Below are 72,089 nucleotides of genomic sequence, written 5' to 3'. Positions count from 1 at the left end.
AAGGATGGTACCTTCACCATATCAATGGAGCAAATTTGGACACCTCTTGTGCCTCTGGGGTACAACTTATAACCTCTTTTGGGGTGTGTTCTGACACAGCTTGCAAGCCACTTCAAATCTGGTAAATTTGAGATTTCTATAAAATTCTTGCTCCACACTAGAATCCACCAAAGTTGGGCTTAATGTTAAGTTTATGGGATTTTTTGGGCGGTATATTTACCCCCCCACCACTTAAAAGCATCATAGCACCCCATTCCCGAATAAGCCGCACAATTTGAAACCCCTTTTATGGGTCTACGACGAGTTATGTACCAAAATTTGTACAGAATAATAATAAGAATTTAAAAACAAAAAGCTTAATAAACGTGCAAGATGATACAAGTGATGCTTTGCTTTGCATGCACAAATAATAATAATAATAAAAATCATTATAATTCAAGGTCAAATTTAAGGTCAAACAAAGAGTTTTGAGAATTATGGAAACATACAACGAGCAAGAAGCTATTGAGCAACATTTCAGTACCACTAATGATAGGCTTTAAAACTGTGTTAGTCAGTGAGTTTTACTGCATTGTGAGTTTACAAGCAAACACGTTTCACTGCAGGATCTTACTTCTTTCACCAGCCCTCTCACTCTTTCTCACTCTCTTAGAAGAGCAAATAATGAAACATTTTCTTTTTTTTATTCCCCAACAGAATGCAAGTAATGGAAACTGGACTGACCTTCACATATGTTCCGTCAGCAAGTCTGGGCTCGGTCTTTTTTCGTTCATTTGTTTACTGGCCCATTTTTCTACATTTATTTAACAAAGTATTCGTCTCCAACAGCCTGCTGTTTACTATAAGTATATTTATTTGTTTTAGGAATGGAAGAGGTGGCTATAAAATATTTTAAAAAGCACTGAAGAACAGTAACCTGAGAACAGATGATACTGTTGGCAGTTCCATGCAAAAACAGGTCATTATTGGATCTCCATGCAGGAAAAAAATGAGCCAGAGCATTTTTACAGATGTACACACAAAAAAGCAGACTGACCACAAAATCTGTTTGGTGATGACCTTTCCAGCGTTCTAACCTAAACCTGCAACAACACCTATAAAACTTAATCATAATCATAATCACTATCCATAACTGGTAATAATGAGTCAGATTCACAGGTCAAAGTTGACGTGAAAACCAAGTTAGAACTGAGAAGTATGACAATGCATTATAGATAATAATTGGTATATACACTTAAACAAGAAGAAACCCCATGAAGCAAATTAGACATGTGAAGAAAATCATCAGGGCATCTGTTAGAGCAGAAGTGAGAATACAACAGCAAAACAGGTCAGGAACTAGTTGAATATCTCCTTAAAGGTGTTCCTTTGGTGTCATGGGTGACAGAAACAGTAGTAGAAAAAGAAGAAGGCATGAATCTAACTAAATTAATGTCAAATTGTTTTGGAGAAAGACATAGCTAAGTACTGAGATCAAAACAGCAACACAAGACTAGAGCAGTGGAAAAAAGGGGGAGTTCAGGCCTAGGGGTGGTAAAAAAAAAGGCCCTTAATTTGGTAAATTGCTATGTAAGCTAGTTCAGTGATGTCCATGGAACTAATTTGAAGATGGTTTATCATTTTGATGGATACAAATAAAGCACCCAATCAAAAAGGCCCATGTGCACCATAGGCATAGAACACCAATCCCTTTCTACTGTTGTATTAGCAAAAACACCTCCCACACATGCGTTTAGCACAAGAGGTAAAATTGTGCAATTATGAAACTAGAAGCATATGCAGTAACATTGTAAAACTTCAGGAAAGATAATGAAGAGAAACAGCAAATATAGTTTGCAATTATTAATCTGTGTCCAAAAAGGTCAAATAATCCATGCAAATATGCATGCAGATAGGGGCAGCACATAGGTCTGTACTTACATAATATATAATAAATAATACTACTTAAAGTGTATTATTATTTAAAAACTATGAGGCATAACTGTCTAAAATATGGGTGATATCCTTTTAATTAGAATTAACAGATCATTTGTATGGCAAAACCTTTCTAATAAACTAAAAAACCAGCAAGATGTGTGGGATCTACTCAGTATGAGTGGACTCTGCTCAGCATGAGCCGGATCTACTCAGCATAAATGAGATCTACTTATTATGTGTAGGGTCCACTCAGCATTTATGAGATTTACTCACTCACATGTGTGTAATCTTGTCATTATGAGTGGAATCTACTCAGCATTTGTGTAACTTGCTCGACATTTGTGTGAACTACTTAATGATGAGTGTGGAATCTAGTCAGCTTGTGTGGTATCTACTCAGTATGTGTCGGGTCTAATCAGTATGTGCGAGATCTACTTAGTATGAGTTGAGTCTACTCAGTATATGTACACGCATATACCGAGCGTAATGATTAGACCCCACACATACTGAGTAGATCCCACACATGCTGACTAGATTCCACACATGCTGACTAGATTCCACACATACTGTATCAACATATGTTTTGGATATATTTGGCATTTGTGGGATCTACTCACGACATGCATGGGTTCTACTCAGTGTGTGTAATCTTCTCGCAAATTGTGGGATCTATTCAGTACCTGTGGGAGCTACTCAGTATGTGTGGGGGTCTACTCAATATGCGTGTGAGATATGAGATGTGTGAAATTTACTTTGTATGTATGAAGACTTTTCAGTATCAGTGAGATCTACTCAGCATTTGTGGATTTTACTCAGTGTGTGTGGGAGTCTACTCAGTAGATGTGGGATCTAATCAGCACATGTGTGATCTACTCGATATCTACTCAGTGTATGTGGGATCTACTCCTGCTGAAGACAACAACTGTGCAGCTATTCCTCTTCCAGATAAGACAGCTAATATATACATTGATATGACAATTAAATTGCTCTAGTTAAATAGTGTGTTTATTAGCTGTAACTCTGACCTAACAAACTAGCTTGGTGTGTATGAGCAACCATTAAAAAATATATATATAGTAGGCTATAGTATATATTGAGAATTTTGTTTCTCATGGTCTGAGAGTCCTTCAGGTGACTTTTGGCAAACTCCAAGCGGGCTGCCATGTGCCTTTTAGTAAGGAGTGGCCTCCCTCAGGCCACTCTACCATATAGGCCTGATTGGTGGATTGCTGCAGAGATGGTTGTCCTTCTGGAAGGTTCTCCTCTGGAGCTCTGACAGAGTGACCATCAGGTTCTTGGTCACCTCCCTGACTAAGGCCCTTCTCCCCTAATCGCTCAGTTTAAATGACCAGCCAGCTCTAAGAAGAGTCCTGGTGGTTTCAAATTTCTTCCACTTAAGGATGCTGGAGGCCACTGTGCTCATTGGGACCTTTAAAGCAGCAGAAATTTTTCTCTCTGTCTCTACAGACAATTCCTTTGACTTCATGCTTGGTTTGTGCTCTGGCATGAACTGTGGACTGTGGGACCTTATATAGACAGGTGTCTGCCTTTCCAAATCATGTCCAATCAACTGAATTTACCACAGCTGGACTCCAATTAAGCTGCAGAAACATCTCAAGGACGATCAGGGGAAACAGGACGATCAGGGGAAACAGGATGCGCATGAGCTCAATTTTGAGCTTCATGGCAAAGGTTGTAAATACTTATGTACATGTGCTTTCTTAAATTTTTAATAAATTTGCAAAAATCTCAAGTAAACTTTTTTCATGTTGTCATTATGGGGTGTTGTGTGTAAAATTCTGAGGGAAAAAATGAATTTAATTTATTTTAAAATAAGGCTGTGACATTTTTATTTCTTTCTACAATTCCTGTAAAGGAATGCTAAAGGTGTCCAAAAAATGCATTAATCTCCTTTGAACAGTTAATGGTGAGATGTGTCTCTACTTCTGCTCTGTAAAGACTTCATAACGTCTCTAATCTGAGATGCTGTTAATTGGTCCTTTCTCTTCTCGTCTCTGCGGCAGAGGTAGGTTTTGGTCTCGCCCTCCTGGGATGGCCTTCATGAGAGCCAGTTTCATTATGGTGCTTGACGGATTTTGCAAATGCATAGAAAATAAATCACTAAACAAAAACAAAGAAATTTGCAAGTGACCCCAAACATTTGAACGGTAGTGTATATAATTATACACTGTTTTTGAACCTTAATGTGGTACAATATTATAGGATAGTAAATACTTTAGTAAATAATCCCCTGCACTGTTTAGTAACAGTGGAAGAGAAAATGATGAGTACTATAAAAAATGATACACTTTATTACAGCAATTAATATAGAAAACTATTGTTTATTTTAACATTTCATTTTAGGCAATGTAGCTATAATTTTAATGCCTATGCTAATCCAGAATATATCATTTATACTGTAGATGGTTTAGATTTGCTTCAACTTCTGCATTTAAGCACAATTTCAGACAATGTATTATTGGTATTCATTAAGGGCCTTCACAATATAGTTGTTTTAAGAACAGGTCTTAAATATTGAGTTGGCCAAAGAAAACATATAACTGAGAATTAAAAAAACTATGACAAATTTTGTTTTACTAACGTTATTAGTCAAAACAGGCAGAACTATGAGAATCAGAATACAAAGGACTAATCAGACAACAGAGAAGGAGCAAACCTAGACCTTTATGAGGAAGTCAAACTAGAATCTTTACTATCAAAGCTCTTGATTTCATCATGTTGCACCCTGGAGTCATAGGTCACAGGGACGGGGATAGGAGGAAATAGGAGAAATCTGATCAAGCCAGTTCCCAGAAACCATGGTATGAAGGATGTGGTGATTAAGTTTGGGGGGAGAAAACAATGACCTGAAACATGGTTAGGCAAATGTGACTTCTGGAGGAGAGCACTTATATAAGCTGAGAAAAAAGATGGAAAATGGCTCAAAACAAGCATCAGAGTCTAGATAGGTGGGAGACCAATCAGGATAACAAATACCATTGGGGTCAGAAAAAAAAGTGAAGATAGAACCTTAAGAGGGAATAAACGCAGATCCTTTGCAATTGAATATAGCTAAGTGATACTAATACATAATTTAAAGTCCTCTAACCCAGGACCATAGCACTTTTTTTTTAAATCACCATTAACAGTGGCTAGGCACAAGTTACACTGTCGGGGCAGATGCAGAAGAAGGAAAACCTGGGGAAATGGCTGATGAAGCAGTTGACACTAAATGGGGAACAGAAATTACAACAAGTGATTCAAGGACAATATACTGGAGCCCAACTAGAATGATCTATTCTAGAAATTATTATAGCATGAAGGACTTTGAATGGCATAAGAACACTCAAAGGGATCAATGTAGCAGATGAAGGACAAGGTCGATAGACAAGCACAGAGGAATATGTGAACGTAACTTTATTTTTTTGAATTATTCTAGAGTGGTGGCAGGCAGTTTAATTGAACAGCTATGACCATGACCTAACTCCACTAACAATAACTAAAGACAAACTTATATGTCTCTTTGACTTCAGGCTTCTAACCACTTGCACAGATAGCAAAACTGAGAATAAAACAGGCAGAATTCTCTAAATCATGGAACTATGCACATGATCTGTGAGTCTGTGACAGTAAACTTTTCCAGAGCAGGTGTTCTCACCACGTAATCAAGACTGAGGGAGGACTGGAAAGGAAATCTGCTCCTATTCCCATAAGCCTTTTCCACTGTTGGGAAGAACAGTAGCCATGACCACATCAGGCCATTTCACACCAATATGGACACTGTAAAGTGGTCTTTTCTTTTTTTTTTTTGTTGAGCTTTTAAGGAATGTACCTGACAGACTACAGCACTGACGGACAATTGTGCATGGAGTAAATTATAGCTACGTAAATAGTTTTTTTTTTATATAATAAGAGGACGTGACATTAGACATTAGTAAAAAGTTTAAGAGATGAATTTGATTAGATTCTGTAGCCAGACAATACAAGGACATCTGACCTTTGTGAAGACATTTGCATTGTAGACATATATGGGTCAGCTTCCAATAATATCCCGGTATTGATAAACAAATAAAAAAAACAACTTTGGGCTTAGAATTGGGGGAAGTTGGAAATTTTTCATTCACTATGTTTGGAGACTTTTGGGGTCCCCTTCAGTTTTAAATGGGGGGGGGGGGGCATTTGGGGGTAGGATATTGTTATGAAATTGTACAACACGTGTATTTGTAAATTATAGAATTGCACAAACAAATTGTCACCTTTTGCCAAAATAAGTAAATAGGTAATGTTTGTTTACTTCTTAGTATCAACAAAAACAATTAATTTACTTCCTTATTTCCCAATTGAATAAAAAATACTCAGCGAGAATGTTGCAAAATGTGTTTGTTGATGATGAAAAACAGTAGCTCAGTTGTTTACTGGATTTTTCCATGCAAAAGGAAGGGCATATGGTTCATATCAGCACGGTGTACAACTCACAGGTATTTAACTCCAAGCTCTGGATCATTTTTAAAATTATAGAGTGATCGAGTTATTTGGTAATTGTTAACTGGGATATGCAAAAATAAAAATAATGAACTTCACTGTGCAGTAATGCATATGTCACAAATGGAGGTTTAACTTAACTATTAATAGCCAAATGCCTGTCAAGTGATCTTAATTCAATAAGATCTTATGTTTGAAGCAGTTAAGTGACACATGTGGTTCCCATTCAGAATGTTTACATGTGTCAGAGTGGCAGTAATTTAACCATGCATCAAATTATACTGGTTATAGGACCGCAGCGGGAGACCACGAAAAAAACAACAAACACTGGCTGTATGGGAATGTGTTTTTAATGTCAGGGAGAGGGATACCTTGGACAAAATGATAAAAGAAAAGAGTAGGAGAATTCACATTCATGTGAACCCACGGTTTTTCACCATTTAATCATAATAAGCATCATGTAAACATCAGGAGCCAGTTGGTCCAGACTGACCTTCCTGAGTCTTTATTTACTAAATTCACTCAATTACCGATAAAACAGCATCAAAATATAATATAATAGAGTTTTATCAGAATGAAAAATAAAATGTTTAAAACAAAGTTGTCTATGGTTGTGGCACCACAAACTAACTATTAACAACGTAAGACAAAAACAACCTGTGACACTGGGTAGTTAGAAAGTCTAAATGAGTAAAAGGTAACCTGATTTAATTACCTGCAAATATTTTCAAGAAAAGAGCTTAGAATGAAGAATAAAAAGTGTAAAGGTGGGGAAAACTATGATGATTTATGATTGCTGTTTGGGATGTAGTGGTAATCAGTAAATAGTCAGATCAGTTCGATCAGTGATTGGTCACTGGGAAACAGATCAGTGACTGACTTTGGAAACTGGTGATCAGTGATCAGGGGTGATCAGTGTCTTTGGAAAACAGAGGTGATTAGTAATTTTTGGTCAGATTTTTGATTCGTCATCTGAAATCAGCAGTGATCACTAATCTGTCTTTGCAAACAGTGGTGATCAGCAATTAGTCAAATTGGTGATTGGTAATTAAGAAACAGCAGTGATCAGTGAATGAAAAAATAATGATCAGTAATTAGTAAAATCAATGATTAGTTGCTAGAAACAGTGGTGATCAAAGATTAGATCTGGTGATCAGAGATTAGACAGAATTGGCACTTAGTTTCTGGAAATAGTGCTGATCATTGATTACTAATCTTTGGCGATTTGTTATTAGAAACAGTGCCAATCAGTGATAAGTAAAAGTTAGTGATTAATTGTTGGAAACAGGGCTGATCGGTGATTTGTAAAGTTCTCACTAGTGATTTGTAGTGATCTCACTCATCCTCTATACCGCTTTATCCTGTATTTAGGGTCGCGGGGGCCTGGAGCCTATCCCAGGAGACTTAGGGCACGAGGCAGGGACAGGGTGCCAATCCATTGCAGGGCACACACACACAATCACACACACTCACACACTATGGGACACAATTTGGTCACCTACATGTCTTTGGACTGTAGGAGGAAACCGGAGTACCCGGAGGCAACCCACCAATGAAGGGGAGAACATGCAAACTCCACATGCAAACAGGGATGGGAATCGAGCCCCGACCCTGGAGGTGCAAGGCGACAGTGCTAACCACTACACAGTGGTGATCAGGGATTAGTAAAATGAGGTGATTATTTTTTAGGAACAGTGGTGATCAGGGATTAGTAAAGGTTGGTGATGAGTTGCTGGAAACAGTGGGAAACAGTGATTTGTCATTAGTAAACATTTCAGCTAGGCATTACAGAATGATGGTGAGTCATAACTTGCATATCATCAGTCGTGAAGTGAGCTTGTGAGCCATATCAGGTTCACCAATGTTTGCTCAGAAAGTTGATAGAGTTGTTGCTCAGCTCTCTAATTTAAATTTAAAGTTTAAGCTGGTAACAGTTACAGGTCACTCACTTTCTCTCTCTTACACACACACACACACACACACACACACACACACACACTCTACCTCTCTACCCTAGAAGAGGGACTAAACTATTGAAGGCAGTGTTGGAGGATGGAGGATGTTAAAAAACTAGTTGTAGAGTAAAAATGTAATGAAAGAGCTAAGGTGACTTATTAATTATTGTAATGAAATGTATTGGTTACTACTCACTAATTCTCACTAATACACACTAATACTCACTAAAATAATTTATTTTTAAACAAGTTCCCCAACAAAGCACTTCAATGCCCTGTCAGTGTCTCATACACGGTGTTGAGGGACGTTACGTTTTAAAGTAACTAATTACATTAGAAAATTACTGTCTTTAAAAAGTAAGCAGTTACATCACAGCGCTACTTTCTGATAAAAGTAACTAGTAAGAGTACTTTTCCATAGCAGAAAATGAAAACTCCTTTGTGATTTGTGATCATCACACAGTGAAGTTTGACCCATAATCTGTTAACTACTAATACCCCTATCTAACCTACGTGGTTTCGCGCGGTGGCCGTGAGTACGGCTCATCTTGATTGACTGCGGGTTTTGTCGCTGTGATAAGGTTTTCATCTTTCCGTGCGTCGGTCCTCGCATAGTTAAACCGCTAAGGTAAGACAGTGGTATAACAGCGGGAATAACAGAGGGGGCAGGGCTTGTAGGACGACTTTTACACACATACTAACGTATTGGGAATGACTGCTGTCTGGCTCATGGATTACATAAATTGTCTGAATAACGGATTCAATTTTTGAAAAAATAACTAAATAACTGAGTACTTAAATGACGGACCTAACGTGTTAGATTACATCAAAAAGGTAATCCAAGTACTCTGGGAATGATTCTCTCTACCTAGAAAATGGTTCTGGCCTTGACTGGTGTTGGCAACTGTTTCTCCGGGGACTTGACAGTTCGATAGTTTATGACTGGAACTTCTTACAAGTCTACCTGGGTCTTCAATAACTACCTGGACTCCATATTAACATCAATTAACATCAGCTATTATAGCTGAACTGCCTCCCACCCTACACACTGTATAAATGCAGATCATTTACTGCTTTCTGTTTTACCCAAATGAGGATGGGTTCCCTGTTGAGTCTGGTTCCTCTCAAGGTTTCTTCCTATTATCATCTCAGGGAGTTTTTCCTTGCCACTGTCGCCCTCGGCTTGCTCACCAGGGACAAACTGACCATTTTGATTCATACAAATTCACATTTCATACAAACTTAAATAATTCTTTTGATTGTGTAAAGCTGCTTTGCGGCAATGAAAATTGCTAAAAGTGCTATACAAATAAAATTGAATTGAATTGAATTGAAAGTACTCTAACCCAGTACTGCTCATACGTATGTATAAGCACATGTGCTTTGGCTTCGACGCTGCTTCTGAGTTTTACATAAAACACTACTTTTATGCTTAAAGCTGTTTTTTATGTGATAAACCGTGACAATTTAATGGCTAAAAATAATGTCGGTCTAAAAGGGTTTAAAGATTTACAAAGGTTTGCTTTATAAAAGCAGACAGAGAGATTTGTTTGCTTTCTGACTTCTGTCGAGACGTGATTAGATAATATGACATCCACCACAAGAGGGCATAAGAGAAGAAAAATCAAGAGAGAGAAAGAGAGAAAGAGAAGAACAGGGAGAGACTGACAAAAAGGGAGAGACAGTATTATGCAGAGAAAGAGAAAGAGGGACAGACTGACAGTGAGACGGAGACATGAGAGAAAGAAGAGATATACATTGTGAGATGGAAAGAGAGTGATAGAAGGAGAGAGAAAGCAAAAGAAGAAAGAGAGAAGGAGGGAGAGAGATAATGGGGAAGCGAGAGAGAGAGAGAGAGAGAGAGAGAGAGATTGGCTTCTACATTCAGTAATTTGTAATAATATGCTTCATATGACTTTATGCGTTCCTCGTCCTCTATAATTTCTGACTATGAATCACTTGAATGTTCGCACTTTCTAGTTAAATTTAATCTTTGCTTTGTTCACATTTAATTCTTTCATATGACGCATTGAAGTGCAAATGTTTGTACACCCCATTTAGTGCGTTTTTAACTTAATTTAGTGTCACAAATAATAAAAAAGTTTTAATAATTGTGAAAAGTAAATCAAATGACATCCGTTAACAAGTTTTTGCTTTTCATGATTTGATAAGATTGTGTTTAATAGCAAGTACACTTCCATAACTACCTCTTACTTTTTGTGGTTCTTGTGCAGCTTTGAGGTGGACACAGATCTGAACAGATGAACAGACAGTGTTCTAGCGCTCTCTGTCACATGACCCAGCTGGTTTCTTCCCTTAACGATTTCCAAGAATGTCTTACACTTACTTCCGTCTTCAGATCAGTAAATCCTTACCATCATTTTGACCCAGCAACTAAGTTTTTACAGTGTGTTTATATGAGCAGTGTTTGCTGGTTTGTGTTCTTACTGTAAAAGATTTCCAAGTTGTGTACTGTTTCTCATTTTATCATCTGACTCGTGATACAGTGATGAAGTCCAGTGCTTAATATGTGGGATGGGACGTGCATTCATTCTGTCTGTGCTGTGCAGAAATGAAATTAGAATTTGATTTGCTCTGTTTATGCACTTCTAAGACTATTATCTTTGTTTTTTAGGATACATGGTAGAGTCAGTTTGAGATTAAAATCTTACATTTCTGGGGCTGTTTGATGTTGGTTTTATTGTTCCAGCTGCATTATTCTTCATTTGAACAAGACCAGGAGGGTAAACTGTAATCACTTGTAAATGAAAAAAAAATTTTTTTCCATTTTTGTTCGAGCCAGAGTTTACTACACAAGCCAGTTTGATTCATTCCCCTATTCGTCTTTGTCTTTCGGCTGTTCCATTTCAGGAGTCGCCACAGCGAATCATCTGCCTCCATCTAATCCTATCCTCTGCATCCTCTTCTCTCACACCAACTAACTTTATATCTTCTCTCACTGCATCCATAAATCTCATAAAGAGGATTTATTCCCCTGTTGTGACCTCATAAAAGATGAGCCCCACCCCATTGTTCTCTGTTGGAGTGTGTTACTTGTTTCTTGTTTCAAGGTGATTGACATCCAGTAAGTTGTGTAACAATCATTTATAGTGTCCAATCTCCCTTTAAAAAAGCCAATAAATGCTTCCTTGTCTTATCAGTGACCCCACTTTCTTGACCCCACATAATTAATTTAACATAGACACTGAAATAGCACATTTGAAAAAGGAGAGAAATTAACAGAGTTGGGGAAATAAGTGTTAACACAAAAAACACTTCAGATGAGCTCTGAGTCCCTGGGTTAACTGGGTTAAAAGAAACAGTACTATAAATTATTATTATGTAAAAAATATCAGACTTTTAACATTCTATATGACATCATTAAACAACATCCTAACTATCAGTGGTTGAGACAGTGGGCTATAGCTCAGTAGGTTCTTGGGTACAAACCCCGGCAGCATTTTTCAGCAAGGCCCTCAATTTTCAACTGATCAGATGTATAATGAGACAAATGTCAGTATTTGCAAAATTATGTGAATGCACTCGAGGAGGTTAGCACAGGCATCATCCAGCGTTGTTTCTGCTTCTCATGCTTTCCATACTTTTCCCATGACTGCCTAGCAATTTTATTGATTGACAGGGAAGACAGTAACACCATCACTCCTCCCACCCAGAGAACGTTCCTAATTATGCTAACTTGGACTCAAAGCTGCAGATATTGTCAATATGATTCCAACATGTCATTCACTGGGGTGAATAATTTCCCGTTTTGTCACTGTAAGGTTGTGAGAAACAATATGTACAAAATGTGTGCAATTATTATCACCACTGTCAGGAGCAGAGCTTGTCCATATATGCTCAATTTTATTTATTTTGATTTAATAAATCAATGCTATTGGTCAACCTTTACATTTTTCTGTTTGCTTTATAAAAATTTTTCCAACGAAAGGCATTAAGAACTTGAGAGTAACTTTATTGTTGTGGTTTCCATGACGATATGCAACTGTGAAAATCATATCAGCCGTGTGTATGTATCTGTTTTAGGACACGGTTTAGGACGCGAAGCCCTGTCTCAGGGAAAGAAGTCACCTTTCATGCTGATATATTAATGTCCGGACGATTATTGTGCTTTTTTTTTTTAAAGCAAGGGAAATGATTTTTTTATACAGCATTTATTTACAGCTTCTATACATGTGACAGTCACTAACACAGGACATAGGGGGACATGTTTAGCCATGCTCTTTCTGCTCCTCTTCAGACAATAATGCACACATTGAAAACATGGTACGCCACACTTGATGAAGAAAAAGAAGAAGAAGAAGTAGAAGTAAAAGTTGAAGAAGAGTGAAAAAGCGTAGGTCTTTGGAAATTGCTTCCGTTAAAATAACAATAGAGTTTATTATATCTCTTAAAGAGCTTTTTTCCTACCATATGTGAAATGGTAGCTTAGTTTCAAAAAAACGATCAGACAAACAAGACAAAAACACATCTGAAGCAAGAGGAGGAAAATAAAATACTGTAATGTGACAATTCTTTGTACCTCCTATTTAAAATGAATACTAAGAAAATAAATGAAAAAAAATGGATAAAATGGAAAATTTGAGCACGATGCCTGTATTATTATTATTATTATTATTATTACTAACAGTACTTGCTGAACACTACTGCTATACAGGTAATAGTAGATGACTGCACCTACTGTAGTATATCAGCTCTTTTTCCTGGTACTGTGGAGCAAATGATCCTTTCGCTGCCCGCTCAGCAGGCCCGTCGTGTCAATTTAGAAAAGTCCCAAAGATCCAGAAAGGGGCTAGGAGTGGATCTTCTTTGTGTGCACAAAAAAATGAATAGACCACATTCTTTTGAACCGAAGGACTATGTCTATGTGCACTTATTTATCCTAAGTGGTCATGTTTTTTTTTTTTTTTAACCAATAATACCTCTATAATTATGCTCTTTCACTTAACACAAGGTTCTAGTAGTGCTATAGGGATGCACAGGAGAAAAAAAATTATGAGGAACAAAGCCTGATATGTGTTTAGCTATTTCTTTTTGTAACATGTAATGTGTAAGATACTTGACGTCGTTACTGTTAATTACTCGATTATGTGAGATTAGTGCCCAGTATTGCCTGCTGTGTGCCTTTTTCAGTATACCCAGAACACATTTTGAGTCATCTGAGTTACGACATTCGAATCGAATTACACACTTGAGGTGCTTTGGAAAGGAGGGGCGGGGGGGAGGGGATGGGACAAGGACAGTGGTCAGGCACTCAGACTAGTCGTCCTATTTCTTCCTGTAGTTGCCCAGCTGAACAGCAGAACGGTCGAAGACGCAGCGGAAGGTGATGGGCTGGATCTCCCAATACGAAACGGGGTTGCTGAACAGACTAATGCCGGAATACATGGCCTTCTTGGTGTTAAAGCTGGGAGGGCAGAAGTCTTCCGTTCCCACACTGGCTATTTTGTTAGAGTGAAGATAGATGACCTACCACAAAATAAAAGAGCACAATCATCAACCAGCTATTCTTAAGAAGGGCTGTCTAACAAGGATACATGTATCGTATGAAGATTTGCTGCTCACCTGGATGTACTTGTGGTCAGAGAGACCAGCAGGCACACTAGTTAAAAGGTTGTGCTCAAGGTGGAGCTCCCTCAAGTGTGGCATCATAGCCACAGTCCCGTTCTCTACAACAGCGATCTCATTATTGCTCAGACCAAGCCTACACACAAACACACATACAATATCACAATCTGTTTTTTTATTTATTCATTTTCATTAACCAGTTTATCCACTGGGTTTTTTGGAACACTAGGGTGTGCAGTAGAAATGCACCTACAATGGGATGGAAGTCCTTTAGCAGACAGCACACAACAGTATTAAGGCTACATATGCTATGAATTATAGTTCTCCCTTGTGTACCAAGCAGGTGATGTCACTTATTAGTTCTTGTCTATCTGGCTGAGAAGTGGTGCTAATTAGAATCAGATGGTTGAGTTAGCAAATGGAACAAATATGTGGCAGAGCTTTTACTTTTCTGAAGCCAGGGGGTTCACCTCTGCACAAAATTGGCTAAAACTTGGTAATTATGGAAAATTTCTGTACATTATCTTCAATCAAGCAGACATGGCATTGAAACATTAAACATCACTTTTGTTTCAATAGTTTTTATCACCACTCCAGGATTCAATGCAACATTCTAGCATGTATTTAGGAGGTGTGAAGAAACGAGAGAACCCAAAGAACACTGTTTTGGTGTAGCAAAGTAATTTTACACCAACCCTTCCTACCCTGTTTTAGTACCTGAATGAAAATATTTTTGCTCCTTTCTTATGATCTCACAATATCTGATATCTGACCACTCAGCCCTGAAAGAAGTTTTAAGTTGCATGAAAAGACTCTTAAAGTTCTTACTTGGCCAAGTGTTTGAGACCTTTCAGGCTGTCAACAGTGACCTTGGTGATCTTGTTCCCATCCAGATGGAGCTCTGACAGAGAGGTGGGCAGACCTACAAGGATTCGGAAGAAGGATAAAGAAATGGTGAACAGTGATGCTAAGCATTGTTTACCCATCAGTTCAAACAAATAGAAATAATAGGAGTAGGAGCTCCTGAGTGACCCTTTAATGCTGAATTGCCTGTTAATAATAAAACATCTACTGTAGTAAAAAGCAATCACAAAATACTACAGAATAGAACAAGGTATACTCGCTAAAACCTTAAGACAAATCCTAAGTCTGTGTTCCTGACCTTTGGGGATGCTGGTAATGTTGGTATCAGCAATACGGATGTAAGAAACCCTCTTCAGATCCTTGAAAGCATCTGCGTCCACACCCGAACTGGTCAAAGGGTTGGATCCAAGCTCTGAAAGGTCAGAATTATTACTTTACTCATTATTACATGTGACAAGATAACAGATACGCAAACAGACAAACAGATACTGCTTTCCTAAGTGTTCTCCATGTGTATGGGTCACTTTGAAATGTAGACATAAAAATGTCTGGAACTCTATTTGCATATGCTGATTGGCTAATTTGTGCATGTGTGTCGAATGCAGAGGGTGCCGTAGCCGTGCTGGAACAGACTGCTCACAAGTCCAAGGTGAAAACAGGTGTTTATCGTGTTCAGCTGAATAAATGCATATGAATGAAGACTGGAAGTGTTCTGGTCTGCAATGTAAAACCATGACCTGTGTAATTTTATGCAAGAGAGTCCCAGCAAACCCCCCCCCCCACCCCCACACACACGCATACACCCTCTACATCAGCCTTTTACATGCTTTTTTTTTTAGAACCCCATGATGCCAGGTTTTCTTGTATTTTAATAACATTACTCTGGTACACTCTTTAAATGATTTTGGCTAATTAATATTTCAAGGATTTTGAGACTTCCTAATCAGGGTCTTCGTGGAACCCTGTTCACTGTTTTAAGGTTCTACACAAAACTATAAAGGGAAAAAGCTGAAAACTTGAAGTATTGCAGATTTATCTGATTTTAACCCCTTACATGCCACCACATTTTCCCTCTTTGCCCAGAATGGCTTGCCCAGTTTCAGATGGCAAGATGCTTTGGTGGCTTATCTTATTTGAAGCCGCAGACTCTTCCCTTTTTTATCAAACAGTCAGAGCAAAAGTGGGATTTACTTCCAGAGTGTACTAGGGACTAGAATTAAGCATTTCATTTCTGCCTGCTTTACATACCTCTGAACAGAGAGGTGCTTTTTGCTTTTCTACCAGGCTACAGCCACATGTTTTATGCATTTATGCACAGATATGCTAGTGCTAGCTCAAATTAAACTATTTTAACTAGCATATTAAAATAGTTTGCAGAGATTGAATTCTGAAATTCTATTCTTTTTATTGGTTTTACCATACTGTATTGCTCGATAATTTAATGTTTAAAATTTCCTACTAAATTACTAAATTACTGTTACTAAATTCTGAATGTGCACGTTTGATGAAAAGGGGATCTATGGGAAGGTCAGGTATCTTTAAGTTATACCAGCTTGCTAATTGGTTCTAGATTTAGTCCTCCATACACCTAAAAAAAGGGTCAAGTGTTATTTGGAAAGTCAGTGTTTTTTTTACCTACTGCTGTGCTTTCTGAGCAAAAACAACCTTTACAGTGGTGCTGCTAAAAACAAATTTGACTGGAAATCCCTGTTCTCTTTATCTGTTATCTTTTAGAGAAAAACATCTTGTTCAGATCTAATGAATTAGCCTAACCCTAACCCTTGTTCTAAGAAAGCATTTTATGTAACAGTTTTAATGTTTAAGAGATTACCAATTAATAACAATTTATTAATAATTATTAATATTACCATACCTCAGTGGTACTTCTTGTTGTAGAGTTGATCGTTACAAACTTGAAAAAATCTGAACTATCCTTTATGATTTCCAAAGAACCCATCTGGTGCTAGATTAAGACTGTGGAGCTTTACAAAAATACTAAACCTGAGGCATTAAACAATCCCATACAGAAGGTCATGTGACCCTGTCTTCCTGACTTACCCATAACAATGACATTAACCATGCCAGTGAAGGAGGCCTTCTTGATTTTGGAGATCTGGTTCTCATGGATGCGGAGTTCCTGGACTGTCTTCGGCATATTGTTGGGAATGTCCTTCAACATATTCTTGGACAGGTAAAGCCTTTCAAGGTTGACCAGAGGAGCCAAAGCCTTGGCATGGATAATGGTGATCTTGTTATTGACCAGGATGAGAGCCTTTAGAAGCCGAGAAGAAGAGTATTATGGGTATGTGTAAGTTATACATTTTTAAATTTTAAAATATTATTTAGTTTTATATTATTAATATGAACTAAATTAATTGAAAAGGAAATTTTTAATAAGCCTAATGTTTGACTAAAATTTTGGGTTAAATCAGATAAGATGCATGGTCAGTGTGTTGAGAAAGACCTTCTAGGACATGATTTAGCCATGACGTTGTGGCTATCTGTGCAATCCTGTGCTCATTTACTTGTACACAACACATGGAGTTTAGCAGAATCAATCATCGCTAGATAAGGAAAATTTACAGACATTTGCTAAGTTAGCGAATATATTGTTCTTGTTGATTAGCCACTATCAGTGATTTACAATGAGGGATTTGAATACAATGAAAACTAGAAAGGATAAAATGAGAACTACAGCTGTACTGAAGCAAACCTGCTCTTTCCCACAGCAATTGCTCTCAATCCAAGTTAAATAACGTATCTAGCGAATGCACTTAATTTAAAATCAGCTCATTAACGCAATAAGAAACAATCCTCACAGCCAGAGTGCATGAGCTTACATGTGCTTCTCATGGTCATGGTTTAAACCGGGGAAACTTAAACAAATGTAACAGATTTGCTTGATTGCTTAAGATTCATTATAATACTCATCTATGCATCAGTATTTGTGTGTTTAATCTGAAAGACATTAAACCACTGCATTCTTACCAAGGACAGTCATCAATTCCAGCCTTCTACCATTTAAAAGTACGTAATTAAACAGGCGTCTGCCAGCAAAGTTCAACATTATGGATTGTTCTCTGATTGTTTACTTAGGATCATGTTTAAATCCCAATGGAGCTTGTTATACCGTTTCAGGCAAACGTAGCATGAAAGATCTATCCAAGCTCTCCACCCATTTCTGACATGCAGTCAAAAAGACCAAAATATTGGAATGTGGTACTTTTCACTGCATAAATAAAGTAAAACATCTCAGTGGACAGCAGCCTGTATTTATTGTGCTTACAATACTAGGCATGAGCACACGGAGAGCTGGTTCCCAAAAGCAAATTGTTTCTGCCCCTAACCTGATCCCATCGCATGTTGACCAAATGGAGGATCTTTTAAAATAAAAAAAATTAGATCTAAACTTTTTTTTAAGTGTAAAAAGGCATCATACTTCATTCCTAAATTATTATTATTATTGTTATTATTATTTACTCACTCACTCACTCACTCATCTTCTATACCGCTTTATCGTGTATTCAGGGTCGCGGGTATCTGGAGCCTATCCCAGGAGGCTTAGGGCACAAGCCGGGGTATAGGGTGCCAATTCATCGCAGGGCACACACACACATTCATACACGCATTCACATTTACACACACTATGGGCAATTTGGGAACACTAATTATCCTAACCTACATGTCTTTGGACTGTGGAAGGAAACCGGAGTACCCGGAGGAAACCCACCAAGCACGGGGAGAACAGGCAAACTCCATGCACACAGAGACGGGAACTGAGCCTGGCTGGGAATCGAACTCAGACCCTGGAAGTGCAAGGCGACAGTGCTTACCACACCACCATGCCGCTATTATTATTAATTCATTTTTCTTTATTTTAAAATTAGAGATAAGGCATATTAAAAGTCCTCATAGAGTTTATGGTTGTCTGGAAAAGCTGAATTTTATCACATCAAGTAATACATTTTCTCTGCAGCTAAGAGGGGTTGGGAAGGATTTCCAAAAATTAAAGTAAAGGCTGAGAGAGAGAGAGAGAGAGAGAGAGAGAGAGAGGTTTACATGAAGTCCTTTGAGGCCTTTGAAGTCGTTCTCTCTGATTTCTGTAATCTTGTTGTTTTGCAGGTCCAGCAGGTGGGTGTCTGATGGGATATTCTCAGGAACATTTTTCATCCCTGTGGAGGACATGGGCAGGATTAATAAAAACAGCTGAAGGTGAAAAGTTTAACACACAATGTAGGTTGTCTGGTCTTCCAGCTTGTATTGGGCTTTCTATATTCCTATGTATAAATTACTTAGTTTGTGGGAAGGCAGGAGGAGCATTGTCCCCCAAGCAACTGAAATATGCCTTTACGCCAAGTCCAAAATAGGTTTGATCAAAACCTTTATGTGCATATATTAAGGCTGTGGAAATTAACACCTTAACGCTTGAATGAATTATCCAAGCATTTAAAAACATCAATAATAGTAATTTTCTTTGCTCTTTTCTTGTTGGAGTTGTTACCATCATCATGATTGTAACGTGTTCTTCTGTGTGGTAGTACCACGGACCATTAGGGGCACTCTCTGTACCAAATACATTTAGTATTAGCTTACCATTACCTTAAGTTGACATCAGTTCATCAGCCTTGTTTGGGTCATTGAAATTCGGTTTGGTCTCTCTCTCTCTCTCTCTCTCTCTCCCTATATATATATATATATATATATATATATATATATATATATATATATATATATATATAGTATATACACTTCAAACAACGCAGCTTTCATATTAAAATATCAAACTGACTGCACAAGAAATGTGTATTAATTGTGAATCATAAAGGTAATGGTTCTCAACCCTGGTCCTTGAGGAACACCTGCCATGCACATTGTAGTGTTTTGCCTGCTCTATAATAAATAAATTAGCTATATGAGGTGTTCTGTTAGCTTAACACTTAAATGTTCTTTGTCAGGTGGTTTTCGAGGACCTGGGTTAAGAAACAATACAAACCCCAACCCTGCCCCTAGACTTAACCTTAAACCTTGTATTTTTTTTCCATGTAATTCAAGCTGTCTTGGGTCATGTAAATCATGCGAGTGTGGAACCAAGCTGAATCTTCTGGTGGGAAGTTCTAACTAGTGTGCAATCATGCACTAATGCCCGGGCTCTGAGATCATTGTGCAGTACTAGCTACAAAAAATATGCATGGAACCCATCTAATAGGGCATTAAAAGAAATTTCGTTATGACTACCTTGGCAAAAGAAGCATGTTGAGAGACATGAACATGTAAGGTAAGAATCTTTGCCAGATATGACTCATTTCATACCGTATCACATCATGACTCATTTTAAGTTTGTTTAAGCTGCTAAAGGGCCTCAGTCATGTCCTAAAAGCTCCACAGTTCTCTCTTTCCATTTCTGTGTCTGTGCTTCTATAAACAGTTTGGATAATACGTCTATGTGTATGATTTACCAGCAACAATATGGACACCTAAACACTCAATGTAGCATTATTTATAAGAAATGCCCCTTTTATGTTTTTTTCCCAGCTTGCTCTGTTTAGTCTCATCTCTTGTCTCTGATACCAGAGCACTTCCATGAATGTAGGTCAAACATGGCTTGTTTACTCTACATGGATTCACATATTATCATTTATATAGTTTATATGATCATCAGTATAAGACTAAAGATAAAAGTCTTCATGGCTCTATCAGATAAACAATGCTGGAATTTTGCTCAAATTAAACAAACTTCACAATTTACTGAAGCAAGTACACGGGTTGTTTAAACAAAATAATGCTGACAATAAATCCTTTTCTTTTATGCTGAGTAAACATTTGACCAAATGAATTGCACAACAGTACTGGAGTCCAATCGCAGCAGGATTTAACCTGGGAATAATATGCTTTGGATTTTTTAAAAATAAATCGTCTTCTAATGATAGTAATTGTATGCTTCGAGTCAAAAACAAGAGATGAAAACAAGAGACCTGGAAATGCTACAAGTTTCAGATGCTTCTTTAGGATTTCTAAAATAAAAACATTATAATTCATTTTGTCATAGTTGCTTTTCTTTCCTCCCAAAAACAGCAAAAGCACATATGTTTCAGAAAAAATAATCTGTGGCATTTGTTTTTATAAAATATCCAGTTACAAAAACAAATAAAAAAACTATATATTTTGTTGTACTTACCAAAGAAAATCTTTGAATACACTATAGATAAATGTTCACAAAGCTAAACAACACATTCATAAACCCCATAGCTAAGTAACACTTTATTGAAAAACAAAGCTAAATAAGACTTTCATAAATTTTATGCATACATAACCCTTTCATAAATGCTTTAGCTATATAACATCATCATACATCTCATAGCTATATAACATTTATAAATCCCATACTGTAGCAACATAACATATTTATAAATCCCATAGTTACATAACACATTCATTAATCCCATAGCTACATAAAACCTTTATAAATATCATAGCTACATAACAAACTCTTCCAGAAATCCCAAAGCTACATAGCATCTTCATAAATCTCATAGCTACATAAAACCTTCATAAATGACTTGACTAAATGTCACATTCCTAAATCATATGGACATATAGTACCTTTATAACTGGCCTAGCTACATAACAAATTCATTAATGCCTAAAGCTATATAGCACCTTCAAATATCCCACAGCAAAATACCACCTTCAATAAATCCCATAACCATAAATACAAATTACCTTAGTTACATAGAACATTTATAAATGTCTTAGCTACATAACACCTTTATAAAACCCAACGCTTAATAAGACCTTCATAAATCCTATATCTACATAACACCTTCATAAATCCAATAGCTAAATAGCATATTCATAAATCCCAGACATACATAACACTGTACAAATGTACCATTAACAAATCAACACCTTCATTTCTCCTATAGCTACATCACACTTACATACAGTATTAGCTATAAAACACCTTATTTATTCATCTATAATTATATAAATTATCCAAATTATGTAGCTACTGTATAACACCCTCCTTTATATCATCATCATACTTTTTCTTCTCTTAGATACAGGGCACATACAATCGCTTATGAGAACTAACAAAAATCAACATAAACATCTTATTTCAAAATGCATTGGTGTTATAATAACTGCTTTCATCACTTTAAATGTCAAGACATCAAGTCAAGCGACATAAGCTTTCGCCAGTTTTGCCAAGTCATCTGCTAATGAAACATATTATCATCATAATCTACAGTGTTACGTTATGACAGATTTCATTACAAATAATAGATTTTGAAATAAGCTTATAGTATAATATATAGCACAACACATATATGAACAACACGTTTACCCAAGGAGTCGGATCAAGTGTCATGTCAGCTTGAATCTTTAAGCACATGATGTACGTTGGATTAAGCTTTTGTAAAGGTTTATGTATGTTAATGGCATAAAGAGCTTATCTAGGCCTCACATACTGTAGCTCTGCAAACAATGCTTTTTATCAAAGATGACAGTGACAACAGTGAAACATAAAGGATCGATGTTGAGTTACAGGTGTGAGAGAGATCTGCAAAGTGAAACAGGGGATTAAGGGGTGTTCAGCCATGTTTCAATAATCCCGGGCAATAAGCAACCCTAATAAACATCTAATGTTCGCAGGACATTCAACCATTTTCTCAGCAGAAGGAATCAATTTTAATTTTTAATTGCATTTTGTGTTTGCTGTTTCATATCTGTGTGTTTTTAAAACAGCGTGATGCAAAAAAAGCTCATAGTTGTGGTTTAGACAGAGAACAGACCTATCAACTCCCTATTTTACCCTCGCCTTCGCCCCATGATGTCTGCCAGGACGGCTGTGGAACAGATGATGGCCTGCACGGTAGTTTCATTCGCTCTTTCTTTCTCTTCACCCTCAAGGGAGCTTTCCCAAATGGAATCAAGCCTTCCTTAGCATAGCTCTTCTGATCATCTGTTTGCTTTTAATGGTTCTTCCAATAAGCATAATCTTAGGATAAGTTTTTGGGAGGTGTATGGCTGAAACACTCATACATAACCATGATTTTCCACTAAGCCTCACAGTGTATTAGTAATGGAATAAAATTCAACATGTATTTATTTATTTAATTTTTTAAAATTAAGAACAGATTTGATGTTGATCATTATTTATCCTGGATTTGAAGTTGTCCAAAGTTGCCCTTTGTATATTAAACAGCCTGAGTAGTCTGTTACTTCGGAAACCAAACTAGTGACCATCTTTTACGTTTAACTTGCTTAGGAGAAAGATGTAAGGAAAACAGCCTTTAACTGGACATAAGCTACATATCATATTAGGACGGCTGTATTGGAAGTAATGCAAACGTGGGCGAGTAGCTTGGTCAGAGGTAGCTCAGTGGTTAAGGCATTGGGCTAAGGTGCAGAAGGAAAATGTAAGCCATTCTGGATAAGGGTGTTTGCCAAATTCCATAAATATAAATGTCTTCAGTGTTGGTTTCCCCTTCACTTTTTTATCTTTCTTTGCATATCGCTCTCATCAATAGAGTTATCTCCGTACATGTTCTGTTGCACAGTGGAAGATCATCAACTGCAACAAAGTGGATCTCCAGGGCGCTTCCATATTATGCACGATTGATTTGTCCTATCTGCATACCACCCCTGACCAGAATTCATGTGTTTTTTGTCTCCGTTCTTAGATTCACATGCGTGCTTTGATAGAGCAGGTGGCAGTACACACCTACTTGGTTCGTAAGCCTCAATTAAACAGCAAAGAAGAAGAGAAACCTTTGGGTTATGTGTAATATTGATATTTTGAAGAAAAATGCCAAGATCGACGCTCTCACATGCCTTCATGGCTTCATCAGCTGTGGCTGACTGGTCAAAGGATGAGATTGCCGGATATTTCAGAGGACAGAGATGACACTGATGACGTCACATCTAAACAGCAATCTACTTCTACTACTTGCTTCCCAATTTGATTTGATCTGATTTTAATACATTGGTCCAGTGTTCTCAGGAAACAATACCAGGGCCCTAAGGTAAAAACACAAAGAGTATTCTGGAGTTGGGTTTAACAATGACCCCATAAAAATATGTGGATCGCAATGGACAAGCTGGCGTTTACAGTGGACATTTTTGACCTCCTTGCTATAGTGATATGGCACCACCACCCCTCTTTAAATCTACTAAAAACTGCAGTCAGACCAAACAAATATTCACCCCAAACAAAAGATTATTTACTGAAGTAGAAAGGATGCACATTGGGAATTATGCTCTTCTGGTAGTGGTGTATTAAACGTTAACCTCTTAGTCTCTACAGTCAGTGGAAACCAAGTGGGAGGGACTGTTGTCGGTTTGGTTGGAAGCAAATTTAAGAGCTGCTCATTATTAAACTTCATTTATTTATAGCAGAAAGTGTTGCTTGGTGCTCCTGGTGAGCATGGTGTACCTCAACATGCATTTGGTCATTAGTCTTAAAATTGAGTTTTTGTCTGTGATTTATTTATTTATTTATTTTTAGCAATACTGCACATGTGGAGCCAAGGATAGGTGCATAGGATTATAGTTTTTGTTAAAAAAAAAAGAAGATTCTGAAAATAATATCTCTATCCAACAATAAGGTGTGGAAGAAGATCTTGGTTTTAGAAATTCCAAGCCATTTTAGACACACACACACAGAAATCTGTGGAAGTAATCAGGAAAATAGGGCTGTCTTTTTGCTTGTGAAAGGAAGTGAAGACAATTTACAGACTTTTACAGAGACAGGCGTGTTATTAACCTAATGACTTGAAGATGGCAGGACAAGTCAAATAAAAACCAAAAAAAGCTGTCTGCTCAGACAGTCATAAAAGGAAAAAGTCAGGGTTTTCTCAAGCTCGAAACTTAACACCTAGTGTTCGGCCACTTTTTAAGGATGAATTAAAGGCTGACAGACTTGTAAAAGCAGCGATAGAGACGAACAGGAAAACAGCACCCGAGCCAAAGTTCTGTCTTCACAATTATAATTCTTTTTTTTCTTTTTGTTTCCTGCTTCATACTCTGGATCATCAGCACAGTGTACCTAAGATGAGAGTAGTACACAGTCAGTGAACTGTCAAGTGAGAAGGATTTATATCGGGGCTGCTGTCCAAAATCAGCATTCCATTCAGGCAGCCAAAGTCATGTCCTATAGTGCTGCAGCACTGTGTAGTTTGTTTCATTCAGATCCAATAGAGTTTAATGTAATTATAACACATTTGGTTGTGACAGATGAGTGGAAAAATTATAGAATATCCGATTTAACAAACTTTTCCTTTTGGAAAGCAACTTATCTCCAAAACTGAAATTTTTTTTTTAATGAAAAGTTTAAAGGCAGTCATAAAGGAACCTCAAAAAAAAAAAAAAAAGAAAAAAGAAAGAAACAAGTGGTTCTAGCTCTAGAGCCCAAAGGACCTCTAGAAGCAATGGTAAGCCTTTCATCAAGTTTAAAAATGTCCCTAGGAGATTACCTTTGACAATTGGCAAAAAAAAAAAAAAAAAAAAAATTATATATTTACTAATATTTAATACTTTTGTTACTGTGGTAACAAAGGACCAACCTACAGTATAAACAGTATAGCGACATAGGAATGACATTGTGCTCCAGTGTATACATGTTTAATACACAAATTAAAATAAAAACCCACTTAAATTGATTTTGAAACTTGAACCTCAACTAAAAAAAAGTTTTTTGTTTTATTTTATTTAGGGCCGGGGTTAGCTCAGTGGTTAAGGCATTGGACTACGGTTCAGAAGATCCCAGGTTCAAACCCCACAACCACCAAGTTGCCCCTGTTGGGCCCTTGAGCAAGGCCCTTAACCCTCAACTGCTCAGATATGTAATGAGATAAAAAAATGTAAGTCGCTCTGGATAAGAGCGTCTGCCAAATGACTAAATGTAAATGTAAATTTTATAAATGACAAGTCAGAAAAACACCACCATATGATAATACTGTTAACATAACTTAAAAAAATGATTGCATTGGTTAGTCTTACTGTATTGTGCTTTTTTGCATTGATTTTTCCTCAAAATCAAATACTTATTAATTAACTCAGGTAACAAGTCTAAGTTTCTTTGGTGGACAATACCACAACGATTGCACCTTTTCACTTTTCCCCCAATTAGCGATTTAATTCATGAATTTGATCCAATTAGAATGCACTAATATACAGTATTTAAAATCTGCCATTGCTTCTATTGTTTAGAAATGTGATACAGTGTGTTGTAACAATCTTTATAGAAATGTATTTACCTGCCTTGAAACTGTTTACAAAGCAATGGTTTTAAATTAATGTTGCATAATAATAATAATAATAATAATAATAATAATAATATATATAATTTTAGATTTAAATTTTAACCTATTAAAATTAGGTTAATGCAACTGAGAAGTACTATCCAAATTGGTGTTAACTCATCTGATTTAGGATTCAGAATGACATAAATACAGTATAAAAAAATATATACAGCAGTTAGTTCATGTTTTTAAATAATGTAATTTACAGTATCTGTTTTTGGCAAATGGACCCCATAATTTAACCTTGATGATAAAAAAATTATTTTATTTCAAAATGTGGTTGCAGACCTGGATAAGGTTTACATAATACACATTGAGCAAAAATATAAATAATGCTTTGTACACAATGCACAATTATAATCAATTTAAAAGAGGTTTGACTCTTAAATGATTTGAAGCAATACATTTTTTTAAATCCTTATCAGGGTTTACAGTGTATCTGATTATCATTATTATTCAATCATTGATGCATCATCACTACTTGACTCTTTTGTTTTGCTGTCTTGCTTTGAGCCTTTATAAATGTTGTAACTGTTTAACCTGGAACTGAAAGGATCTTCATTGGGATTTCATGTTATATGATGCTATAACACATCATTGAATCATCAGTTTTAAGGGGGTGCAAACTAATGCATAGGAATATATAATATACATTACCTAGATCAGAGCACTGAACAACATGCAGATGGCACTGGCACCTGAAGGGGCAAACTGGTCCAAGAGGCACTTCAGGTTCAGGAAGTACTTTGCTAGGTGCAATCGTAGTAGGCCCGAAACCTGAAGGGCCCTCATCCTCCATCATGAAGTCCAAAAAGCCAGTCTGACGGAAGGGCAGAGCCCAGCACACAGACACCAGGAGCAGGGTAAGACAGGCCAACCTCATGCTGTCACGGACCTGCAGGGTGGAGGAGACAAAGCAAAGGTCAGAGTTTAAAAAGGCAGACAGGGGGTTTTAATGCTATAAGAGCTAAAGGAATTTAGGAGACTTGAGGGTTGAGAAAATGAAACTTATTTTACAGGGTTGACTGAGCAGGAGCTAAATGTATCCCAGAAATAGCAATGCTACTTAAATGAACACTGTTAAAACCACAGCATGCTTGAAGTCTTGATTCTAATTAGTTGGCAAGTGTTAAGGAATTTATACAGCAATAAAATGCTATCAAACTATATAATCTTAATATACGTCACTAATAAGTTATATGACATTAGATTTAAAGTAGTACTATTGATCTATAAAATCCTGAATACTCTCCTGCCAAGGTACCTAAGTAAATAAATACCTAAGTAAACAAATACCATGGTCACCATTCGGCTCCACAGACCCTAGTTTGACTTCACAGGTTCCTAGATGGATGTATGTATAGATAGATTTTGTTTATGTTCAATCAAAGGGTGCAGGCTACTTGTTGGTACCTTGTATAATGAAAGCTAAAGCAGGGGTCAGAACCTTTTTTTTCTTTTCAAAGATAGGTATAGAACAGCCTTCTAGTTACTATCTGTAACTCAGACACAGTGTTTAAGTCTAGACAGAAAAAGTACTTGTTTATTTAGGCATTTTTTATTGATTTGTTCGTGGGTGAAGGTGTAGATCTGGAAGACTTAGGGACAGTGTTATGGTGAAATGGTATGTTTGTATGCTGTCTTCCCCCACTCTCACTGATCACTTAGGTTTGTGTTTCCTCTCCATTTTAGATGTGCTGTCATAGTTAGTCCCACTGCAGTCCCTGCTTGCACTCCTAAATCTTCCTTAATGTTACATGATACTCCTGAGATACAGGTGATCCCAACGCAAATGCAAATAAATTGGTAAAGTGCTGTGGTATCATTAGAATAAAATAATCAACAGGACAATAGTATGGTGAAAAGAAGTCACTTTTGCCATCCAAATGCTGACTATTCAAAGACTGTCCAGTTTAACCCTGTGGTGTTTTAAGACTAGCTTTTAACTGGGTGAATTCCACCTTTAGTCATGGCAAATAAAATGAAATTGTCTTCACACTGCAGAGACTAAACAAACTTTGACAAACACGTACACACACTCTTGGTCTTGGGCAGGGCAACAGGCTTTTGAATAAAAGTTAAATTGCTAGGTAAGTAAATTCAAGGTTAGGTCAGGTCCAAACTGTCTTTCATTCTTACTTTTGGGATATGGTATAATTATGGTATGGAGAGCTAAATCTCAGGAGATGGTGACCCTTGAGGGACTTTAGAGTTTGAATTTAACAACCTTTTCAGCCATCAAAAGCCTCACTTTAAAGGGATGGATATTAAAGCAATACAACAACAAGATAAAAAGGCTGAGTTTCTTTAGGGATTTTTAGGTCATGGATCAAAAAATTAAAAATAAAACATATATATATATATATATATATATATATATATATATATATATATATATATATATATATATATGTGTGTTTGTGTGTTTGTGTGTGGTTGCGGGTTTATCACCACTGGGCTGCCACTGTAGGGCACTTCACCCTATGCCCGCATAAAATACCATGCAGGGAATCCTCAGTGCCAATCCCAAGCCTGGAGAAATGGCCGAGACGGGAAGGGCATCCGGTGTAAATCTGTGCCAATAGCTTGCAGATTGAATGATCTAATGTGGTGACCACATGAAAGAGATGTGAAAAATAAATATTTGTCTTATATTTAATCTTAAATAACCTTAGAGACATAATTCACAGATTTCCTAGCAATATATCTGTTTTACTGTATACACACTGACTCTGTGAACTAAGGCAACACGTGTCTCATTCATCCAGAAAGAAAGACATTCTCATTAGGCTGAAAGAACAAAACTTCTGCCTGAAGCTAAAACTCTTTTAACCGGTCTTCACTTTCAGAGAGCAGGCCAAGACAGGACTGAAGAGCCTCGAGCACTGTCTTACTCTGTTTTCTAAACACAGTATTAGATTCCTGCCGTGGCGATCTGACCACCCACCCAGAAAAGCTTTCACTTTTTTTTAGCTTTATGTGTTGTGTCAGCCAGGTGAAGACCACGACTAAGGCCAAAGAGCTCCCTGTTGGTTGAAATTCAAAGGTTTGTGTTCTTAATAAAATATGCTAACGGGGCAGGCAGGTTGAGACAGAGCTATGTTGGAAACAAGATAAATCAGAGTAGCCAGATAGATGTCAGGAGAGATTATCAATACTGTAGATGTTGACAGAAAGTTTTTTCAGTTGCCTGATTGAACTTTACATTTTATTTTCATTTAAACCTTCGGTTTAAAAATAGAATTTACATTTTTTTATGTTTATTTTCAGCTTTTCCAACAAACGTTTTTATTATAGTGTGAAATTGATTTACAGTAACACATGAAATGTCTTTCTAGGATATTTTTATGTTTTTCTAATTATTATTTTTATTATAGAAAATCATTTTTTTCACATTCTATTATACAGGGAATTATTTTTCAAAATAAATGTTAGTAATTTTTAGACATTTAGATGGGTTTTGTATTTGTGTGTACAAACAGGAAAGTGGGAGGAAAAAAATGTCTTGCTTTTTTGTGCGTTTCACATTATTTTTTTTTACTTACAGTATATATGAAAAACACACTCATATAAGGGAGTGTCTAAGTAGTGTCTCATTTACATATATACTGAAACAGTGCTTAAAGTGGAGAAGTGAAACAGGAGTTTGAGGTCTGAAAAATACATTAACTGAGGTGTTTTTCAGCTGGATCATTAATACACACACTTTAAGGCAGTTCTGAGATGTGTTAACTTGATAATCAAGGAGTAAAATATGAGGCCTTTTTTTCAGTAGTGAAAAGTAAAAAAGTAGTGTTTTATTTGCATTACTTATAAAAGCTTTTTTTTGTACTTCAAGTCAGAGATTTATATTGTTTTATATGTTATATTTATATTAATAATAATTGCAGTTACATATTACTAGTATTAGCATATGATACACTATTATTATTATTATTATTATTATTATTATTATTATTGTATACTAAAGTTAAGTGATAAAGGGGTCAGTGGCTCTCACATTTGTCTAGTCTAATTACAATTTTATCAAAAACACTTCCTATGTTGCACACAATAGATCATGTCTGTGTCGCCTAATGAAACTCATATTACCAGATTATTAAAACAACATTAAGATGACGTTACCCAGACAGAGCAAACACAGAATATTTTATTTCGCGCCAAAGCTGCTCAGTGTTAACAAGCAAATCCTGCCAGATCATTACACACCTTCAGTGCTAATGGAAACTGCTTCACTCCAGTGAACCCCTAGGGGCGACCCCTCTGTGTGCGCGTGTGTGTGTGTGTGTGTCTGTGTGTGCGTGTTCAGCCCAACGAAGATGCATTGCTGGCTTTTTCCAGGGTTTGAAACAGTGCCTGGCTGAAAGCATCACCCCTGGCCTCCAATCTCTGAGAAAAAGGATACGTGGCTCTTGAAACAGCTTGGCCTCATTTTGCCTTCGACTCTGCTCGTGTGTTTTTAGTTTGTGTCAGAGCAGGCTTTAGTCATGTCCTCAGGTGAGAAAAAAAACTGAAGGAAAAATGGGGGGTATGGTCGTTTACACTTCCTGTCCATAACACACACAACCACACAGACACACAACCACACAAACACACACACACAAACACACTCTCTCTGCTTTTCCATTTTACAGTGTAAGCAAAGTACTGACAGGAAGTACAATACAATCTGCAGGAGATTAAAGACATGCGTTTTCAGCTTTAGCTTCACTTTCTCCCCATAGACACTAAGTCAACATGTTTGCGGTTAAACCACACCGCTGCTGAAGTCTCAATTCAATCATGCGCCTTCACTCGTTTCTACAGTAATGACTTAAATAAAAGAAGCATAATGTATGTATTAATATGGTGATTTTTTTTTTTTGTGAAAAGGTTTATTTAGTATTTAATAAAGATGTGTCCAGTGTTTGTGCTTTATAGCCGTCAAGGGTAAAGCTGTGACTTTGAGATTATGCTTCGAGATTTCTCATTAACATGACTTGTTGGTCTTAAAAATCCTATAAATTCCAAGACTTGATGAAACAATAATATAAAAAAGTATAATTTACAATACGTTACAGTAATGTAGCTAAACAATTATTTTAAAAATAGCTTTGGTATAAAAAGTTTAGGACCGTCACTCTGTAACTGTTACTTACTTTTCTGTTTCATTTCTATGCTCGTGCCTTATAATTTTATATAATTATCTTGATGCTATTCAATGTTAAGTTTGATGTAATTATAGCTGATATACTATTTTTATATGTACCCTAAAGGTACCTGACATGTCTTTTTCTACACTTCTTCCCCTGATGAAAGCTTTATTGTTTGTTGTGATTGGCTGCACATTATACAGAAGGAACTGAAACGCCATTTCACCATTTTATCATGGATAAAAATCCCACGTAAGTCATGCATTTTGCTGTAGAAACATAAAACTTTACTCTTTTGAAACCAGAATCAGTTCAAGAGATTTGGGGTTTCTCAATCCCAATTATTGTACATGATTTTTTGCTTGACTTTATCTTAGCTACTTTAGGTGAGAGGGATTAATTGTCTTAGCAACTGAAAGTTTTATTTAGCTTGTTTTATACTTTAGATAACTTAAATACAGGACACCAATGTTACTAAAACCTATAATGTTAGCTAGCTAACGCATTTGGCTTCCTAGGTAACAATTTAGCAATTCCTTGTTTGGTACATTCTGGGCTTCTCGGCTTTTATTTTACCCATCATTTCATTCCCTACTTCATGTTTCACTCATACTCATACTGTTGCTGTCATACCCTCACACCATAATGTTCACCTTCCATAGTTTTATATTTTTTAAATATACTCCACAGGATACAATTACACCTTGCACATTCTCTTTAATTTATATATTGTACAGTATATATTTCTATTTTATTTTTATTTTCTTGTAATCATTGTAAATCAATACATTCCATCCCAAGGTTTTTTTTAAAAATGATTTTCCAAAAATTATTATTATTTTAATCTTTTTAATTGGAAGATTAACTAATTCTGTTTTTAGCTGAATGTAATTGAGCATTCTTGTTTAATTGTTCTTAATGAAATTATATCATACTGTTCAGGATTGCTTTTCTTTACAAATAAAATTTTTATTTATCTAAACAGAGAGAGAGAGAGAGAGAGAAACAGAAAAGTGCATTTTAAAGTGATTTTAAAGTTTACACTCAGCAGTTTTTAAATATTAAAAAAAAAAGGCATTAGTAAGGCAATCATACAGTAGCCTATATGCAGTCAGGTGACATACACCTTAATAGCCAGCTAGCTACCAAAGGCTAATCTTAAAGGATTTCTGTCACACTACTTTCTATCATACACAGAACTTTACATATTTACCTGTAATGCTAGTTAGCTAAAATAACCTAACCACACCACATTTCAAGCTATTGTGAATAACATTTAGAAATGTTTATAACCTTCACTGTTAATGCTAACTCCTCAGCAAACTGATACCCTTAAATGCTAATACTCTTCAGTAATGGTGCTAGATAATATGCTAGATAGTCTAAGTTACCAAGTCAAGATGTTTTAGTTTTTAGTTTTTTTTTGTTTTTTTTTGGCAAATTCACAAAAGCTCATTATCACCCAAACAATGCTAACAATCTTGCTAACAGTTCCAATTTGTGACAGATTTCCAGTATAGCCTGCTAACATTGGCTTAACTGACAGGATTTCTGTGAGATGTATTTCAGTCATATTTATAGATATGTCTGCTAATGACGGCTACATAGGCTAGCCAACATAGGCTAACCAGACAACATCTCCAAAGTTATGTTTAAGTCATATTCTTAGATGTTTATATTATTTGGTAATATTGCTAACTGTGTAGCTTACATGGAACTTATTTTTAAACTTTTTTTCTTTACTTATTTGTTTATTTATTTATTGCATAATTCTCCTGATAATGCTAGCCAGCTAACCTGACTGATTTATTTAGAATATATATTTTTAACAGACACAAATCAAATACCCAGATTTTATTTTAATGATATTTTTTAAGTGGAAAATCATATGTAACATATGTGAATAGTAATACATCCAAATTATTATCAGTGGATGAGAATAAAGCAGGGAAAAACTGAGACTAAAGTTTTACTACCATATGTACCATACTGTAGTTTACATGGGTAAACTTTAATACATACCATAATGTAACATAGTATTACCATGGCACTTCAGACATTAACATGGTAGGCACCATAGGACTTTATAGAGTACCAGAGTGGGTATTATGGCACTGCAGTGGGTACTATGGGAGTACTATGGTGTGTATACACTTTAGTATATTCTGTACCATCATACTTATTGGATACCACAGTGGCTTCCGGGTTCAGGAGGTATCTACAGTGATAAAGTATGTTTCAACATAAACTATGTTTCAATTACTGTTACATACAAACAATGGTAATATATTATATAAATATTACCATTATTGTACATAACTATGTATGGTGCGCAATTCTACAGTACATGGTAAAACCTTGTAAAATAGTGTAGAACATGTACTATATCAGAACATTATTACCATGTTACTGTAAAAAAAAAATGCCATCGTACTATATACCATAGCAAAATTTCTTACTGGTTACATCCAGATAACCTGTCATGACAGATCACTACTCCAGCTTGGACCTGTATGGAAAACAAGTCAGAAAATTTCATGTGCTCCTGATGCTTCAATCACCCTAAGCCCATGAAGTAAAAAAAAAAAAAAAAAAAAAAAATTAAATGGAGACTTTCCCACAGAGCTTTAATGAATTCCATTTTGTGAGATCCACAGAAAAGGAAGAAGGCTTCAAAGCATGCTGTTTAGTAATGAAAACATTCAGAGTGTTTACGGTCAGTTTGGGATAAGGTATGCATACTGTATGGTTTAGCCACATCAAATCCATTCCATTAACATTAAGCATTCTCATTAACTTGCTGTGTAAGCATTGGGTTTAGCACTGGAAACTTCAGCTCTAAAGTCCAGACGGGATGGGAATGAAAGTTGGGAAATCAGGATGATAGCCAGTGTCCAGCGTGGCTTTTCTTTACCGTGTCTCTCCTCTGGCACTGACTGGAAACATGATCTGCTGCAGGAACTGAATAACACGGTAAAGAAAGGAACGATCTGCCATTGTTTATTAAGAGCTCCATTGAGATAAAACACTGCTATTTGCGCTGTTAAAGCTGTACTTCCAAATTTGGAAAATGCTCAAAGGCCTAAAGGCTGCCATATATTTGTCTGGACCTCTACCCCCTTACCTCCTCCCTCTCGCATTGCTTAACTCTGGTTGTGTTTTGAGTTAGTTGGGAATTTTGGTGGGGGTTTGCTGGGAAATGCTTTGTCGACTCAGACTGTGCTCGGAAGGAAAGCTGTGTCATTAAAGGTTTTATGACACATTTGGTGCCTTTTTCCTTTATGCATCTTTGATTTTTTTTTTCTTTTAATCAAAAAAATATTCCAGAATGTGTAGTACATACAGTACATACACACCTTACTAAGTATACCTGATGCTAATAGACTGAAACTGAATCTATTTCATGAAAGAAATCCAAATCTCCCCATAGTGTCTGACTTTGCCAAAGAAATCTGGGATACACATTAAAATTTAGACATGAGAAAACATCAGAAGTGTTTTAAGCAATAGTCTGATAAAAAAAAATGCGCCTAAGTGCCCAATTAGTGGGTACAACTATTTAAAGAAATTAAAATCCTGTAATGACCGAAAAGATACTTTTCTGTATTTTTTTTTTCTCATTATTCTGTACAGATGTGTGTTCAACATATTTGACTATAATATATTTAATCATGTCAAATTACATGTATATAAAGACATTATTGTAACGTTGTAATGCATCAAAGATTACATTAAGCACCTCAACTTTCTACAAGCATGATTTAAAATGCACTTAAGTGTGTTTTAGCTGAAATAGAGGAGGGAGGATTGGGGGGTTTCAATGCTCCTCTCTCATCAGACACACATGATTCAGGAGCAACAGGTGGTTTCTGAGTTGACTAGCTATGTTAGAAAAGAGGAAAAAGATCTCTTTTTTTCATGAGACTAGGCCTCTGGTTGATGATTGAGGAATACACACATGTTTATGTCATTAGAGAATCTCTATACACACATACACACACAAACACACACAGCATGTCTGAAAAGTTTATCAGTATATAAAAGAACACAAATACTGCTCCGTCAGTGTATTTACTACTTAAAAAAAGGTGGGAAGTGGTGTGTATGATGCATTCAGCAGAAGGTCAATGACACAGACTGATGAGAAATGCAAAACTGGCAGCATCAGCTGGTCCCAGTTGCACCACACCCCCTTAGAAACTCTCTCTCTCTCTCTCTCTCTCTCTCTCTCTTTTCTCTTTCTCCGTACTCATTCACCCATTCACTCACACACATTGCGTGGCTTCACTTATCAAAATTCTAACAGTAGTTATATCTCAAGCAGCCAGCCCCCAGACACAATCACAAACACACACACACACACACACACACACACAAACACATTTGAATTATTTCCGCTTTAATTCTGCATTATATTATATCAATGTGCATTACTGTCTCTACACAACTTTAGCTAAAACCAAAAAAGAATCTTTTTTTCCCCAAGTGTTTTCAGGCAAGCATGGAAAGTGTTGAGATATTCCCCGGAATAATCCCAAATCCAAGAGGAGTCTACAGGCCAAATTCCTGTACACTAGATGTAAGAAAACAAAGAGAAAGTGTGTGTTGTGCGAACCCTACCTGTGCCGTCTGCAGGAACTGGGGAGAAAGACGAGCAGCCGAAAATCCAGAGAGGGATGGAGTATAGCTGCAGCGCGGCAGGCCAAAGAGCTGAGCACTGTGAGAATGCGTGCCGCCAAGAGAAAGCAGGTGTGCTGTAACAGGGGAGGAGGGGACGAGATCGAGAAGGGAGCAAGCCGAGAGAAAGAAGGAGGGAGAGAGGGAAAAGGGAAAAAAATGGAGGGAGGGGTTGAGTTCTGAGTCCCTCTCGATTTAGATAATTGGTGGAGAACTTTCCTCATGTGCACTTCCCGAAAGTATTTGGAAAACGAGAGACAGGGAATAGGAGAGAGAGAGAGAGAGAGAGAGAGAATGGATATCTGTCACAAAGTGTCCTCTGGTAATGACATGAGTGCAGAAAAGTTCAACACATACATCTTCCTCTCTCTCTCTCTCTCTCTTTTAGTGCTTTTTCTATAGTGAAAATGTTCCTTTTTTTTTAAACCACCATGCTTTTGTTTCTCTGACAGGACCATACACTAGTTTCTCTTACACACACAGGCCCTGAGAGTGTGTGTTTACTCAGAAAGGCTTCCAATGTGAAAAAGGGGTGAGTGAAGGTGAAAGAAAGAGAAAACTAGCTTCCACCCAATAAGGCATGGTTCAGATTTATGGTCTTTCAGTTCACTGTTTCTTGTTCTTCCTTCTGCCTGTTTTTGCTATTTGTTTACAACAAAATTAGGAGAATGTATTATAAATAATTTTATGTATAGTTTTATATTAGTTCTGACCAAGCAATTTGATTGGATTAGAAACATTCCACGAGTATCAGCACTTGGATGTTTAACTTAATCTATCACTCCACATCTAGGAAATGACACTAACTGTTGGTCGCAGCGTGCGTGAGAGTAGGTCTGTATGGTCCGCAGTACTGAGGAGAGAGCAGCTGCCTGACAAAAGTACGGTGGCCCTGAAGTGCAAACCAAATTAACAAAACTGAAAACAAAAAAACTAAACTGAAAACAAAATAACAAACCCAAAACAAAATAACTAATTCAAAACCAAATTAACAAAAGGGAAAACAAAATAACTAATTAAAAAACAAAATATCAAACCCCCCCAAAAAATAAGATTCAAGATTCAAATAACACACAACCCAAAACTGTTAGTTTTGAACAAAAGAAACAAAGATAGAGAAACCAGTTCCTGTATATCTTGAGTGACAGATGTCTCGTACAATCAGCGGTAAGAATTTCATTTGCAAACTATACCAAAACGTATTTTTGGGTTTTGTTATTTTGTTTTGGGTTTTGATATTTTGTTTTTGAATTAGTTATTTTGTTCTCCATTTTGTTAATTTGGTTTTGAATTTGTTATTTTGTTTTGGGTTTTGTTGTTTTGTTTTTGGTTTTGTCATTTAGTTTTATTTATTTGTTTAGTTTTCAATTTTGTTAATTTGTTTTGCAACCATACAAAACCCACATTTACAGTACAACCAGTCACAGAAGCACTTTCAGCAAGAAAACACACCTGATAATGTTATGTCACCTTAAACAACACTTTGTCTCCTTAGTAACTGCCAGTCATTGCCGCCATGTTGTTTTATTACCACCTAAGACGTGGTACAAAGCTAACTAGATTCTAACACAAGGCTGAATCCCAAATCCTTTTCTAACCTATAAACAAGGGCCCTACTTGGTGTGTGGAACAAGGGACTGTACAGTACATGTATTGTATTGTTGATGTAGCTGATATTCTAAAGCGGAATAAGTAAATCTTGTGGACTGTCCACAACCGCCATGGTTTATTCTTTTCACCTTTTGGCTACATAGTACTTGTAAGAATTTAAAACTACTTTGACCCCTGTTATTTACACTAACTATCTCTAAATGTTGGTCGCCAGGTCTGTCAGTTACAGTAGTTAGTGAAGGATATGTGTTGGTGGAGCAAAATAACTGCATGGTTAAATAAACAAACATTCTAAACATCATAATCTGTTGATAATAAATTGTGTTCAGTTTTGACCTTAAAGCAGGAATGGAGTGGAGCTAGAAACCTTGGCGGCAGTGTCTGAGAGGAGCATGCTGAAAAAACTTCTCAGGATTCTGAACAAAACATCCCATCTGCTGCATGCCACACTGGTGTCCTAGAGGAGCACGTTAAGCCGTAGACTGATCAGCGAGAAGCATCACAGAACATGACAGGAGGTCTTTCTTTCCTGTGGCCATCAAACTTTATAACTCCTTCCTTTATAACTAAAAAAATGGTATGTAACAATGGCAATTTATATGCTTGAATTCTTCATATAATGTGCAAGTGGCCAAACCACAGTATTGGTGATAATTCTATTTTTTATGTTATACTTATAATACAGAAAATGTGTTTGCCAAAGAAGTTACAGTTTATACAACATGGTAGTGACCAACCTTGCTCCCCTTAAAATTTTAATTTGCTTACTTCAGCCGTTTTTCAAGTGATGATTTTACATGTGCCTCAAAAATGGGGCAACATTTTACCGTCTCGAGTCAAACAATAATAATTTAAAATGCTAATTATTAATATTTCTTTATGAGTATTGATATTAAAATTGGTGTAAGCTTCTAAAAGCATATGACATGAAAATATGCTTGTTTAAATTAAAGCATAAATGCAAAATTAGGGATTTGTTTTAACCGTGTCAAACTCATGTTGTAAGATCAGAATAATACACTTTTTTAGATTTATGTCTTTTCATGTGAAATCAAAATTGTCCAAGTTTCATCTGAATGACAGTTAAGATCATTTAAAGATTTTAATTAAAAAAAAGTTACGGACACTACATGGAATGGCATGAAATTGTAATTAGCAAATGTGCTTTTTTTTATCTGATGCAAATATAAATGTGTATGCATATTTACAAAAAATTAAGTTTGGATCTGTAGAAAAAAAGAAGCATTAAGTATTATGAAAAAATTGTCTTATATGATATTATTTAAAAATACATTTATATATAATGTCCTAATATAACAATATCATGTGCAATATCGTTGAGCAATATCAAGTCTAATTCCAAGTAGGCTTTCATTGTTATTTCAACCATATACAGTTTAGTACACAATGTTTCTCCAGGACCAGGGTGCTACATGATGTTGCAGTCCAACATCAGTAAACAGATCAAGAATTGTTTTTGGGAAAAATTATATTTCTTCATGGAAAATATTTTACTTGTAGGTGTAGTGGAGTAATGGAAAACAACAGACCCAACAGTCATGATTGGATGCACCTGATTTTGTGTTATTTAATCATTAATTGAAAAGGGCCGTGTTCGAAATACTAGCGGTGTGGAGTTCAATTAGAGAGGTCAATTATACTGTGAAAAACAAGTGTCAAACGAATTCATGGATAAATAATTCAAGAATAAATTCAGAAAATGTTGTTCTGTGCATTTCTCTTTGAAAATAAAATGGGTCGTTCCAGACGTTGTTCAGAAGGACGGCGTACTTTAATTCAAAAGTTGATTAAAGATAGGAAAACATACAAAGAAGTGCAGAAAATGATAGGCTACTCTGCGTAAATGACAACAAATGCTTTAAAATAGAGACCAAACCCAGAAAGCTATTAACAAGAAGCGCCCGCAAAGTCCCATTGTTGAAAAAAAGACATGTGCTGAAGAGGTTACAGTTCGCCAAAGAAAACACTGACTGGCCTAAAGAGAAATAGCGCCACAGTACACTGTGAAGACACTAAAGCATGGAGGCACAAGCATCATAATATGGAGATGCTTCTCGTACTATGGTGTTGGGCCTATTTTCACATTTCAGGGATCAGGGATCACTCAAATTGTACATCAAAATACTTAAAGAGGTCATGTTGCCCCATGCCGAAGAGGAAATGCCCTTAAAATGGGTGTTTCAACAAGACAACGACCCCAGACACACCAGTAAGCGAGCAGCATCTTCGTTCCAGACCAACAAGATTATAGTTATGGAGTGGCCAGCCCAATCCCCAGACCCTAATTCAATAGAAAACTTGTGGCCTGATATTAAAAATGCTGTTTCTGAGACAAACAATGCTGTTTCTTGGGCTGGAATACCTGTTCAAAGGTGCCAGAAGTTGGTTGACTCCATGCAGCACAGATGTGAAGCAGTTCTCAGAAAGCATGGTTATACTGTACAACTAAATATTAGTTTCAGAAATACACGAGAAAGATTAAACTTCAAGCATTTTTGTTTAAACTGTAAATTCATCACTTTGTAAAGGTAAATGATGATACTGCTATTTTTTTTGAACAGGCTTATATTTGTTTTTCTTCATTTTCTGTAAACTAATAATACATTAAGCACATTTTTCTTCATTTTGTGATTCAGAATAGAACGTGCAGGGTGTCCAATGCATTTGTATGATTTAAATGAAAAGTTATTACATGGATATGGAGCTTTACTCACTTTTTTAAACACACTGCTATTTCGTCTGTTTCAGCTCAGCAGCGGAAAGTGGGAGGATGTTAGTGTTAGATCTCTAGAGGTTACAGATGGTGACCTGCTTATCCTTTTTGCTGAATTCCAGAGTTCAGCCTCCAAAAGTTATGTGTTTTGCAGAGCATTTGGAGCTCCGTTTAATATATTCATTTGGATACAGCTTTCGAGTTTGAAATTCAGATATGCTATGTATGACATGGAAACAGGTTCAATTTCATGAATATACATGTACAAGGATGAGTCAAACATTAACCGCAGTTAGTGCTTTCCATACTGTCTCCCCATTTACTGCTGTGCAGACGTAAACGTGTTACACGACCCATTTGTGACTTGCACGAGAGAAGAGTAGCATCAACAGAAGTGTTTGGATATCTACAAACAAAATGTAGACTGACACAGAGAACTGCTATCCATGGGCGTTGTGATTTTACAGTACATAACAATGCACGTCCACACACTTCTGCCCACAATGTCAACACTCTGCAAAAATTTGTGTTTAAGGTCTTAAAGCATCCTCCCTATAGTCCTGATCTCACTTTATCAGACTTTCACCTGTTTGGTCCCCTGAAAGCCTGAATTCTAGTGATAGAAGGTTTGGATCATTTTAGTGACTCGGCCCTTTGAATCTTATTCATCAAAATTAACCAAAAAAAATTTTGAGTCATTTAGTTCATTTTATTATTTTGATCAGAAATGAAATAAAATGTTACATTTACAGACCCCCAATACATCACAGGAAACTAAATTAAGGGGTTCTTCTCATGAGTCTTCTAGTCCGAGTCGTTCGTTCTTTTAAATCTATAGTATTGCACTGCATGGGAGTCACATGACCAAAGAACGAACGACTTGAACCAAAAGACTTAAGAGGTAACTGCTCATTTCTGTTTCCTGTAAATAACGTACTGAGGTTTTGCGTGGTCCGTAGAAAATGAATAAATCACTCTCTGAGTGAAACTCGTTCTTCTGAGTCATGTTAAAGACTCGGTCAAAAAGAACGAACCAATCATGAACGACCCATCACTAGTGCGTTTGTGGCTCACAGCTCAGGCTAAAACATTTGTTAATGAGAGAATGCGAAAGCTTATTGTCAGATAGACAAAGTGTATTGAAAAGCCAGGAGATTATGGGGAAAAATTATGTATTTGTCTTTTTATAAGTTAATAAATTTAAGCCAGAATGTGGATAATTTTTACTCACCAGATAAACTCAACCATCCAGATAAAGATTTAGTTGTAATATTCTCAATACTTGTTTTATTTTTGAAGAACTGACACATTTTTATGTTAATGTAATAATATTACATTTTATTGAGTCTGTTTTTTTTTTGTTTGTTTGTTTTAAACATACAAACTGTATTTAATATAAAATTAATCAGGCTATACTATACTAATATATAAGTACAGTTACAGTTAATACTATACTTCTACACTATAATAATAATAATAATAATAATAATAATAATAATGAAAAGGTCACAATAAATAATGCACTTCCCTTCTTATTCTGATGTGCCAATCGCTCTGGAATAGGGTCAGTCTGGGCTCATTAGACCACATGACCTTTTTTCATTGCTCCAAAGGCTAATGCTCCATAGCAAAGTAAAGCAATTTTTTTCTGATGAGTTTCACTAACAAGTGGTTTTCTTATGGAAACACAGCTGACACACTCCCTCTGTTTTTGGAAAATGTATCCCTATGCCATGGATGTCATGATTGTCTTTAATTCTAGTTCTACGAGGGCAGTACATTTGTGTACGATGTACATTTGTTAACATTATGTCAAAACTCTGTGCAATTATGTTTATACTGTTGTTTGGCACTTTACGACTCAGTAATTTTGCCAAAGTGGTCAATTTACTGCCTCCTCACGGTCACTGTGCCATGTGCTAAACGGACACACTCTAATTAAACCGGGAGGTGTACACACGGTATGATGCTTGCATCACATCGTATTTATTTTATTCCAGATACATGGAGCTGAACGTAAGCAGAACGAAGCTACATTTACAGCTACATTGCCAGTTTTTGCTTTTTTCCCCCAAACATTTGTGTTAGAAGAGCACTTCAACGGTGTCACTCTTATAAATAATATCATGATATGTGGATGTTTACGGAGGTACCTATTAGGCAGGCCTGTATCGCAACAATCAAAGTCAGTGGTAATTACATGTAAGGGAGGTTTAATCCTGAATGGATTGCAGATGATGCCGGTACATGAAAAAACACCCTGTGCTTTAAAGAGTCTTTTCAAAGGAGACGTTTTAAACCCTGCTTAAAGTGAAGCACTTCGCCAGCAGCTAAAAGCACACAGCATATATAGGCGGAGAGTAAACTCGAATGCCACAGCGAATTAAACCTCAATCAGTGTGAGTCTTTAAGTACAGGAGAGGAAAAGACAGGTAGTGACTTGCCACTGCCAGCAGATCTGTAACTATAATCAATCTTTAAAAAAATGGGCTCACTTATCCTTCAGAGTCTGGTCTATTCTGCTTTTTAATGATAAGTTTTCTTCCCTTGTCTTGTGTCTTCCCTGGAAATACTATTAACTATGTTTTGTCACTGAAACGTCCAAGTCCTTAAGATATACACAGGAAGTATATAATGACTGCTTTTAAACGATAATTAATTGTTAGAAAGTTGCATTTAGGAAATCATGAACAATATATGAGTGATATTTAAGTCAAACCAGGACTTGAGATGCAATGAATGCAGGTGTAAAACACTTAAAGAAGACCCAGAGTGTCACTACTGCTTGGATTCCATCAAGATAGGACATTATCTCAGTATACAGTAGCCATAATCAGACTGCCCGATTCACGTCTCAGATGTCAGCCTCCCAGGAACTCCTTTAATGGCCCAAACATGAACCATTCAAATGTTCTACTGCGTCAAAGAGTCTCTTTACCATACTGTGCTTGAAGTCTTCTGTAAATGTCAGTCGGTTTTATTCCTTCATTAAGGACACATTTAATCACAAGTCCCAGTCTGACCTGTATAACATTTATAGACACTTTTATATTGCATGATATTCGTGGACAGTTGTACACGATACTGTTCATGATTTCCTACATGTAACTTTCTGAAAAAATTATTAACTTAGTGTTTGAATGCAGTTATTATATTCTTCCTATGTGTATATTGTGCAGTCCAGGCAAGACATGCGTAACAAAAGTCCCGGTTTAGCTTGAACACCCCCTGTATATAATTTAGAGGGTAAATCAGAGTTTGGTTATTTAAAATTATAAATAATAATAATAATAATAATAATAATAATAATAATGACGATAACTTATGAAATATAGCACAACTGTGACAACGACTAGAGGAGACGGTCTACCAAAAATTATGGACTAGATGAAGTAATGTGTCACTGAAGTTTTTCACACATAACTTACAAAAAACATACTTAAACTTCATGGAGGTTCTTGTTCTTCTCTTTTTAGAACTTTTTCTTGAAGCCCAGCTTTGTGAGTGCCCAGGTAATGGTTGTGGATCTTTCCAGCTACTTCACAGTTTCCATTGGCTGCCATTTCCTTCCAAAGAGTCATTTTCTCTGCATTTAATTTGTTCTTCTGCTCCTCGCTTTCTCAGGTAAAAGCAGGTATATCATATTTAAAATGCATCACATAACAAACAGAAATATTATAGAGCTCGAGGCAGCGGAAGTGGTTTTATTGTTACATGTAAGGAATGCTTTTACCTGTAATTATAGATGAAATGTCTATAAGTGCTTGTGCACAGGATGTGACATGAGCTAGTACAAACAAATACAGTATATAATAATATGGACACATTTACATTTACATTTGGGCATTTGGCAGACGCTTTTATCCAGAGAGACTTACAAAAAGTGCTTTAATGTTTACATCATTGGAAACATACTTACACTGGGTTAACTAGGTTAATAACTAAGTGCCATTAGTCCAACTAGTTTTTTTTTTTTTTTTTTTTGGGGGGGGTTCGTCCAAGTACTGGAGAAACAGATGCGTCTTGAGTCATTGTTTAAAGATAGTCAGCATCTCTGCTGTACGGACATCTAGAGGAAGTTCATTCCACCACCTACACACTAGGTGCCAGAACAGAAAAGAGCCTGGATGAATGCCGCCCTCGATCCCTGAGAGATGGTGGGATGAGGCGAGCAGTGCTGGAGGATCGGAGGGAACGTGGACACAAACATTATATCTGAGTAATTAACACTCATTTTCTGTGGAGCAAAAAATTAATAAATAAAAGAAAAAAGAAAAAAAAAAAATAATAATAATAATAAAACTCCAGTGGTTAATTTTGAGAACACATGGTGTCGGAGCCTGTAACCACTCAATATGAGACTGCAATACGGGCTGCTGACTCAATTGCAATAAACAATCTGGAAGCAATTAAGAAGTAAATAACGCACGTTGGCTGATGTGGCTGTGTCTGCATAAGGCTTGTCGCTGCTTCTGATCTGATGCCTGGTTTCTTGACACACAAGCAAAGTTGTATGAAGAGTTCATAATTAAGGTTAAGGATCAGTACTTGTGTAATATATATATATATATATATATATATATATATATATATATATATATATGGGTGTTGTAAAGTAATGACTGTGAGAGGCTTAGCAGTTAATTTGAAGGTGAAATCAGGGTCATATGTTTTCAGCCAGTTGGATGATGATTGTTTATTGAGTTGTTGAGGTCAATTAGATTAGAAAATGTTTTTTGCACACCCCTCTCCTAAGAGCAGTTAGACACTGTGTATAAATGGTGGAGATTCGAGACCATTCTCCTTATCTACTTTAAGGACCTTTATGAACATGACATAATGTTTTACAGGTCACATTTATAAACAAGAATAAATTTAACATAAGTCATCAGTGTATTTCCATTTTGGGTTTCATTCTGAATATACTGTATAATGTACAATTGTGCATTAATAGTGATGCTAAACTGGCTAACATGTTCACATTGAAATAACTGGTTAAATAATATCCAATAAGAAAAGACAACTGTAGACAAATGTTACCAGAATTCTTATCATTTGTTGCACTTAAATGGCTCAAATCTTCCTGTGAGGCCAGAAGTAGAGGGATGCTTTCCACTGACTGGGCTTCATGAAGCTGTGGTCAAGTTTAGATCTGTTAGATCCATCAGAACGTCTATGGACTATTTCATTTTTTTTTTTCCTTTTTACCACCTGTTATAGCACAGAGAAAGAAATGAAAATGAAGAAAAAGAAATTCAAAAGAGAGAGAGAGGCTAAAGCATGACCATAATGAAAAAAGTTATTATTTTTATCTTATCAGTTCCAGTGTTGTCAGGGTAGCATCCCTCTCTCGAATACAACTGCATCTACATCTGGCATTCCAGTGAGCACACATGGATAGGGTTTACCTCTCAAAGCAGCAGCCTGATAAAACAGAGTAGCTATGTGGTTGATGGTACAAGGAAACCATCTCTGTAAAAATGTTTGGATTTGAAGGTCACAGTGAAATATGAGATAAATTTAATAAAAAGTTGCATTAATAATTTAGACAGTTTATAAAACTGCTTAACAAATGTTGCATACTTACAAGATCCTTGTGCAGAAACATTGAAATATTACTTATTACTTGAGTGACTATTCATTTATTCTCTCTATCACTTACAGTATCCTGCACAGGGCTTGAGTCGATGGCAGTTTACTCGGAGCACGAGGCTGGGTACACCTTGGATGGGTTGCCAATCCATCAGAGTTTGTGTAGTGGAACTGGGGATGGTGGAGGCCAATCTTTACCATTGTGTTTAATCTCATCTTGCACGATTGTGATAAGACCTATGGTCAACATTCACACACCGACTGGGAACACCAATTAGCCTAATCTGCATGTTCTTAGACTGTGGGGGTGGGGGGGGCGGAGAACTTGGAGGAAAGCCACCAACCATGGAAAGAACATAAAAAAAAAACATGCACACAGGCGACAGTGCTAATCACTTAGCCACGACTAACTAACGTGTCCACTGGGACGCGTATTTTGCTGCCCCATGCTCAGGGTACGATCCGCAAACAGGGATTTTGCGTCTTCCATGAACAGTGTCTTCCATGAACTTGATGTGATGCATCACATTTATTTCTCTTTCTCTTAGCAATTTGATAAAATGTTTTTTTTTTATCATTATTATTATTTCAAGAACAGGTTATACTGGAACATTTGTAAAACAAATTAATTCTTCTTAGAACTTATCTAACAGCTGCGATGAACATTCGTTCTTTCTTCCTTCGTTTCTGTATTTTTATTTATTTTTTGCTTTTTTGAAGGTATTAAGACAGAAAAACACATCAAAACCTCATGTGTCTGAAAAGTTACCGTCTTAACTTCAACGTCTGTGATAAAGCTCTGTCACTGATGACTTCTTACATACTGTAAAAGTTAATTAAACTCTTCCTCTTAGTTAAAACACACATATTATGTGCAAGCCCCTACGTACAGTAATTAAGTTGTTGATATAGACCCAATAACTTGAATGACCAATCAGAATCAAGTTTAGTTTGTATCTACTATGAAATATTGAGTAAATACAGTAAACAATCAGGAATGAAATGTGTAGTTAATAGAGGAAGGAATGTAAGCACAAGAAGTCAATAAAGCAGAAGATTCAGTTTGCGCATATGGTTTATATTAAGCTTTATTGATACTCCACACATTTCTGTGCCAGGCCACACACATAGAGATTTGTCGCTATGTTTATGAATATTTATGGGTATTTCTTTCATTTTGTGCCTGATGTGTTGGATTTTTTGTCATGTCTTTACTGCTTTGTGAAATTGTGACTCACCAGTTCTCAAAAATGTAATAGATCAGAGAGAACGAGAGAGTGAGAGCGAGAGAGACTTTGGCGGACTAAAGACTTGGAGGATATAACAGAGAAATAACAAGGTGTCCCAAAAGTCTCCATACATAGGGGAAATTAACACTTATGAAGCAAAATGCCTTCCACAATGTTTTGGCAAAGGAAGAATGTACAAAAATTATTCTCATGTCTGTATCAGGGATCTGTCGTAAGTATTAATTTTCCTACATACGGAGACTTTGGGGAAAAAATTAGTCCAACATGGAAGTTCCAAAATGAGCAGTTCCTCGAATGACCACTAGGACACCTGGCTCCAGAAGTAAGTCAATCCCCAAAGAGCCCCATGTTAAAATGTCCAAAAGAAATAAACATGTTTACAGGCTTCTAGCTATGATCTCCATAGGTAGATTTCCCATTTATTTCATGTAACTCATCAGGTAAGTTTATATTAGGTCCTAAACATTTGCATATTTAGGGGGATGGCTGTATTGAGTGCCAGCTGCATTGCAGATATTACACCACTGCTATGAATCATTTTACCCAAACATTTAACTGGAATTGTTATGGAAATGTAAGACACAGCATGACAGAGCATGGATAAAGGATTCCGTCATCACGGATGGTTGAAAGAGCTGTCCATTTTTTTAGGCAGTCTGTGGTTGAACATGGTTAACAGTATTGTGTCAAGTACATTTGCAAAATCCATCGGGGAACCAGGATGAACCTGGCTCTTATGAAGACCATTCCAGGAAAGCAAGACCAAGACTGCTGCAGAGTTCTAACTGTAGAGTCACCAGCCTCAAAAATCCCCAATTAACAAACAGCACCTCAGATTAGAGCCGTTATGAAGGATTAACAGAGCATAAGTAACAGATACATCTCAATATCAACTGTTCAAAGGAGAACCTTCAGTTTTGTTTTATGTTTGATGTAGAAAGAAATAAAATCAGGATAGATCATGGTGTAATAAAAGGTGTGTCCGGACCTTTGATGGGTAGAGCATGTAAAATAGTCACCAGATAAGTGTTGTCCTGCCACATGGCTCCCAATGCCATTCAGACTGCCAAAATGAGTGTTGTCTAATGGCACAAGGATAAAAAAGTCAACTTCACATCTTTCTGTCTGGAACATTTTGTTACTGAAAGTGTTCAGCTACTGTATTCACTGAGGCACAGTTTACCAAGAGTCCTTTATTTCGCCAGACTGTGAATATTTGGCCAGCTAAGATTTTGGACACAATATGAAAATTGTAATATGGGAATACGAAGTGTAATACGAAAGGTTTCAGAGTTCATCATGAACCTGTTTGTTCTATTTGGCTCTTTTTTTAAAATAGAAAAAAACACTAAATTGTGTTTACGCTGAATACAAGAGCACGACACATTTCTTAATGTATCAGAAGTGATGTTCCAAGCAAAGATGATGTTGGCTTATAATTTAGTTTGGGTTGTATATGCAATGTTCTTGTATACGCAATCTTTATTTCATTTTTATCATTTTAACTTTCAACAAAAACAACGTTGTCCAATCAGTGAATGTCATCGAAACTATATTACAATGCTTACCCAACATCAGTGTTTCTGCTTGGAAGTGGATTTGTATGCCATTACTGCTCTGTGTTTGTTATTTTAAACCATTTTATCATCTATCCCAGCTTCCTAAAGTGTATAAGACCTATGAACAGTACATCTTTCCCCAAGTACCAACCAGGACACAAGGTTTAATGGGTTCAAGGTTTTCAACAACCATGCCAAGGGTTTCCATTCCGCCTTTTTCCGTACCCAGCATACCATGGCTTCACGAACAGGAAGTGTGTGAAGTGGATTTTATATTCTTCATATCCTTTACCCATCGGCATGTGAACAGTTATTATGCCTGCAAGCTGGACTTTGTTGTCCATCTATAACTTTTTATGTCCTTGTGTTTGTGTGCAAGACACACCAGTAAGCTCTACAGGCTACGATGTTATGGGGCTTTAATGAAAATTAGATGTTTTTAGATGTTTAATCCAGTGCCCCCAGGCGTAGAACGTTTTGTCTTTTTGAAAAAGGGAAAAAATGTTTTGTAGCTTTAGTTTATATTAGCGATTGCTACATTTACAAAAAGCAATCCATGTCATAGAGCAAACTTTTTTTCATCTCTAACTAATTGGAGCGTTTGGATCAGTCTGGTTTTGATTTGTTGTTCTCCCCATACAGTACTGCCAACAGCACTTTGCCTTTGCTTGAGTGTTCTGAACTCAAAATAAAGTTACACCTCGTTACCAGAACCAAGCACAAGAAAACTGGTAAGCTATTTAATGTTCGACTGCACAAACAGGGCAAAAAAAAATAAAAAATCAAAAGGGAAATAAAATTCACCCAAGTCATTTTTGTTTAAACATTGCAGCCAATTTATCACAAAACATCCAGTACAGTTTCAGCATGTGCGTGCATGTGTGTGTGTGTGAGAGAGAGAGTCCAATTTTAATGGACATCTGTGCAATATCAATGTTTTAAGGAGTACTAGTCTTATGAAAAACCCTTTTGAAATGAAAATGCACCAAATATGAAAGCGCAGTACATATGAGCCACATTTTACTACCATTAATAATACAAAACAGCGTTTTCATAACACAAGCATACCAGATGACAATTTTATTTTATTTTTTTACAGATTTTATTGTTTGTTTTTTTATGTCAAATTTGTAATTTGTAGTTCGAGATCTTTTTACATCAATGTTTCCTTTAACCACATACAGGAACCAACTTGTTTTCTCGATGTTCCACAACATTAAATGTAACTGTAAACAGATGTATAAGTATCACATGATCTTGAATAGATGTAATCAATTACTGTAAGTTAAATCTTGGAAAATTTCTTGAATATCTGAGGAATAGAAAAAACTTTATATATAACAAATAGTCACACGCTCATTCTGAGATCATCTAGAGTTAATGCACCACATGTAGATAGAGCAAGTGCTAACCTACAGTATATACACCAATCGGCCATAACGAAAATAAATTCACCTGTCTATATTGTGTAGGTCCTTTTTGTGTGACCAAAACAGCTCTGAACCTTCAAGGCTTGGACTCCACAAGTCCTTTGAATGTGTGCTATAGTTTCTGGCACCAAATCCTGTACTGTAAGTTGCAAAGTAGGACCTTCATGGATCAGACTTGTTTATCCAGCACCTTCAACAGGTGCTCAATCAGACTGAGATTTGGAGAATTTGTGTATACATAAAGCCCCCCATCTCACACACACACACACAGACACACACAGTCACCTGCACCTTGTTAGGTTCTAATTAGTTGGGCTGTTTAAAACGGCTGCATTCCATTCCACAATGTACTTTAAAGGGTGCACCCTACTCCCTAAGCAGGTGGTGTCGTGTAATAATTATTAGGGGAACTTCTCTCAACAATATTTCACCATTTGGAACTCCCAGCGATGCAGACGTCAATTCTTCTTTGCATTAAATTCTTTAAAATAAAATTTTATTTGTCACATACACAGTATGATATGAAGTGAAATGCTTAGACAATAACCTAAAATTTGAAAAGGAAAGTTTCAGTATGAAATAAGAGAACTAAGATAATTTTACAAATTAGAAATCTAGAGAAATCTTACCCTATTTGACTATTTTTACTTTAGATTATGGTACTCTGGTAACACAAGCACCTCAGATATCTGTCGCTGCTGCTGTAGAAATTTTACACTACTGAAATATATTGAATATTTATTCTAACAAAACATATACTAATAGCACATTAACTTACTGTATAATACATTTTGAATGTCCACTAAGCTAGAAGTGAAGACCTATTGTACACTCGTTCCCTACATCGTTCATAGTTCCATTTGAACTAAGCAGTTTGGGATCATACATAACTTAGCTGAACACCCTGTGCAGTGTATTTCACAAAGAACTACTTACTACTTGTGTGTTTTTGCTGTACTTTGTTTTATGTCTGTTTAGTTCTCCTTTCCTGTGCGGTTGTGTTTGTTCTCTGTTATGTCGCTAGCCTACTAAATGATTATTAAATTATTCACCCACTCCCTTTTAAACCGATACATAAGGACTATATGGTAGACTCTCTAGAAGAAATCATCATTAAATCATTCTTCATATTTGGTAAATTGTTTCTCCTGTTTACTGTCTTAGTGAACCCAGAGCCAATCAAGGCAGAAATATATCCTGCATGGCACACAATCCATCATGTAGCACAAAGAGAGTGCAAAGATTTCATGGTGGTAGTGTACCGCTACTGTACCTATGACTTTGGTACAGTTTCTTGAATTATTTAGAAACCTGTGCTAATCCTCAAATTCATTTGCATTTCCTATTTGGTTCTCAACCAAACTCCTACGGCAGAACCTCAGGACCTTTCCTTCCCTCCTTTAGTAGAATTTTCCAACTTGTCATCTGACGAGATTCAACAGATCATCTCGTCATCTAACCCCACCACCTGTTCATTAGACCCAATCCCTTCCACAATGCTCCAGGCCATCTCACGAGACCTCCTTCCCTTCACCACAGCCATCATCAACCAATCCATATCATCTGGTCATGTTCCTGCCGCTTTTAAGAAGGCGAGGGCTATTCCCATCCTCAAGAAACCCTGCCTGGACCCATCAGAAGTTAACAACTATCGCCCGGTATCACTGCTCTCTTTTATTTCCAAAATTCTTGAAAGAACGGTTTATAATCAAATGTCTCTTTATCTCTCACAGAACAACCTTAATGACCCAAACCAATCTGGATTCAAAGTGGCACATTCCACAGAGACTGCCCCTCTGTCAGTCACTGAGAAGCTCCATGCTGCTAGATCTGCTAAACTTTCATCTGTCCTCATCCTCCTGGACCTGTCAGCTGCATTTGACACCGTGAACCACAAGATTCTATTATCTATTTCTTCCCAAGTTCTCCCACACCACCCCACTCCTCCGCTCCCTGCACTGGCTTCCTGTAGCTGACCGCATCAAATTCAAAACACTGATGCTTGCCTACAAAGCTAAAAATGGCCCAGCACCCACTTACCTCTCTGCGATAATTACACCACGAACTGCACCACGTTCCCTCCGATCCTCCAGCACTACTCGCCTCATCCCACCATCTCTCAGGGATCGAGGGCGGCATTCATCCAGGCTCTTTTCTGTTCTGGCACCTAGGTGGTGGAATGAACTTCCTCTAGATGTCCGTACATCAGAGACTTTGACTATCTTTAAACGACGACTCAAGACGCATCTGTTTCTCCAGTACTTGGACTAACCCCCCCCCAAAAAAAAAAAAAAAAGAAAGAAACCAAACTCAGATGTGTTGGACTAATGGTACTTAGTTATTAACCTAGTTAACCCAGTGTAAGTATGTATCCAATGTTGTAAACATTAAAGCACTTTTTGTAAGTCGCTCTGGATAAGAGCGTCTGCCAAATGCCTAAATGTAAATGTAAATGTCCTATTTGTTTTCTCCATTGTATGTAAATGGAAACTGACCCTAGGTCTAATTTAGGTTGTGTTCAAATTGGATAAGTTTGGTTCGATTTGATTAGACAAGTGTGTACAGCACACAAGCAAATCAGGACCAATTGCAAAGGTGGGTTTTAGTCCACTTCCAAACGAACTCTGATTTGACTGAAATGTAAATGAACCAAGTCTGCTTTGCTAGCGTTATCTGATATTGATGACTAATCATGACAAAACTAATGTATAATTTTATCCTATGGTACGAACCAGATGAATTTATAAATGGGAACAGACCCTAAGTCTGTTTTTAAATTCATTTTTATTACTTTTGTCAGTGGTTTAACAATAAAGAATACCCTAATACACTAGATTTATCCGGCCACTTGCCTTTTTATATATATATACAGATCTGGCAACCTTAACCCACCACTAGTTAATTGCACTCAGCTGAATCAACAGCATAACGAGTGCCATCTTAACCACACCGCCTGCGAGATTCGCAAATGGCAACAATACACATGAGACTAAAGTGAGGTGAACTAACATACAGTACACCAACAAAGCACTCGTTGGTTACATTTTCCTGCTCAGTTTCTCTGCTGCATTTTTGGTTTTAACTCATTTCAATCAATTGTGCTTAAGGAATGTAATAAAATGTTTTTTTTTTTTAATGATATAAAATTTCTGGAAAAATGTTTAAGAGAGTCTAAAAACAAAATGAATGCCAACAATGCCGTAGATTTTATGCGAAGTGGAGACAAGGTTTTGTTGCGTGTTGAAAGAAAAGAAAGGGTGTGTGTAAGAGTATGGGCAAGTTTTCTTTGGAGCCATTCAGATTTCCCTGAATACATACTTGTACTAATCAGACTGGAAAGTATGTCTTTTCACAAGTATCATGATGATGAAGTGCGTCTGGAGCTCTTATTTAATGCTCCTCATTTATCATCCTTTTATAAAATTGTGTGTAAATGTTTTTCGTAAGCCAAACCAAATAATAAAACGAACACCTGATTAACAAAAGCTTCTATAGTACGGATTTTCTTTGTACAGGTGTATGGTCATAACTTCCAATCAGCCATAAAATGCTATTTCGCAGGCACAGATAAGTGATGTTAATCATGGCCACAAAACTCCACGTTAAATCTCACAAAGTGCTAAAAATGACAAAAATATGTATAAACCATGAAAGAGTGTCTACTACGCATGCATTGCATTGCATTGATTTTTTCCTCTTATGCAGCTCAATCATTAATCCTAATCATTAATTTGAATACTGAGCATTAAAATGCATGTGTAATTAAAATTGAAAATCATACAAACAAGTATGTAAAATTAAGGTAAATCATTACTAATCGATTTACAGTATATTAGTGAAACCTCTAAAGCAAAACTCATTCCTTATCCACAATCTCAGCTAAGAATACCAAATTTTTTGTTAAAAAGTTAGAATACAATGCTCCTCCTAAAATTTATCCCACAATTCAGACTCTGAGGACACGACCTGGAATGCCGTCTGGTCTTGCTGTTTTCCTTGGGTTCACCCTTCTGAAAGGCTCTCTTCACATCATGGCTGGAGATAATGAACGCGTTTCCGGTGTTGACATTCTTTTCCTGTCTGCAGCCATTAGTACTGCTAGCATTAGCAGTGTTTGCTGCAGCCTCGAAACAAACGTAGAAGGTGTTCAGCTCGTCTGCCAGTGACACGTCTGTGTTTGTTATACCAGATGTTGGTGCTTTATAGTGCATTATTGTCCTTAGTCCCTGACACAGTCTCCTAGAGTCACTTTGATGGACCCCCGTAGTGCTGCTTTGTCTCCGCCACCTTTTTGCGAATGTTGTATGACGCAGCCTTGTACGAGTGCATGTCACCCGTCGCAAGTCCCATGTTATAGGTGGTGGTGTGGGATCTCAGAGCATTGCAAATGTTTTTATCTACCTTTGGTTTTTGATTGGAAAACATTCTGACTGTTGTGTTTTGCATGGTGCCATCCATTAGATCCACTACATGTTGCAGAGAAACTAGTTCATGCTTTTGTTACCTCTACGTTGGACTACTATAATGCCTTACTGTCTCAATAAGTCACTAGGTGCACAAATATATTCTAGTTAGTCCAGAATGCAACAGCCAGAATCCTTACTAGGGGAGGAATATATAAGCATATGACCTTTATTCTATTCACAGTGCATTGGCTACCAGTTAAATTTAGCATTATTTTTAAAATACAACTACTGTCCCATAAAGCAACAAAAGGTGCATGCTATTTGTTGATACCTTACATAATGAAGTATATTGCAAAGAAACAGAGGATTTTCTTAAAAACTTCCACAGTTGTAAAAGAGCATTTGTATTGGTTAAACCATAGACTGAAAATATATGTCATGCACACTCGGAACGCGACCGGCACTAGGACCCGGAGGTTAAGCGGTCGCAAACCAGGAAGTATAAAAGAGGTAAACAAACCATAGCACCTCGCTCAGTCATTGAGTTTTGCCGATGCCACGTCGGATTCCTCCATCTAACTGTGAGTACTCACCCTTTTGGTTTCAATTCCTGATCGAGTGTGTATTTATAGGACGCGGGTTAGATTGTGTCTTTCCCTTGCTCCCCATTTGTGAGAGTCCTTAGATTAAAAGCGTGATTATCCTGCCTACTCGTGCTCTTCCGCGTTTGGGTTTACCATTCACGCTACAAAGGGCTAACCGCTAAAGCTACGTCTTCTGGTCATCTCAGGTTAGTTCTTGACAGAATGACTGAGCCTACCGCGGTGAACCCAGCGGATTACGCGCACCTCTGCGATGTGGTTGATCAGCATGCCAAGCTTATCAACACGCTAACCGGGGAGATCGCTAATCTGCGCCGGGACCTCCAAGACGTTGCGGCCTTGCGCCGCGAGGTCGCGGAGCTCCGGCAGGAGAACGCGGATCTCCGGGCGGCTGTAGATAGCGCGGCTAGCCGGTCTCCCGTCGCGGCGGCCGCGGCGCCGCACCAACCCCCCCCCCCTCCTTCTGATGTATTCTTGGCACTCCCGGATAAATGGGACGGCACAGACGGGAAGTGTAATGTGTTTTTAACAGCGCTTGATCTGGTGTTTGAGTTTAATGCCACCAGGTACTCCACCGATCGGCTACGCGTCGCGCTTCTGGTCTCATTGCTATCCGGGCAGGCAGCTGAGTGGGCCACGGCAGTTCTCCGGGCGGATTCAGATACCGCGCACTCCTACAATGAGTTTACCCGCCAACTCAGACTCACGTTCGAACACCCAGCGGGCGAGGTGGAGACCGACACCAAACTCTATCATCTGCGGCAGGGAGGATTGTCCGTGAGCCGGTACGCTGCTGAGTTCCGGACCCTCGCTGTACAGACCGACTGGGGAGATGCCGCGCTCCGGACATCCTTCTACGAGGGACTGGCTCCACGCATCAAAGACGAGCTCGCCGGGCGAGAGCTTCCTGCTACCCTGGAGGGGTTGATCCAGCTCGCCCTCCGTATTGATCAACGCATCCTCTCTCGCCCGAAGCCAGCCCCTAGGACCCTGCCGCCTGCACCCACCTTCTCCTACACCTCACCACGACCACCTACTGCTTTCACCACCTCCACTACTGGACCGGTCGGATCTCCACCTCCTGCCGTGGTTGACACCGGAGCCGGGGAACCCATGCAATTAGGACGCGCCTCCCTGACCGTGGCGGAACGCGAACGACGGTATCGAGAGGGGCTGTGTGCCTACTGTGGGTCGGCGGCGCACCACCGAGCTATCTGTCCGATTCGCCCGGGAAACGCGCAGCCCCGGTGAGTGAAAGAGGAGACTCACCGGGCCCCCTCCACCTCTCCTCCACAATCGACGCCACCATCTCACGCTTCACGGTTCAGGTAAACCTCCAAATTGGCCACAAACGAGTTCGAAGCACCGCGTTCATCGACTCCGGTGCCGCGGGTAACTTCATTGACTCTAATTATGCCAAAGATTTGGGGGTGAGGACTGAGGCGTTATCCCAGCCGGTAAAAATCACTTCGGTCGACGGTCGGCCCTTATCCTCCAGCCCTATCACCCATCAGACCCAACCCATCACGCTCGCCATAGACCAGCACCAGGAGCAGATCCAATTTCACCTTACACCCATCTCATCACCACCCATCATCCTCGGCTATCCCTGGCTGCTACAACACGACCCAATCATCTCATGGACCCAGAACCGGATTCTCCAGTGGGGGCCGACCTGCGCCGAACTCTGCCTACAGGCACGGACTGGGACGTGTTCCAGGGAGTCCGAGGCCCCCGACGTCGACACCAACGCCATTCCAGTCGCCTATCGGGACTTGGCTGAAGTTTTCTGCAAGAGACGAGCTACCCACCTCCCACCTCATCGCCCTTACGACCTGGCGATAGAACTTCAGCCGGGTTCCGTCCCTCCCCGCGGCCATCTCTACTCCTTATCCACCTCGGAGACGCAGGCGATGGAGGAATACGTCACCAACGCCCTCCGTCAGGGAACCATCCGGCCCTCCACCTCGCCTGCCGCCGCGGGGTTCTTCTTCGTCAAGAAAAAAGGGGGCGAACTTCGCCCATGTGTCGACTATCGGGGGCTAAACAACATCACCATCAAGAACAGACATCCACTGCCACTGACCAACTCCGCCCTGGACGCCCTCTCTGGTGCCACCGTGTTCTCCAAGTTGGACCTCCGGAGCGCCTACAACTTGGTGCGCATCAGAGAGGGTGATGAGTGGAAGACTGCATTCATCACACCCACCGGACATTATGAGAGCCTGGTCATACCATTTGGACTCTGCAACGCACCCTCGGCCTTCCAACAATTCATAAATGACGTCCTCCGAGACATGCTGGGCCGATGGGTGTTCGTCTACCTGGACGACATTCTCATTTACTCCCGCCACCTGGAAGAACACATCCAACACGTACGTGCTGTTTTAAAGAGATTGCTCGCTCACCAACTGTACTGCAAGCTGGAAAAATGTGCTTTTCACCAGCACTCCACCACGTTCCTGGGTTTTGTCATCTCGCCCCAGGGTGTGGCCATGGACCCGCAGAAGCTAGAAGCTGTACGTCACTGGCCCCTACCCAGGACACTCAAACAGCTTCAGCGGTTTCTCGGGTTTGCGAATTTCTATCGTCGCTTTATCCGGGGCTACAGTACAGTTGCAGCACCATTAACCACCTTGACCAGGCCCTCATCTCACCCATTTCAGCTCAATCCAACTGCCATCTCAGCCTTTAAAGAACTCTGCCATCGCTTCACCACCGCACCGATTCTTCTTCATCCCGATGCCAACAAACCCTTCGTTGTGGAGGTGGACGCGTCGGATGTGGGCGCCGGCGCAGTTCTCTCCCAGCGAGGTCCAGACCAGAAACTGCACCCCTGCAGTTTCTTCTCCAAAAAATTTGACCCCACTCAGCAGCGATACGGGGTAGGGGACCGCGAGCTGTTGGGCATAAAGTGGGCTTTGGAGGAGTGGCGTCACTGGCTCCAGGGCGCCAGTGAGCCATTCATCGTCTGGACCGATCACCAAAACCTGATCACCATCAAGAACCTCAAACAGCTCAATCCACGGCAGGCACGGTGGGCACTATTTTTTGAACAATATAATTTTCATCTTTCTTACCGCCCGGGGTCGAAGAACACCAAAGCCGACGCCCTATCACGCCAGCATGAGGACGATCTCCCCCGGGCGGAACCCGTGCCTGTCATCCATCCATCTCGAATCCTCGCACCCCTCCACTGGGATTTGGAGACCAGGGTCCGCCAGGCACAGGCGGCGGAGACCGAACCGGCAGGTGTGCCGCCTGGACGACTCCACGTGCCCCAACATCTACGAGCGGAGGTTCTTCAATGGGGACATTCGTCCATCATCGCCGGACATTCTGGGGCCCGACGAACCCTATCGTTTATTCAACGGGCATTCTGGTGGCCCTCCTTGAGGAGAGACGTCCGCGAGTTCGTTCAGGCGTGCCCGGTGTGCGCCAGGGCAAAGGACACAAATCAACCAGCTCCAGGAGAACTTCAACCACTCCCTGTTCCTCGACGGCCCTGGACGCACATCGCCCTGGATTTCATCACGGGCCTGCCGGTTTCTGAGGGTAAGGACACCATATTAACCATCGTTGATCGGTTCTCCAAGGCCGTGCACCTGGTGGCCCTAGCCGGACTCCCCTCAGCAAAGGACACAGCAGAATTGATTTTGGAACACGTAGTCCGACTGCATGGGTTCCCAAAGGACATCGTCTCGGACAGAGGGCCCCAGTTCACAGCCCGGTTCTGGAAGGCCTTCTGCCGTCTGATCAATTCCACCTGTAGTCTGTCATCCGGCTACCACCCCCAGACTAATGGTCAGACGGAACGGACCAACCAACAACTGGAGCGCTACCTAAGATGTTTCGTTTCCGATCGCCAGCGCTCCTGGGCCCGCTACCTCAAATGGGCCGAACTGTCCCACAACCTCCACGTCTCCTCAGCCACCAACCTAAGCCCATTTGAGGTGTGCCATGGTTTCCATCCTCCCATGTTCAACCATCAAGAACCGGAGGTTGATGTACCATCGGCCCAACAGTTGGTCCGTAGGTGTCGGCGGACATGGAACCAAGCTAATCACGCCATCCAGCGAGCCAACACCAGCTACGTCGCTCAGCATCGCCGCCGACACCCGCCGGGACGTTTGTACCACGTAGGTGACAAGGTATGGTTATCAACTAAAAACCTCCATCTGCACACTGAGTCAAGAAAATTATCACCAAGGTTCATCGGACCATACCGCATCACTTTACGGATTAACCCTGTCACCTACCGGCTCCAGCTGCCTGCGGCGCTCCGGATACATCCAGTCTTCCATACTTCACAACTAAAACCCTTCATCACGTCACCTCTGGTTCCACCCACCCCCCCTGCTCCTCCTCCCCGAATCATTGACGGCGGTCCCGCCTACACCGTGCGACGAATCCTTGATTCGCGCCCTCGGGGCAGGGGCACCCAGTACCTGGTCGATTGGGAAGGCTACGGCCCCGAGGAGCGATCTTGGGTTCCAGCACGGTTCATCCTCGACCCTGAGCTCATCCGGGACTACCGTCACAGGGTATCCTCCACCTCAGGACCGTCTGGAGCCGGTCCTGGACAGGGGGGTACTGTCATGCACACTCGGAACGCGACCGGCACTAGGACCCGGAGGTTAAGCGGTCGCAAACCAGGAAGTATAAAAGAGGTAAACAAACCATAGCACCTCGCTCAGTCATTGAGTTTTGCCGATGCCACGTCGGATTCCTCCATCTAACTGTGAGTACTCACCCTTTTGGTTTCAATTCCTGATCGAGTGTGTATTTATAGGACGCGGGTTAGATTGTGTCTTTCCCTTGCTCCCCATTTGTGAGAGTCCTTAGATTAAAAGCGTGATTATCCTGCCTACTCGTGCTCTTCCGCGTTTGGGTTTACCATTTACGCTACAAAGGGCTAACCGCTAAAGCTACGTCTTCTGGTCATCTCAGGTTAGTTCTTGACAATATATTTGTTTAGTCAATTTATAAATTATTTTTCCTTAAGTAAAGAAGTAAAGCTGGGGGACCTATTTGCATATAGTTTACGGTAAACTTGTATGGTTGGGTGCTGTCTTTCCCCACTCTGTGTGAGCTCACTTAAGTTTGTTGATGGTGAAGTAACTACAGTAGGTCACTAACAGTACATGCCAGGGAGGCCTCATGTCTGTGTATCCTTGTCGTTCTACGCGTTATAGCCAGTCCTGCCAGAGCCCCTGCGTTTGTTCTTCACAAAACATACAATGATGATGCGACAATCTTTTCTGGGTAGTAGTCAAGAAAGTAAAAATTTGCTAGAACCTGGGATGGAATATACCCCCTCCTTATCTGTCAAAGAGACACTAGTCAGTTGTGGGTGTTTCACAGGATATGTACGTTAGCATTTACCCTTACTGATATGATAGTTGTTGGTAAGTACTGGCTGGGACCTAATTAGTGAGGAAAGTTATAACAATAAGAAGAAAAATTAACATTAAATGTAATAAATGAAGCACTGTGTGTGGGAGTGAAATTGTAAAACATCTCTACAGTTTCAGCTATTTGTGCAGGACTATCTAAAAAATACTACCCTGTGTTGAGACCTCTCTGGAAAAAAAAAAAAACATTTCTGATAACAATAAAAGCAGATGCTCCCTCCACCCCCCTCACATATCTGGTTGCATAACATGTGAAAATCCAAGCACTTCCTCTCTTTTTCAAGGCATTAGGCAATGTTTGAGGAATCTTAAGATATAAACTTTGTCAGGACAGAGAAGAACAGTAAAAGGTGGGGAAAAACAATCTTCGTCCTGGCCGTCTTTCATGAGTACGCTCAGGATAGACACTCCAGAGTATCAGAAAGAAGACTGTCATGAATAGTTCAGCTTCTTATTCAACAAGTCTCAAACAGCAGTGTCTTCAGCATTAGCAAAATGGCATGGTGGTGCGAAACTGACCTCATGCTTGCATTTGCGTTCCATGCTAAAGCCAACATTTTTAGCCCACTGAATGCCCTTGCTGGTGTGCATGTTCACTTTGTTGCCATAAATAACTGCAAATCAGCATTCCTATCAGCTTATTGTTAACAGACTAACAATTCCTTCTACTTTCTTTAATGACCTTCTCTTTGCTTTTTCTAGTACAGTATGTAGGGGGGAAAAGGTCATCTCTCTGTCTCTCTCTCTCTCTCTCTCTTTCGCTTATTCTCATACATCTTGAGTTGTTCTTCTCAGACCCTTTCATCCCAAACCACTTCAGGGTTAACCACAGCAATGAGCGAGACATCTACTCTATACTTACACCACCGGCATCCTAAACCCTAACCTAGCAAACTGCAAGCAATTGGTACAGTCGTTAAAGCAATCCTGTCTTTAAAGTACCACAGTTCAACTCACAACACACAGGGTTCATTTTCAAGTACAACCAAACATGCCCTGGGTGTATAATTCCTTAATCTGATTGGACAGCAGCAAATTCTAATGTAAATGTTCTGCTGTCCAATCAGATTAAGGTATTAAACAGCCAGAATATGTTTGATTGTTATTTTTATAATAGTAATAACTCATTCACAGGGAATTATACAGCGGACGTCCGCAAAAACTGTGATACGATCACTGATATGGTGAAGTCTTATGCTGTTATAATTACTGTAAATAGGTAGCAGGAAATAACTAATTTAGCAAACATTAAAAGTGATGTACAGTATAAAATAACAGTAATATGCTTGTGCAGTCTTTTCAGGGCTGTCCTCAACGCGGCTGTACTTGGTTACTTAGTTCTATGGACTTTGTAGTCCTTAGGGTGCATTACATCACCTCGCTCGCATGCTACTCTTCCCCATTTTAAGCATCTGCCCCGTGACTCTGCTCTGTAGACCTTCAGAACCTCGAGCTACAGTACACTCTCCACCTTGATTTTACAGTCCGGGGAAAAGCCCTCGTTCCATTAACAATTATTTTTATTCAATGGATGACACTTATCTAGTGAGCTTATGGAGTGAACAAGGAGCGACAAAAGATTTAGGTGCACTTTCAATACTGGCCACACCATGAGGTGTTACAGTATAATCTTAATCATTTATTTGCTGTGAAATTGCAATAAAAAAAAACAATGAAAGGTCAGAGATCAGCTTTACAATGATAAAGTATGGTTTATTATTTAAAAGCTAATAATTAAGTAATTAAATTAATTTCCATTAAAAAAAATATTCCTTCAACAACTCATTTAAATAAATTGTTTACATATCCATACATCCCCATGCCAAAGCACTGCCTCCACCATGTGTGACAATGTTGTGGTAAGCTTGAAACATAATTACTTCATTTTCTTCTCAATATTTGTTTTTTTTTTCCCCCATCATTCCAGTACAAGTTAATCTTGTATTAATTCTGGACAGTTTTTTTTTTTTTTTTTTTTTTAAGTTATGAAAGTGTAATCTGGACTTTCTGTCCCTGAGTGTTCCCAGTAATTGACAGCTCAAGCTTAACCTTGTGTTTTTATTTTCATGAAGGGATCTCTTGCCTGTAGACTTCAACAATGATACCTCATTCTTGACTTCCTCTTGACTTAGCTAGATGTTTTGAAGGGAATTTTCTTTGCCAAGGAAAAAATGTGTGATTGTTGCCTTTGTTGGTTTTCCAGATCTTTTGGTGCTGCTGAGCTCATCAGTATACTTCTTCTTTTTAAGAACAACCCAAATTGTTAAGTTTGGCTCTACTTAAGTTTTTACTCCCTCTCTTCCTCTCTCTCAACCTTCAATAGTATGGGTAACTCTCTGGACTGCATATTTGCAGTTCCCATTTGCTAAATGCAAATTCAACACATGGAAGCTCCGGACCTTTTATCTGCTTAATACTGTATGTCATTAAATAACTAAGGAATAGACCACATCTGCCTATCAATCTATATGTCCATTACATCTTAACTGCTTCTTTTCAAATCTGTGGAGTTTTACAGAGGAACAAAGATGAAAACTGTCTCCTTGTCGTGACTGCATGAAAAGCCATTCCCAAATAGCAGTTACCAATTCAGACCACACACATTTGTTTTCCTGAAACGTCACTTTTTTGGCTCCTTTTAGAGAAGCATTTTTGAGTTTTAGCCTTTCATTTAACTGAACCTAATCCCGGGAACCTTCACTGACCTGAGACTACAGAATAGTCCAAAATAAAAAATGGGGGAATTTGGCAGGAACTTTAGGCTGTATCATTATTTCATTATCAAATGTTTTTTGCATATGCATTGGCTCATCTTTGCATTTTTATTTATTCAATGTAAATGTCCTTTATACGTCTATACGGCTGGCAAACTTTTCTTTAGCACTCCACCCAGAGAAATGGTGCCCTTTCCAGCAGGCGGAATCCCAGCACTCAGGCAAGTTAAAGGTCAGCATCTTTTTTTTTACTTCATCCGTTCAATTGTGTGTGTGTTTCTCTCTGATGGCTGTTCAGAGTCCTTGGTAACACCGATTGCCAGGCGAAACACTTTATTTGTATGTGTGAGGCCTGGGAATTCTGCCATTTTTTGACTTGTATTTATCTGAATCTAAAGTGTGTATGTGTATATGTGAGTGTTGTGTGTAAAAGAAACATCTACTACACTCTACTTCTTTGTTTCAATTTAGTGAGAGTGCCAAGTGTTGTCTAATCTCCAGTGTTAGCAGAGACCTGATTTGTGTTTTTGGGAATCCATCCAAGCAAGCATGCTTTGGGACTGAACTTCTCATCTCTGGCATTTTTAAGGCACAACAAGCTTTACACTTCTCTCAGATCTACAGCTCAACTATTTATACTCTGTTCTTCAGCCTCTCCAGGGTACACAATATCTTTGCAGCGTTTTATGTGAACTCCACCTGACATTTAAGATACTCCCTCAAAGTTCCATGACATAAAAATGAACAATTCTTTACTGCTTGGAAATTGGAAATTTTGCCAAAATTCCTGAAGACTGAAGACGAGTTGAGTCGGGAATGGGGAATGATTAGAAACACAGCAGAGATGTCTCCTCTTGCTTAAGCGGAAACTTTTTCAGTGTGTAGTAGTTTAAGTGCCTTAATACCTGAACGTGAAAAAACTTATAAGCTCACAAAAAAAGCAATCTATAACCCTGGTTAGAAAGTGTTTATATTTCTATTAGGTTTATACAGTATGTACAACATGCTTGTTCTAATACATTGCCATTTCTGTAGTAATGGCTGACACGAGGATTTGTATAATAAACATTGTATATAATTTAAATCTAATGTAAGAAATGTTTAAGGATGTCGACTAAGATGTCACATTAAAAATCAAACCTGTTATAAATGGATGCTGACAAGTGGTTTTCAGATTCCTCGATGATTAGCTTTCTGTTTTATCTCATACCAGATATATACCAGTCTCCTGATGTATGTCTGGAGATCCCATGCAAGGTGTTCTTTGGACTCTTTCCTTGAGGGTTTCATGTTAATGCTTGTCTGGTGGTGTTCAACACTGGTTTTTCATCTCCATTTTATTCATTAGATTTGGTAATTGTTGCTTCCTCATTATTGCTGATCTTGTTTGGCCAGCGGATATTAGGAAATGTTCTAGGGCAGTTGTTAATAAATGTTTGCTCTGTATTTATTGTAATCTTTATCATTCTCTTGGTTGCAGTGCAATGAAGCAACATTTATGTTACATTGGAGTCTTATTTTTGTTTGCTGACGTATCACTCTAAAGAACCAGATGTTCTTTAGCTTTAAAAAGTTCATGTCTTTTCTTACACTGACATCTGTATCTGTACTTCTCCGTATTTGTTTGGAAATCCTAACTGCCGAAAAAGTTAAGGGACTCTATTTCTTTAAACCTGCCTTTACATGTGATTGATTGCATTCATACTCATGATGATGCACCAAATACCAATTCATCTTGATTATCCAGATGTGTTAACAAAGTAAACTAGATTCTGTTCTATCTTTGTTTAGTCATTCTCATTACCCATTCAATGGATATCAGGAACGAGTATGGAGTTAGTTGTCCTGCACTACTGTAGCTGACCGCTGGTCTTGATCTTAAACTGGCTGGTAAGCTAGCATTCGTGTATCTCACTATAGCTCATTCCAGCATAGCTATTCTTGATATAGTTCACCAGCTTTGTGGATGTCTAAAAATGTCTCAAAAGCTTCCAGAGCATCTTACTGTAGATACAGTTGAGCTCATTATCATAATAAACAAAATTGATATTGATATAGCTCAAAGTGGTGGTCTCCAGAGTCCTCAATGAATAGTTTTCTCTTCTATATGATACCAGGTATATACCAATTTAATTAAATTCAGTTTTATTTGTATAGTGCTTTTAACAATTGATATTGTCGAAAAGCAGCTTTACACAATCAAAAAATTTATCTAAGTTTCAGATGTATGAGATGTGAACGTATAAGAATCAAAATGATAAGACTATCCCTAATGAGCAAGCTGAGGACGACAGCGACAGTGGAAAAACTCCCTGAGATGGTAATAGGAAGAAACCTTGAGAGGAACCCGACTCAACAGGGAACCCATCCTCATCTGGGTGAAACGGATAGTAGGGATTGATCTGCATTTACAGTATACTGTGTGAGACTGGAAGTTCAGTATAACAGGAGATGTGTTTAACTTAAAATTGAGTCTTGTTTGTTGTTGGAGGCTCAAGTAGATTGTAGGAAACTTCATTCGTGAACTATGGAGCAACTGAAGTCACAAGTCCTCAAAGAACAGCTGTCTGCATCAGCCGAGGATAGGACCACCTTTGTGGAAAAGTAGAACCGTCTCCAGTCACCACACGCATTCCAGACAGACCACATGGGGCATCCATGTGACGAGATCTCTAACCAGAAGCAGCATACAGTACCAGGACGAGTCAGACAGCTCCAGGGGGCAGAGGGGGTCTGGATTACTGGCAGCTCACGAGCGACATGTATAGCTCGACACAGAGACAGGTTCCAGTCTCCTGATGTCTGCCCGAAGATCCCTTGACAGGTGTGCTTTTGACTCTTTCCTTAAGGGTTTCATGTTAATGCTTGTTTGGTGGTGTGTGACACTGGTTTTTCATCTGCATCTTATTCTTTAGATTTTGTAATTGATAATACCTCATTATTGCTGGTCTTGTTTGGGCAGTGGATATTAGGAAATCTTCTAGGGCAATGTCTCGGCATAGTGTCTCACTGTTCATGCAGTTTAGCACATCCTTATAGCAATCAAAATCAATATACTATGAGGAATTCCACTCTTACAGTATGATTGCTCCAAGGCGTCATGGTGGCTAAGCAGCAAGCACTGTCCAGCACCTCCATGGTTGTGGGCTGAAATCTCTGGAAATTGCATGTTCTCCCTGTGCTTGGTGGGTTATATTTTCCTCCCACAGGCCAAACACATGCATTGTAGGCAAACTGGTGTCCCCACACTGGCCATAATGTGTGGGTATGCGAGTGTTTATACTTGTGTCCCAAGTTTCCTGGAATTGGCTCTAGGTCCCCTGTGACCAAATACAGGATAAGTAGTAAAGACAATGCATGGTTGCTTTCTCAGTTTTTGTTCAACTACAGCCTTGCCCAGGATGGTGCTATTGAAAATATGAGATCTGGGTTGTTACAACCATCTATAGTTGAAACAGTTGCTGAGGTCTCCGTCTTTGGAAGCTTGTTGATACAGCTCATTTTCCAGTTTGATGGCATTTGTTCTTCTTTCCATATTCTTCCCAAGTGTAAATATAGCAGTCCGAATTGGTATTCAAATCTTTCTTTAGTGCTTCTGCTAAGATTTATCTGGTTCTGCTGCTTTTCTGATAGGCTATTAATGTAAAGTGTTGATACTCGTTTTCATTTTTCTGCTAGCATCACTTTACACTTCTTGTGCCTTTGATGCTCTTCTACAGCCATTTGTCATTGCTGTTTTTTCCCTTTACTTTGTATTTTTGTTTTAACAGATATTAATTCCTTTCATTGACATTTCCTGTCAACACAAACTTCTTGACAAGCTGATGTCAGTGTATCTTTAATGTTTTGCCACTGGTTGTCTGTGCTGATCTTGTCCTTAAACAAACCCTGGAGAACTTCATACTTGTCTTATGTTGTACATATGTCTGCTTCCTGTTATTTCTGTCCAGTTCTCCTTCATCTTAAGCTTCAGTCAAAAGTACTTGCAGTGAGCAAGTAGTGCTTTGATGCTACATCTGCTCTGCTTTTGTTTTTTGATAATGTTGTTCCTGGTTAAAAGAAGGGGCATGAATCCCAAGGCTTCCAAGGTCTCCTGGATTTTAGCAATATATAAGTCTTTAAGCTGAAAAATATTTCTCTTCCAGGTCTAAGTTCTCTTGGGTCTGCGTTTCTGTAGCAAATGAACGTTTTCATGGCAGGAGCGCTAACCATATGCCCAAACCTTTTCCATTGTCAGCCATAGCAAAGATTTGACATCAAACCAAACAAAAGATCTGGTCAGAAAAAGTATGATATGTAGGCAAAATTTAGAGTTAGAATAAAAAGCCACCTTTATTGTTTCAACTATGCATGCGTCATGTTGAAACAATAAATGTTACTAAATGCTCATAAAAAGCTTATACAGTAGTGCTGTAATGCAGACCTATGTCGGAATAAAAGCCTGTATAAAATAGTCACGAAAGGTCAACACGCTCTTAGAAAAAAGGCCCAGTCTAGATCCATTACGGGTTTTCTGGCAAACCTTAAAACAATTGTTTTCCTATTGTTCCAGAATCCTTTTAGACAACAAATAACCCCTTATGACAATGAGTTACAGCAGAGATTCAGTTTGTTAGTGATGTGATGATGAGCGTGATGGAGAGTATGATGGAGAGTGTGATGGAAAATATGATGTCAAGTGCAATAAAAAAATAGAGAGTGTGATGGATAGTGTGAGTAGTAACTATCCATCACACTGTTACACTAATTAATATAACTGTGTAACAGAGAGTATGATGAAGTGCGTGAAGGAGAGTATGATGGGGAGTGTGACGGCAAGTTTAATAGCAAGTGTAATGAAAAGTGTAACATAGAGTGTGATGGAGAATGATAAAGTGTGAAGGAATTTATAAAGAACAGTGGGATGGTCAGTGTAATGGCAAGTGTGATAGATAGTTTGATGGTGAGTATGATAGTGGTATTAGAGTAAAAGCTGAAATTTGGACAGTGATCTGTTTAAACAGAGTGTAATGATGAGAAGGTTAGAGAGCTGAACAGATCGATCTAATTAATAATAATAAGTACTTGTCACATGTACTGTACCTTACACCACAGTGAAAAGATTTTTTTCCACATATCATACAGATCTGGCCTTTAAAAACGCACGTTTTCGGAAAAGGAATCCCACGACTTGCCGCGCGCAGCTGTGAAAATGCCCTTCATTACCTGTAGGGGGCAGTCGTGTTTCAGTCTAAAGTATTGTGTGTCTACTGAAGCCGAAACATGTTATGTCTCTTAGGCGCCCATTGACAGCAAGCGACAGAGCTCATAAATGTGTCAAGCTCAAACTGATATGTATTTATTCTTCATTTTTATTTAGAATTATTAATGGTAGTAGTTCTCGGAATTTATTATTATTATTATTATTATTATTGTAACGCACCCGGGCGTGTGTGCAAAAGGACTACAAAGATGTATAATATGTTAGCCTATAGTTAGGAAGCTGGAAGCAGAGTGTAGGGTTAGCCAGAATACAACATCCTTGGAGTAGATAGGGTTAAGCGCCTTGCTCAAGGGCTTTACTGTAGCTTGCTGGAGTTGCCAGAGCTGGGGCTTGAACCCCTGACCTTCCAATCAGTAACCCACAGCCTTAACCAATTGACCCACCCCTGCCCCGTAGGCCTATTCTGTCATTAAGCATTAAGAATAGGCTGGTTGGTTTATTTGCTCTTTAATGAAAGAATAATATCAAAATTAGTAATTTATAAATATAACCATACATACTCTTGTTTTTAATCATAACCTGCATAGCAGGTAAGGTAAGTGTGGCTAGCCGAGCTCGTGGGTTATTTCTGATTGAATAAACTCCAACATGTTGATTAAATACAAAGTCACCCTAGGCTCTAACTTTTTTCGAGTGTCCATTTCAGGACATAATTTTAAGCATTTCAAGTATCACAGTGTGTGTGTGTGTGTGTGTGTGTGTGTGTGTGTGTGTGTGTTCACTTTCCCTTTGTGACACCTGCCAATTTGATGGTTCCAACCACAAAAGTGCTAGTTGAATTAACCCACAAATGGATCTCTCAAATCATCCTCCATGTTTCATCCATTTCCCAGCTCTTTGTACATGTACACGTGTCTGTGAGTTCAGTGTAGGTCGCTCATCTACAATTTCCTCTACTGCTGTGAAGTGGTATGGAACAGAAGGTGACGAACCTCGCTCCTCTTTACCTGCTCACACTAAGTGCAGCGTGTGAAGTGATGGATTGCTTTCTTACACAAACACAATCTTGGCTTTTCTTCTCATTCCATCATGGTTGGTCTTCATGCTTTTTTCTTTTGATACATATTTAAAGCTTTTGCTCTTCTTTTTTTTCCCTTTTTCCTTTGCTTTTTTTTTGGATAACCGTGGTGAGTTACTGTTGGCTGGATTCACACTCAGAAGGAGGTTTAAGCATGTGGCAGGAAGCTAAAGAAGTCAGACTGAAACATGGTGGATATGTTTAATCCTGTACAAATTTTCAGACCTAATTTTCTATTCCATAGTTTTTTTTATAGTCACCTCCAGAATTATTGGCACCCTTATTGTCCATTAAAACAATATAAAATAATCTGTGCAATTAAAATGAATACAGTGAAACCTCAGGTTGCGAGTCACGCGTGTTCCGCAAGACAAGCTAAGATTTTTAATACATTTTTGACTTGAACGAACAAGTCTTGGTTTACGAGTACCGAGTATCATGTATCATGCATGCGCTTCCTGTTTTGAAGCCGAGTGTCACGTGATCACAACTGATCCGAGCGTTTTTTTTTCTCTCTTGTGCTGTGGAATTGTGGGTAATCATCTCCCCTGCTGGGTCTTAGTGCGCGTCTTTAACTGATATAATCAACATCCGTGCATGCGTGTACTGTTTACTATAACAATGGTTGCACGTAAAACATATATTATTGTGTGTCTGTGTAAAGCAAAAGCAAGTCTCATTAGAGAGGTTAAAGATCCATTTTCTCTCTCTGTTCAAGGCTTAGCCTGCTCTTTGTGTCTGTGGGCATTGGACACCGTGTCTCACACACACACAAAAACTCAACACAAAAACACTGCTAAGTCGCGATTCTTTTCAAAGGTAAAGTGCAGGTTAATTTGTTTTATTTTTACTTTACAGCAGTGATTCTGTTAGTGTGTCGCTCAAGCCAGTGTCATTAAATGTGGTTCAAATCCAGACAATGAAATTGATTTTGTTTGCTCCAACAAATTCTGCCTTATAGGTTTTACCCTCATAGCAAAGGCAGACAAGTTTTTAGATATAGAGCATTCTGATTCTTATTGTCCTTACTTCAGACCACATGGTCTTAACAGGGTTCAAATCCAGAGACTGACATACTTAACCTCATGGCAGATGCAAATTGTTGGGATTAGATATTGGGATGAAATATTGGTGAGTTTAAATATCTTGGGATGCTCAGGAGAATTCATGATTTCATGAGTCTTAACATTAGTCCATTATTAATTAATCGTTCTTAGATCCTAATGTGTCTTTAAATATTTGCTTTATTAAGGAGTGCTTAGAAAGTATTAGTGGTAAAACAATCAGAGATTGTTATTATTAACTGTAACTCATATAAAGTATACATAGTGTGACTCAGCCATTTTTTACATTTCTTATTTGGACAAATTTCTATTTTCTTCTTTTATATTTCTATATTATATCTATTTTGTTCTTATTTGTACAGTATATTTTTATTTAATTTTACTAAGCACAGTATATTTTACTAGTTAATTTCATTTTCTACAATATTTCTTTTACTGCAATGTATCTTTATTTTTACTTGTACAGTATATTTTTTACCAGTTAACTTTATTTTCTACCGTATTTCCTTTATTCATATTTATTTCTTATGTTTAAGCTTTTATTTTAAGGTCACTGGTAGTCGAAAAAGCATTTCACTGCATATCGTACTGTGTGTGACCGTGTACGTGACAAATAAAATTTGAATTTGACAGAAAATCCTTATGATTTTGTCTTTTTCAGATGAGAATATATCTGCTCTAATAAAGTAATTTTAACATCCCTTCATTTATTTAATATTTACTAATAAGGAATGGGATTAAAATAAGTACCAAAATGGTTGAATATACTGTATATATAGAAGGAACTTCAACAAAAAATATAAATTTTTTTAGAAAACACAATGATCAAAATTAGAGTACAGCAATGACTGCAGCATGGAGAAAGATTACAACCAAAAATTCTGAATGTTACTCCAGTCAACAATTAGTCCCTTGCTCTGAATGACTTTAGCACATCTGCGGCCACAGGACGTCACTAGTCTCTCACACTGCTTTAATGTGATTTCAGTCCAATCTTCTTCCATTCTCCTCTACAGTTTGTGGCCTTTAGTAGTTTTTTTTTTTGTTTGTTTGTTTGGCCATAACTTTGTCGGAAAAGATTCCAGACTGAGGTTTCGATCAGGACTCAGGTCTGGCCATTTTATTATTTCAATGTTTTCAGCTTTAAGGAACTGCTTTACTTGTGACAGGAGGCATATTAGGAGGCACTGTCATGGATGAAAATTTTTGGCTGACTGGGTGATGAACAGGTGATGGATGCATGTTGTCAAAGAAGGGTCTGATAAACTTTTGCATTCACTCTGCCATATACTGTAGCTGTATAAGAGGCCAACTCCTGCTGCAGAAAACAGTCCCCAAACCATAAAGCTTTCCCCCTCACCTTTTACTGACTTCTTAACAGACTGGGTTTAGCCCTTTTCAGTCTGATGACGAACATAGTGTTTCCCATAGGACCCAAATAAATTAAACTTGCCTTCATCACTAAAGTGAACTTTGGACCTGTTCTTTTTTGTATACACAACATGCTTCACAGCAA

The 72,089-nt window shown here is 38.3% G+C and overlaps 1 protein-coding gene across 1 annotated transcript; it reads right to left on the bottom strand.

The window, feature by feature from the left end:
• Positions 1–12,713: 12,713 nt before the first annotated feature.
• On the bottom strand, positions 12,714–36,045 carry dcn (decorin). Its single transcript, XM_053508443.1, has 8 exons — positions 35,860–36,045; positions 26,765–27,002; positions 18,864–18,976; positions 16,863–17,076; positions 15,103–15,216; positions 14,769–14,862; positions 13,938–14,076; positions 12,714–13,841 (listed from the first exon to the last, which is right to left on the bottom strand). The coding sequence occupies exons 2-8, from the start codon at positions 26,988–26,990 to the stop codon at positions 13,641–13,643; spliced, it is 1,101 nt and encodes a 366-aa protein (XP_053364418.1). The 5' UTR covers positions 26,991–27,002; positions 35,860–36,045; the 3' UTR covers positions 12,714–13,640.
• Positions 36,046–72,089: the final 36,044 nt, after the last annotated feature.

Source organism: Clarias gariepinus, chromosome 12 (assembly GCF_024256425.1).
Source record: "Clarias gariepinus isolate MV-2021 ecotype Netherlands chromosome 12, CGAR_prim_01v2, whole genome shotgun sequence".
Lineage (NCBI taxonomy): Eukaryota > Metazoa > Chordata > Actinopteri > Siluriformes > Clariidae > Clarias > Clarias gariepinus.
The sequence above is the reverse complement of the archived record's forward strand: the minus strand, read 5'-3'. Positions and strand labels throughout refer to the sequence as shown.

Excerpts from the sequence above, each read along its gene's own strand:
- dcn (XM_053508443.1), bottom strand. The coding sequence starts at position 26,990 with ATGAGGTTGGCCTGTCTTACCCTGCTCCTGGTGTCTGTGTGCTGGGCT. Across the intron at positions 17,077-18,863 it reads AAGGCCTCAAAGGACTTCAT|GCTCTCATCCTGGTCAATAA; the intron begins GTAAACCTCTCT and ends CGGCTTCTAAAG. Across the intron at positions 14,863-15,102 it reads CATTACCAGCATCCCCAAAG|GTCTGCCCACCTCTCTGTCA; the intron begins GTCAGGAACACA and ends GAATCCTTGTAG.